The sequence below is a fragment of the Panthera leo genome, chromosome A1, assembly GCF_018350215.1.
Source record: "Panthera leo isolate Ple1 chromosome A1, P.leo_Ple1_pat1.1, whole genome shotgun sequence".
NCBI lineage: Eukaryota > Metazoa > Chordata > Mammalia > Carnivora > Felidae > Panthera > Panthera leo.
The window spans coordinates 170,475,743-170,547,831 of record NC_056679.1 but is presented as its reverse complement, the minus strand read 5'-3'; the positions used below and the strand labels follow the sequence as shown (position 1 = coordinate 170,547,831).

The 72,089-nt window shown below is 36.3% G+C and overlaps 2 protein-coding genes across 4 annotated transcripts in view; both read right to left on the bottom strand.

The window, feature by feature from the left end:
- Nucleotides 1–15,528: 15,528 nt before the first annotated feature.
- Nucleotides 15,529–58,816, bottom strand: WDR36 (WD repeat domain 36). 3 transcript variants are annotated; one of them, XM_042945073.1, is made up of 23 exons: nt 58,548–58,816; nt 56,038–56,065; nt 53,815–53,915; nt 49,209–49,326; nt 48,115–48,247; nt 46,575–46,629; nt 45,058–45,190; nt 44,600–44,775; nt 44,170–44,290; nt 43,627–43,692; nt 42,259–42,345; nt 40,818–40,963; nt 36,450–36,564; nt 35,799–35,964; nt 35,452–35,560; nt 33,114–33,193; nt 27,118–27,225; nt 24,972–25,069; nt 24,429–24,574; nt 22,014–22,133; nt 21,755–21,836; nt 19,908–20,095; nt 15,529–18,760 (listed from the first exon to the last, which is right to left on the bottom strand). In XM_042945073.1, the coding sequence occupies exons 1-23, from the start codon at nt 58,707–58,709 to the stop codon at nt 18,611–18,613; spliced, it is 2,688 nt and encodes an 895-aa protein (XP_042801007.1). In that variant the 5' UTR covers nt 58,710–58,816; the 3' UTR covers nt 15,529–18,610. The 3 variants fall into 3 exon arrangements, with proteins under 3 accessions (XP_042801007.1, XP_042801017.1, XP_042801010.1); XM_042945083.1 differs by lacking the exon at nt 58,548–58,816 and adding an exon at nt 58,102–58,529; XM_042945076.1 differs by lacking the exon at nt 58,548–58,816 and adding an exon at nt 57,465–58,094.
- Nucleotides 58,817–69,484: 10,668 nt separating this feature from the next.
- LOC122201222 (thymic stromal lymphopoietin) overlaps nt 69,485–72,089 on the bottom strand; it is a 5,023-nt gene continuing 2,418 nt past the window's right edge. The window contains exon 5 of the mRNA XM_042907142.1: nt 69,485–70,258. Within this exon, the coding sequence (XP_042763076.1) occupies nt 70,142–70,258 (117 nt within the window). The 3' untranslated portion in view covers nt 69,485–70,141. The remainder of the gene's footprint in view (nt 70,259–72,089) is intronic.

The following is a 72,089-nucleotide window of genomic DNA, read 5'->3' as shown; positions in this document are numbered from 1 at the left end:
AGAGCCCGACGCAGGGCTCGAACTCACAGACTATGAGATCATGACCCAAGCTGAAGTCGGACGCTCAACCAACTGAGCCACCCAGGTGCCCCGCTAACATCTTCTTTCTAATATTAGGGATGCATAGCGGCACTTGTACCCCAATGCTTATAGCAGCACTTTCAACAATAGCCAAATTATGGAAAGAGCCCAAATGTCCATCAACTGATGAATGGATAAAGAAGTTGTGGTTTATATACACAATGTAATACTAGTTGGCAATGAGAAAGGATGACATATGGCCTTTTGTAGCAACGTGGATGGAACTGGAGAGTGTTATGCTAAGTGAAATAAGTCATACAGAGTAAGACAGATACCATATGTTTTCACTCTTATGTGGATTCTGAGAAACTTAACAGAAGACCATGGGGGAGGGGAAAGGAAGAGAAAAAAAACAGAGAGGGAGGGAGCCAACCATAAGAGACTCTTAAAAACTGAGAATAAACTGAGGGTGGATGGGGGGTGGGGGGGTAGGGAAAGTGGGTGATGAGCATTGAGGAGGGCACCTGTTGGGATGAGCACTGGGTGTTGTATGGAAACCACTTTGAAAATAAATTTCATATAAAAAAAGATTAGGTCACTTAACACTTTTAAGTGAGAAAAAGAGACGAAACTAGCTCTTTTTGCCATCACTTGACTGAAATGCCCTTTGGATCCTTAACTTTCACAAGGTGTTGATACTGACCAATGAGGTGCTGAAAAGAGGGACTCCATCAGCATTTTGCCCACACATCCTGTACTAGATCTGAGTGACTTTCCTTCCTTGTGCTGAATGAGCATGGGACTCCAGGAATCAGCAGAGGGCACTGTGACCCAGCCCACTGTGATTGTGGTGATGCTATCATGGGTATCATGGCATATGTCCAAACTCATCTAGATATATATATACTACATGTGTGCAATTATACCTCTATAAAGCTTTTTAAAAACCCCAATTATCCAAGGAGCTACTATGCTCATGTTGACTTAATCAGTTGAGTGAGGACCTGAGGAGAGGTCAGGTGAGAGCAATGAGACCATCTGGCACCATACCTTAAGTTGGAGAAAGCCTGCAATTTTGGAGGCTATTAAAAGCAAATTTGGGGCACCTGGGTGGCTCAGTCAGTTGAGCTTGATTTCAGCTCAGGTCATGATCCCAGGGTAGTGGGGTCATGCCCGGCACTGGGCTCGGCGCTGAGCATGGAGCCTGCTTGGGATTCTTTCTCTCTCCCTCTACCCCTCTCCCCCCTGCGCTCTCTCTTTCTAATATTAACAAAAAAAAATTTTTTTTAAAGCAAATTTATATTGGAGAGCAGGGTTACATTTATACAGGAGCCTTTGTCACAAATATCACCTATGGCTTTAAATCTTACCTTCTAGATTCTTCTCTAAGAGCCATGCTGCTACCAATTCAAGAAGTGTTGTATTCATCACTTATAGCTCCTCAGAGATGGTGAGCCAGGTTCACAAGGCAGGAAAATTTGGACTATTTGGACCATTTTAACTCTTTAACATCCACACACTTTCCTTTCATACTAAAATAGTTGGCCATTGTTAAATTATACACAAAAACAAATTTATTTTGCTTAAAACATGTTTAACCCATAACTCAATAAAAACAATCTCTAGCAAACAATGAATGGTATAAGCGGTTTTTTTGGTATTATGAATCAGAAGACAGTATCCATTGCCAATGTAACACTAATGTCTGCCATTTCTTTCCTTCTAACAGCATTCCAGTTTCATGTTTAGATGGTGACCATTGCTCTTTCCCCAGCCCTAAGTGATAAACCATGTTTGGTCTTAAGTTAATCATTCCTCTTTATCAGTGACTAGCCAAATGATAGCAATGTGAGTCAGGTCTGCCCAGTAATATTTGGCTGGTAGTTGGGGGTCCCCCCCCCCCCGGTTAAAAGAACAAAGCCTCAGATGGAGAAGTAATTTTGTCTGTTTCCATTTTTTTCCTGCTCGGGAAGGGTTGATGAAATCTGATGTCTACAGCTATTGGTAGCCATCTTATGACTTATTTATTTATTTTGAGAGAGGCAGAGTGAGCAGGGGAGGGGCAGAGAGAGAGGGAGAGAAAGAATTCCAAACAAGTTCCTCATTGTTAGCACAGAGCTCAACTTGGGGCTCATACTCACAAGCTGTGAGATCATGACCTGATTCAAAATCAAGAATCAGACATATAACTGACTAAGCCACCCAGGAGCCCCTAAAATCATTTTTAACTGATAATTGTTTCTCTTTTTAGGGGAGAGGGTAAGTGTGCTTTTATTTGTTTGAAGGTTAGTGTTGTATTACTGTTGCTAGGAATTTAAAGTATGGAATAAGTGTATGTGTTGGACAGCCAAGCAGAAGACTATGGGAAGACCTACTTTTTGACACCAAATACCTCGTGCACACTCTGTGTTTGGAGAATTTCACACTTGAAGTCCCTGCATCTCCAAAATAGAGCACAGAATCTCACTCTCTTGGCTTCCTTTGTGACTTGGGTACAGGTGTGACTGGACTGTTCCCAATTGGATGTACTCTTATGACAATATGAATTTTAAGTCATTGCTATGGAGGAGGTGCTATGTGTAATCTGTTCCAGTGAGGGTGATGGCCAACACCCCCCAGCTTTCAGAGGCACCAGGGACACCCAGCATCTAGGGCCAGTACTGGCCATATAAATGTGTTGGGATGATCTGGACACTGTTCGCAGCCATAAAGGCCACAAAAATTTGGAAAGATTCCTAACTCTCTTTAATAAATTCATCTTCTGCTGAAAATAGCTAAAACTGATTCTAAACACTCAGACTGATACATTTCATTAACAATTTCAACGTTCTTGATTTATCCTTTCATTGTTTTAGTCCAAAGCCAATCATCTATCTAGTACTAACTGAACTCAACAGACTACTGATCCCAACTAATCTGCAGCTGAGTATCAGGATCTCACAACCTGAGAGCCATCCTGGCCCTGCTCATCCTCTTAGAGGATCTAAGAGTAATACTGATTCATATTCCAAATCTTGCAACATCAGGTTTTAAAACATTCTCAGAGAGAAGAATTGAGTGTTGCATAATATTTAATATATACTATATATTATATATACTAGCACCTCTTGGTGCTAGTATATATACCAATCAATTAGGGCAGTAATTCTTAATTACTCCAGGACTTAGTGTAATTAGGACCTATTCACTCTTAAAAACCACTAAGAACTTCACCAAGCTTTGATTATATAGATTATATCTGCTGATATTCCCTGTATTTGAAATACTGAGATCAAAAAGAGTTAAAAAAAAAAAAAAAAAGTCAATTAACTTCTTTGTCTTATTATGAAATGGTTTTTCATAATACATTGCTGAACCTCTAAAAGGATTTCAGGAATCCCTAGGGAACACTGATGCACTCAATGAAAACCATGGAATTAGGTATTTATTGAACACTTATTGTTTGCCCAACATTGAAATGGATTCTGTAACAAATCTGGAAGTTCATTCGAGGGCACAAGCAAAGGCAGAACCATGAGAATATGACTGCCATATTGGCAGAAGAGGAGGAAACCAACCAGGGCTGAGCACACTGAAGATGAGGAAAAATAGTGAGAGATACTTCTCTGTATGATCTAAATTTTACCCTAAGTGCCACTAGGTAGTGCTATTTACCCAAGAACTATATATATATATATATATATATAGTTATATATATATAACTACGTAAGAACTATAAGAAAAAAGGACCTTTGTTTAAAAAAAAAAATATATATATACACATATATATATACATATACATGTGTATATACATACATACATATACATACATATGTATGTATGTATGTATACATGTATACATACATGTATATATGTATTTGCTATTTATATCAAATAGCAAATAAATATACATACATATAGACATATATATAATGTATATATATAATGTAAAATATATATATTTAAGGATTAGTATTTGTTTTTAAAGATAAAATTAGATTCAGGGCGCCTGGGTGGCTCAGGCACTTAAGTGTCTAACTCTTGATTTCTCCTCAGGTCATGATCTCTGGGTTGTGAAATGGAGCCCAAATCAAGCTTCCCACTGAGAAGACCCTGCTTAAGATTCTCTTTCTCTCTCTCTCTCTCTCTGCCCCTCCTCTGCTCTCTGTCTTTTTCTCTAAATAAATAAATAAATAAATAAATAAATAAATAAATAAATAAATAAAATTGGTTTCAAGTGATACAAGGTGTGGTATATCTGTTGAGTGATTGTCATTTCCAGGCAGGAAGGGGAATAGTAATTTCCTTCTTTGAGCTCTGGTAAAGGGTAAAGAGATAAGCTAAGTGAGAAAATGTCACCCTTTGACATTTAGTTCATCTGGAATCAAGTGGATTATTTGTTTATTGCTAAAGGAAAGTGAAACTCTCCACCCCGATATTCCTCAGGCTTTCTGGGAAACCCCGTGCCATTCAGGTGAGGATCTCTTCTGCCAACAGCTGCCCTTCCCACCACCTCCTGGAGGAGCTCCAGGCTCAGCCAAGCACTAGGTGAGTCAGTGCCACATCCATGGGTTTCCTAACTCCAGCTCATGTCAGCCAAGTGAGGAGAGAAGAAGACAGAACCTGGAGACCATCTGCCCCCCTCGAAAAGCCAATATCAGAGGCTCACATCCAAGCATCATCAGGTCAAGTGGTACCTGGAGGTTTGTGGGAACGTCAAACCTGTTCAGGCAGCAAACACAGTTGTAGCTTCCAGGGCTCACTTTCCAGAAGGAAATGAAATTCTGGCCAACCACACAGGATATCTGTACATAATAGTGTATATACATGCATGGTATGTACAAGATGTACATGGATGGTAAGATATATGTAAATTTTATTTGAAAAACTAAATGAAGAGTAAAATAAAATGGAGTAAATAAAAAAAAGTATTGAAATGTATATGTAACAAAGCCTAGAATCGACAGTTGTTAATCAACCTGTTTTGTTTAATTTTAAATAAAACATACGACAGAATACAGAAAAGTTAGCTTTCTTTGTACTGAGTTCAAAGGTCACTGGTTTCCATATATCCCAAAGGTAATAACTAGCATGCATTTAGTCACTCCTGATTTTCCACTGCCCTTTTCATTTCCCTTCGGTCTCTGAATTTTGTCTCTACACCACCACCCGCCTGACACTCACCTTTCTTTCAAGATCCGTGGCAGTTGTCCTCTTCTCCACGTAACCTTCCCCGGCTCCAGAGGGGCAGGTGCTGTGCAGCCTCCCCTCCTGCATGGTTTATCTCCTGGAGTTGGGGGTCAGGAACCTTGTCTCATTTGCATTCGTGTCTCCAACATCTTGTTGAATTCCACACAGAATTACTGGATGAACCACTGAGGAAAAGGAATGTGACAGTTTGTGAGAGATAAACACACAATTCCAACATACATCTATTTTCTCACCCCTTACAGGCCCGGCTTGTGCAGTGCCCTTCACCATACCTCACCGTCCCTTGGGCAGTTACCCTGGGATCCATAGTCCGGGTCTAACAAGTAGGGCAAGGCCTGTTCCTCATCTTCGCTTCCCTGAATCTGGCCATCTGATACCAACCAGTTTCCTGCAGACAACGGAGAGGTGATGTCTTCCAAAAGGAGGTAGTGTGGTGTTTTGTTTTGTTTTTTTCTCCCTAATTATTTTATCTCTTCGTATGCACTGCCTTTCAAAGTTACAATCAAATCCTTTCTTAGAACGAGAATGGCAGCAAAAAGCAAGCACGGGTTTTGTCATACTGCACTCCGCCCGCGCCACCACGCAAGTATGCAAGTACGTTCAGAAGCTACGTGAGACCGCCCCTACGCGCCTCACGCACGTGCACACGCGCACACGCGCACCTCCGCTCACGCACGCGTTTTCCTTGCTTTGAAACCAACTCCTGGCAACCCATGTTTTGCAGAGTAACGGCTCAGAAACAATTTGTTTTTAATCTTTGCTGTAAAAGAGAGCAAAGGCAAAAGGGCAAGCAAAATAATATAAACAAATGAGCTAAAATTAAGGACAAGAGTCCTTATATGTTTTGTTTTCTTAAGCATTTCAAGAGCATAAAACAGCATCTGAGACAGAGAAGGTGCTAAGTATGTGATGAGACAGAAGGAATAAATTAAGGAAGGAAGAAGTGCAACACCTTGCTGGATGGGAAGGCTGTCACCTTTGGTATATACTTCTTAGGGTGAATCCAGGCCCGGCAACCCAGTCACCTGCCACTCATTCGCCCACTGGGCTTGCATAATATTTATGCTAAAGAGCAGGGTGTGACTAGGAGTGAGGAAACATGGGCCAGAATTGTAGGACAAGATGCCAGACTTGGAAAGTTCAGATGACGCAAAAGAGCCAAAATAAATAAGTTGTAAAGACTGGAACTGAGTCAGAGATAGTGGAAAATATTTAAATGGTAGCAAAAAAACCCCAACCAACCAACCAAAACTCTGATTGGAAATACTCATTGCTGGACATAACAGCAAATAAATGATATTACTAATAATTATTTGTCTAGTATTTATACCACTTATTTCTTTTCAGTGAACATTAAGTCATTGTATCTACATATTTTGTGGCCCAAATAAATCACTTTTTAAAAATGGAGATGAAAACTGTTGTATATACCTCTTTATAGGTATTTAGTAGAATTCAGCTGGATAACTGGAACTGGGAAATTCAACATATAGAACAGACACTGAAAAAAATCCCCATAAAATTCGTTTTATAACTGATAAAATATCATCCATAAGCCCTCATACAACTGGAGTTGGAGTAGGGGGTGGGGGTACAAAATTACCAAGTAAAAAGTATGCTATCTCTTTCACATTAGCCTAGGCTTTTCTGAATAGTGAAATTTAATGTTCAAAGTTTCTACTAAGTCTGTTTCTTTCTTTTCAGTGCTCTAATCTGTGGAGTTATTTCTAGAAAGTGTATTGTAAGTCCTGAAGGGTGGATGGGGGTAATTGTTGAGTCGTCAGCAATGTTCTGGTCTCAAGGCTGCCATAGGTGATAGCATTAGGAGAACAGAGCCCCATGATCCCCCCAAATGAGGGTTACATACAAAATCCTTTGTAACTTCCTGGCACTCCTTGGAGCTGCATGCACTTTCTGCATGTTTTCACATAACCACCAGAAGAAGATCCTTTGTTTTCTTGTTCTATGCCTTGATATTCTTGAATACTGATAACTGATTTAAAAAAATAAAATAAAAGCTGTGTGCAGTTTGCTGCTGCTGCTGTTTTCGCTGGCCGAAGCAGCCCTGCATGTCAGCTCAATCTAAGTGTCTGAGAACTTTTTCTTCGGTGCGAGGCAACAAGTGGTGCCCAAAAGGGACCAGCAGAATTGACTGCCTCCAGGCTGTAGCTGCGCACCTCATCTCTCAGGCCCAAAAATGGGGAAAGTCCATCCGCCCATCCAGGTAGGAACTAGGGCACTCAATGCTTACAATGAGATGAGAAAAATATCCTTAATCTTTTCTGTTCCAATCAGGCGTGCACAATCCCTTGTCTTCTTGTTTCTTTTGCTCTCACTGTACATCCTTCCTAATAGACTCAGGTTACTCTAATTGTATGTGGGGGCCTCTCCCTCATTCATTACCTGAGTTAATTAGACTATGAGAATTGGAGCCAATTGTCTCTGGTTAGTCTACCTCAGGAAGGAGGTTTTAAGGAATATTCCTAAGCTGCTGAAACTCCTTTTGTTTCGGAAAACTTCCCATTTCCACACAAACAAAAAAAACCCTGCATCTGCTCATCTGTCCTAGCTGACGGGCATTAGGACTGGAAAACCTCTTTCTCTGTCCATTGGACTTTTATCCACCTCCAGCCTTCCTGGAGGCACCTCACCTCTTCTGCCTTCCCTTCACCCTCTTCCGGTTTCTGCACCACCTTGGGTGCAGCCTACATCTTCCATGCCTCTGGAACCATCGACACCTCCTCCCTTTGCTGTAAAGGAGCAAAGAGCATCCCCTTAGACTTACGCTACCCATTTCCAGTCTCCCCACCAATGTCCCAGATAAAACTGACAATGGTAAACAAATTGCTTATTTTCAAATGGACCCAAATTGAACATATTTGGTAGTTAAAGTGATTTAAGTTTATTGTTTCCATTAAAATACACCTGTCTTTAGAATTATCAACATTAAATATATAACTTTTTCTACCTATGTTTACTGAAGGTCAAATAAGCTCATGTTATCTCTGTTGCAATTTGTTAACAAAAAGACGACTTAAAATGATGGCTAATTCTATCTCAAAGATTTTCATGAATAATTGTTAAGATAGCTCTCAGGGTCTTTGATAACCCAAAATTTTAAAGGTTTGCTTGGATAATAAATTAAAATTAAATTCATTGGACATTTAAGCCTTTTCCAAATCAGATGGAATGCTGAAGCATTAATTATTAAATGTAGGTTTACATTTTTGACTTATTACTGGAAAACTAAGGATATTTGGGCCTACTGCCCAAAAGCTTAATGCTTTATGCTTAAATGATTCGTAAATTTGCCATTTAAAGAATTCTAACATTACATTTAAAGAATGTAACAGTTCACAATTGGTTACTACTTCAGTAGTACTACTTCCAGTTTTCACTGGAAACTAAGGTTTCTAAGAGTTAAAATTCTGCTAAATGTAATTAAGGCTGATGAAAATAAAGCAACTCTGTATGTAGAAAAGTAGGAGATATGTCAAAAAAGGTATAAGAAAAAGAAATATATTTTTGATGAAGGTAAAAGAAAATAATTTTGTCCTAAATAAGACTGGTGGCTTGAAGAGAAATGGCTTGGGACAAAATCTAAATGCAAAGGCAAGTTACAGGAGGTTCGTGAAGGGAAGTCTGAAAAGGAATTTTATGTACGGTCAAGACTAAGGTTAAAATGAATGGATTTTTAAAATACACCAATACAAGATTGAAATTCTGCTTTTTTCTGTTCAAAAGAGAAGGTTTTTTTTTTCTAGGTTCTTTTTTTATGAATATAATTTATTGTTAAATTGGCTTACATACAACACCCCAGTGTTCATCCCAACAAGTGCCTTCCTCAATGCCTATCACCTATTTTCCCTCTCCCTTACGCCCCCCCCCCCCATCCACCCTCAGTTTGTTCTCTGTATATTTAAAAGTCTCCTATGGTTTGCCTCCCTCCCTCTCTGTTTGTAACTATTTTTCCCTCTACCCTTCCTCCATGGTCATCTGTTGAGTTTCTCAAGATCCACATATGAGTGAAAACATATGATATCTGTCCTTCTCTGACTAACTTATTTCACCCAGCATAATACCTTCCAGTTCCATCCACATTGCTGCAAATGGAATGATTTCATTCTACCTCATTGCCAAGCAGTATTCCATTGAATATATAAACCACATCTTCTTATCCATTCATCATTTGGTGGACATTCAGGCTCTTTCCATAATTTGGCTATTGTTGAAAGCACTGCTATAAACATTGGGGTACATGTGCCCCTATGCATCAGCACTCCTGTATCTCTTGGGTAAGTTCCTAGTAGTGCTGTTGCTAGGTCATAGGGCAGCTCTATTTTTAATTTTTTGAGGAACATCCACACTGTTTTCCAGAGTGGTTGCACCAGTTTGCATTCCCACCAACAGTGCAACAGGGTTCCTGTTTCTCCACATCCTTGCTAGCATCTGTAGTTTCCCGATTTGTTCATTTTAGCCACTCTGACCAGTGTGACATGGTATCTCAGTGTGGCTTTGATTTGTATTTCCCTGATGATGAGTGACGTTGAACATCTTTTCACGTGTCCGTTGGCCATCTGGATGTCTTCTTTGGAAAAGTGTCTATTCATGTCTTCTTCCCATTTCTTCACTGGATTATTTGTTTTCTGGGTGTGGAGTTTGGTAAATTCTTTATAGATTTTGGATACTAGCCCTTTATCCGATATGTCATTTGCAAATATCTTTTCCCATTCCATTGGTTGCCTTTTAGTTTTGTTGTTTCCTTTGCAGTGCAGAAGGTTTTTATCTTGATGAGGTCACAATAGTTCATTTTTGCTTTTAATTCCCTTGCCTTTGGTGATGTGTCTAGTAAGGTATTGTTGCAGCTGAGGTCAAAGAGGTTGTTGCCTCCTTTCTCCTCTAGGGTTTTGATGGTTTCCTGTCTCACATTTAGGCCTTTAATCTATTTTGAGTTGATTTTTGTGTATGGTATAAGAAAGTGGTCTAGTTTCATTCTTCTGCATTTTGCTGTCCAGTTCTCCAAGCACCATTTGCTGAAGAGACTTTTTTCCATTGGATGCTCTTTCCTGCTTTGTCAAAGATTAGTTGGCCATACATTTGTGGGTCCAATTCTGGGTTCTCTATCCTATTCCATTTGTCTGTGTGAAAAGACAAGGTTTTCTTGGATTGTTGATTTGCTCTTGAGAAAAAAAAAAAAGGTAAAAAAAGGTCTTTTCTCTTTTGTCTGCCAAAAAAACCAAAGCTTTATGTTTTGTCTTCACCGGGTCTTTGATTATTTAGTTAAAACTTCTCAATGTTAATAGAACTAAATTTTGCAAACAACTATATAACCCTACATATTTGTCTTGAAAAAAATCACTTATTGCCACCTTGGTTAAATAAATAATTAAGACTTATAATGATCTATTGTAATCCTATTTAGGATGTGCTTTATAACTTTCTAAGGTTTCAACAAACTTCCCAAGATTTAAATTATAAATGAAATCTTTTGACCAATTGGGCCTTTTTATTTGGAATATTACCTGGAACATACCACTCCACTGGAATTCCTTATAACCCACAAGGTTATAATGATGACAATGACCCCTCCCAGCGGGATGTCAAATCCATAGAAGAAGACTGATCACTTAGCCAATGGAGGCATCTCCTGGAGATGGAGGCTAATGTTAAAAAACTAACCTCACAGGGTGAAGAGTTTCTAATCAACACGGCCATGCCCGTGACCCCTGAAAAGAGATGACCCTATCATCTCTTGCCTTCCTGCCAACTCAGTAAAGGTAATATTCCTGCTAATATGTCTGCATTCTTTACCTGTTGATTTTTCTCACTCACATTCTACTTTTACCTATGGAGCTTATCTTCTTAGACTTCCTGTGTTTGATCTAGTTTCTTGGGAAGATCCCCAAACTCCTTTCTTGTCTAATGACTCCTCTATTACTGGAAGACATTGGATTCCCATTAATGCTGATGATTCATCTAACTATCCATCACACAGACTCTCAATAAATTGGTCTTTTCCTCACTTGGGCATCCCTCTATGTTTCTGTTATAATCCTAACACTAGCAATATTAACAAAAGCCTCTGTATCCCTCTTGACAAGTGGTGGTACATGAATAGCATACTTAAAACACCAAAAGATGAATCTTGGGTAAGTACTATCAAATATCAACATTTTGTTCTCACAATAGTAATAGGAGGAAACATGACTGAGGGAAAATGAATACCAAAACCTCCAGTGCCAATATGCACCAGACCCTGGCTAAAGATGGAGTCCTATGATGGCTTTTCATGGAACCTTTGCCATTCACATAATTTTACCCAAATATCCCTATTTAACAATACAATTCTTACAAATTGGGGACCCTAAGGACTGGCGGTGATAAAAAGTAATAGAACTTGGGAAGGACATACCTGGAATTGGTCACTTCCTTTCCATTATGGTGCTTCTAACCCCAGATGGAATCCCGGATTTGTCGGTCTGATACTTGGATGTAAATATTCCACTAGTGCCTATTCCTCTATTAAAACTTCCTGTTGGAGGATTGGCCTACCATTTGTTCAAAAAAAATTTAGACATGGTCCTGCTACATTTATGTATGCATGGCAAATTTAACTGGTCCTATACCAATGAAATTAACAGCATTATTATATGTACTACAAGATCATATACTTTCTTACATCTGCAACTCCAGATTTTAATAAGATACATACTATTTTCATAGGAAACAAAACATGGGTGACCCCGTTTCTCTACTACAAACATATCACATTTACATGTAACCTTTGTTTACATCGCCAAACAAAAAGCACAACTCTGGTTGCTGGTCCAATTAAATAGACCTTGGCAAAGGGGGTTCCCATTGCAACAGCTTATCTCTGCATTAGAAGAAAGAAAAAGAACCAAGAAGTTTCTCGGCCTATTATTGATGGCTATTATTACTAAAACAAAAAAAGGGGAAAGGTCACCCCTACAGCCAGATTGAGAGCCCTATTTACATTAAATTATTTACAACTAGAAATTTTCCTTATGCTATGCTCAGGTTATTTTCAAATGAAAACAGAACTCCCAAAACCCAAAGTATGGTACAGAATAAAGGACCAATTTAGAAGGGTCCAGTACAATTGTTCTAAACATTGATACAGCACTTGCAGTAACAGCAAATACAGCAGCCACCTCTTTAGCTATCTCCTTAAAAACTGCACACCAAATAAATCAATATATGCATAATACTATATTAGATATGGAAGAACAAATGAGAATTATTCAACAAATCCTTGCCCAACTTCAGCCATCAGAAACTGCTATTGTCTGGCTAGAACATCAACAAGCATTATGGACCTGATCACAACTTGTATGTGGCTCAAGTTTCACGATCTACTGTATCACTCCCATTTAATACAATGAGTCCTGGAATCAGATGCATAGACATCTTAATCAGGCATTTGACTCGCCCCTAAACGTCTCCATTAACAACTTGGAAATCAGGTTGCACAATTACTAGAGCTTCAACAAGAAAGCCAACAGGCCACAATTGACACTCTAATTCATATTTCTAACTGAATCAATCCAAAAAATTGGTTCTCTGGGCTTAATCTATACTCCTGGTTTAACACTATTATAATACTGCTAATGATCTTGTTTTTTGTTGAAGTTATCAAAACGATGAGGTCTCTTTCCTCCCCTAACAAGTCACCCAAGATGTTCTTTAGCAATATCCAGTTGCTCACTTCCATGACAACTCTTGGTCCTGCTAATAAAAAACAAAACAGGGGAGATGTGGAGTTACTTCTAGAAAATGTATTGTTAAGTCCTGAAGGATGAATGGGGTAATTGCTGAATTGTCAGCAATGTTCTGGTCTCACAGCTGCCATACATGATAGCATTATGAGAACAGAGCCCCATGATCTCCCCAGATGACGGTTAGACACAAAATCCTTTGTAACTTTCTGGCACTCCTTGGAGCTGCATGTATTTTCTGCATGTTTTCACATAACCACCAGAAGATCCTTTGTTTTCTCATTCTATACCTTGATATTCTTTAATACTGATATCTGATTAAAAAAATAAAAGCTATGTGCAGTTTGCTGCTGCTGCTGTTTTCGCTGGTCAAAGCAGCCCTGAACATCAGCTCAAAGTGAGAACTTTTTCTTCAGTGCTCACAAACACCAATCCAGTCCCGTCTCCTTTCCAAGGTGGCATGTGGGTAGAGGGAAAGCCATCTGTGTTGCCAGATCCTCCCCGCCCCTTCCCTCCACCCACCATCTTCATCCTACTTAGCCTGTGCCCTGAATCTCAGCCGACCTTCCAACTGGTCCCTGAAGTAGGATGGTATCGCTACACCCTCCTATAGGGTTACAGATCACTCTGCCAATGACTCTAGAGACAGCCTGTTGGCACTATACTCTCAACTCTGTGCCTCATTTCCCTCAAGAAGCAGGTGGAAACTTCCAGAGTTCTCCAAATGTCACCCACATGGAAATGTGTGTGTAAACTTTCACTGGCCTCTCCCTCTGCTTAAGTATGTCATTATACGGCCCACTCCTCAACTACAGGTTCAAAGTTTAAGTAGACTTGTATTTCAGGATTTGTTTAAAGATAATCTCTAATTAGTTCATGGGGAAAACATGCCAATTCAGAGCTGTATTACCTCAAGTTTTGATCATGTATATTTCTAGCACACAAAAAAGTTCTAGTATATAGTAGGTCCTCAATAAGTATCTGATGAGTCAGAGGATGAAGAGATCATGACTATACAATTAGCCAATAACGGCAGCGAAAAGGAGATCTAGAGAACCTGACTGATTCTTGAGAAATCTGTGGATATAGCGGTAGGTAAAGCCAACATTATCCCTGGACTTTGTATTTGACACTCATGTATTTGAGTTGGGTTTCTGTCACTTGGAACCAAGCAATTAATAAAAAAGCATAACCCTAATATAACTTACATTAATAAATTTCAAAATCTAGATTAAAGTCATGATTTGTAAGGAAAATGTAATTTACCAATACTGGTTTGTGAAGAGATAGCAAAACAAATTAGTTCAGTAACCATAGAAAAAATTAAATGGGCAAAAATCTCAACAAAGACTTTGTGCAAGGGGCGCCTGGGTGGCTCAGTTGGTTAAGCATCCCACTTTGGCTCAAGTCATGATCTCACAGTTCCTGAGTTCGAGCCCCGCATCAGGCTCTGTGCTGACAGCTCAGAACCTAGAGCCTGCTTTGGATTCTCCATCTTTCTCTGCCCCTGCCCTGCTCATGCTCTGTCTCTCAAACACAAACATTAAAAAAAAAAAAAAAAAAAAGACTTTGTGCAAGACTTTTCCCCTTTGACTAAGCAAGTTTTAAAAAAATACCAAGGATAGGGGCACCTGGCTGACTCAGTCAGTACAGCATGCAACTCTTGATCTCGAGGTCATGAGTTCTAGTCCCACCATGGGTGTAGAGGTTACTTAAAAAAAAAAAAAAAATCAAGGATAACTCTTTGAAACAGAAAAATACACCAGTTTCATCTTACTTGGAAACAGTTCTATTATCCTAAGAATGAAAAATAACTTAATATTAGAAATCTTTGAATAAAATTCACTAAATGACACTAAAGATACTGATCCTCCAATATATGCAGAATAATCACTTAATAAAATTTTATACATACTAGTTTAAATTTTAAGTAGAAAATCATAAGATAGAACTGAACAAAGGATATCTACTAGAAATTCATAGCATATATTATCCTTAATGGTGACACATTAAAAGTTTTTTCACTGAAGTCAGTAGCAAGACTATTATTTTCTAGACACTTCCAGTATCCAACATTCTGTGCTAGATACTAACTAAAGCAATCTTAAGAACAATTAAATAAAATACCAATATTGTATAGGAAATAATCTCATCAATTGGAAAAGATGGGATTCTTGTGGATTTTTTAAGTAAGAATGTTGACAAACTTTTAAAGGAGTTCTGCAGCATCATAATAAATTAGTATATAAAAACAAAATTGCTTTTGCCATGACAGCAATGAGCAATTATAAAATATATTAGAAAAAAGGTCTATTTCACTATAGCAACAAAAATTAAACACCCAGAAATAAATCTGTCAAAAATGCATGTAAAGAAGTCTTATTAAACCAAGTCCACAAAAGATCTAGTTTAATGAATTCATACTGTTCTTGAAGAGAAATACTATTGTAAATCTCTCCAAATCCTATTAATTTAGCACAAAAGCATAACTTCAAGATATGCTCACAAACAGTCAAGACATTTTTGGGAAAAACATTAGCCAGGTGTAAACCCCAACAAAACTGAAAATACATCAGCAAACTAGAAACAAAGCCATTTATTATTTATTTGGGATATCAAATATCTCAAAGAATTTAGCACATAATAAAACAGCATTTCCAATCAGTGAGAAAAGAGGAATTCATTAATGGTTTTTGAATTTTTGCATAAAAGTAGCTCTATATCTTACTCTTCCAAAAATCAAGTCTCAACGAAGAACTGATGGGATGCACACATGATAAATGTCTTAGAATACAGAATATGTTTTATATTTTGAAATAAGTAATAAAAATTATCAACTTGTATATATAAATATAAAACATCTATTAAAAAAAGACACCATAAGTAAACTTAAATACAAGTGATCAATGAGTAAACATTGGTAACAGACATAAAAGACTAATATCTACACCATATAAAAAAAACAAAACAAAACATGAGATAAAGACAAATCATTCAACAAAAAAATGAGCCATGTTGCCAAAAGGCAAGTCACATAAGAAATATAAAAATAGTCTAAAATAAACATGAAAAGATGCCCATCCTTACTACTGTCAGAGTTTTGAATTAAAACAATAAAAAAACAAGTTTTTACTCATTAAATAAAAAATTTAAAAATCTAATATCAAGTGTCCTAGGAAATGGATACTCCTCCATTGCTGCGAAGAAACTGCAAATTGATAACAGCCATTTTGGAAGCCAACTGAAGTATCTCTTGAAATATCCCTTTAAAACTGCCTGACTTGGGTCCAACAATTCAAAGCCTAAGCATATACTACAGAGAAATCCTTTTATGCACAGTGTAATACAGGATGATGTTCCTTTAGCATTGTTTTGTAATCAGGAAAAAACAAAACAAAACTCCCTGAAGTGTCCATTTTAGACTAAATAATTGTGGAACAATCTTTCTTTTTTTTTAAACAAAAGTAATTAGGTGTGATTATACTGAAATAAGCCAAGTAGAAAAGTTGTAGAATGATATGCATATATTTAGGTAAAAATTGAAACTATACACTTCATCCTGTGCTTATATATAGCATGTATATACATTCATGGAAAAAGGTCTAGGTAGAAAGTTAACAATTGGTGCTTAACAGGGAGGGTATTGGGATTGAAGGTGATTGTCAAAAATAGACTTTTCTCTGATGTATTTTACAAGTAAAATGCAGTCATATGCTACATTTGTAATATGAAATGTAAAGAAAAGCAGTTTGCACAAACCGATACATTTTAAGAAAAAATATACACTCAAAATGATTCTCTGTATTTCTTTCTCCCTCCCTACTTGATGTGAACATACAGGAAAGATTCTGGAAGATTACCTGCCAAAATGATGTTAATACTATCTAAAGATACCTCTGATAGAAATGATACACTCAACTCCTATATTCTCATTTGAAAGAGAGAAAAAAGTTCAGTTCAAGATTTATAAAAGCAATACAGTATCAACTTAAGCTCTTATTATTTTTTTAGTTACTTATAAAATTCACATGGTACATGGCTATATATTGACATTTTGCCATATCTTTAGAATATAGTATTTGGGGCAGAGGGAAATAGTTTTTAGACTTAAGTCATTATTAACATTTCAGTCACTAGTTTTATTAAGCTTATAAACAAAAATGCTTTGATATTTAAAGTTATCACTGATCATCTTGTGAGGACTATTCTTTCTAGAGATTATTCTGTAAAACCTTTTCTAATGAGAATATTGGTATTCAAATACAACCAGCTGCATTTTATGAATACTACTACTTATGAATGTATAGACTAAAAATTGTTTTCAGAGGACTGTGCTTTTAGGAATTGCTTTATCTTTTTTAAGTAGATTAAACTTTACAAATATTACATTATCAATATGGCTTTCAATTCTTAAACAAATTGCCTGTAGTAACATAGTTTTTCACACCTCTACAAGGACAAAAAGAACACCAAAGCAGTCATACCACATTGTATCTCGAAGATCTACCATGTAAGTGGCAACTGTCCTCTGCTTTTTTCTGCTATTTGGGAAAGTATTTGCATTTGTGATAGCATAGTCCCACTATTAAGTCCTCTATCAACTTCTCATACTGATGGGGCTTCAGTTAACGGATACGAAGACTGAAAAGTTCATTCACTCATTTGTGACCTTAGCTCCATCCTAAAAGACTTTTTTTGGTAGTAGGGAAAGCAGACACAAACAGGAGGCAAAGCAGCTTTCATGATGACCTCCAGCACCTTTCAAGGAGAAGGAACTGCTTCTTGCTAATTCATGTTTCGCTCAAGTCTTAAATCATGAAAAGAAAACAATAATGAGAGAAACTTCCAGAGCTATCTGGTTTTGAAATGGTTAGGAGAGAAAAGTACATAGTCAGTAGTTTCTTCCCAAATAAAAAGATCATCTTTAAGGCAAAAACATTTTTGAAGGATATCTTCAATGGAGCCCAGAATTTCCCTCCCCTATCTTAGGTATCTAATTCAACTGTCTCCTATAGCAATTTGCCTTGTGAAAGTGCCTCTCACCTTACTTATAAAAGAACAAGTTGCTTTAGAAAGGCTCTAATGGAGAGGGCACTGGGCAGCATTAGAAAATCTGGATCTGTCACTGAGATCCCAAGATGACCTTAGCAGCTTCTTTTTCTGCATTACAGGTGGACTGCACTAATGTCTGAGTCAATGATCTAACTAAGCTCTAAGAGTCAATGATCCATGTTTTCATCAAAGGCCACCAAGGAAGGAAACATGCCTTTTTCCTTCAAATCATAAAGGCACTTTTATACTGTATTATATATGTTTATTTTCAATTCAGCACTTTTTTACATGAAATACCTAGCATCTCTTACATTATAGATATTTAAAAAATAGGAGCTGATGATGATAATTCAATAAAGTCATATACAAGGTAACTGATGTGAAGAGACTTGGAAAATAAGTCATTGAGTAGATTCTATAAGTCTTTAAAACAAATGACAGGTAAAATTTTATTTCAAGATAATATTTATCATTTAAAGTGAAGAATGACTGACTAGTTAGTAGCACTGGCATTTCTTTTCATATGAAACTTGGAAAATAAGGTATGACTTAAACGGAACCCATTTAATACAAAAGTCTTTGATTTATTTGGTAATTTAAATTTGTTTTTATAACAAAGCACTTTTTATATAATTTAAAATACACATGCTTTGATTGAAGAGTGACTGTAAATGGATCCAGTTTTCTTCCACTTGTGATGACAACTTTGTCAATTCTTCTAGAAGTACTGGTTCTGAAGGAAGCAATTTAAGATGTAACTGAAAGAAAAATATTGTAACATTTAAGAAAATTAAAATTTTGTTTATTCTAGATTTAACCTTCTTACCAAGGAACAGCAGAAGATACTATTGTATTTTTTTCTTAGATGCTGGTTTATTACCAATTTCCATTTCCCTCTCTTCTATCGAACTTTTATTATGAGTTCCTTTATGGTATTGTCTCTCCCTTAGTAGAACTGAAGCTGTCATCACTCTCCTCTACCTAAGGAAAGTCCTAATACAGATGCAGAAACAAGGTCCTAGTTCTAACACTAACTCTGTATTTCTGTGCTTCTTTAAGGTTTCTCTTTTCATTGGAACCTACTGGTAATGAATGATTGAGGGCCCTTTACTTTATCTTCTAAAGATTTATGTACATTTATTTTCAGAAACTATACTTGATAATTTTGGGAAAAGATAGAGAAAAAATTTGTGGCATTCTATTTTTTTCATCCTATATTCTACCATCTAAATGTCTACTTTAAGTTGCACATAATTAGATCAAGTGTAAACTCATTTTAGATACAAATAGGAAAGATGAAGTATCATTATCTGTTAACACAAGTCAGCATCATCTACTTCCTTCAATACAAACATGCTACTGCAATAAACAGGAATTTTCCATTATGTTAGTCATAAAAACAACTGTTCTTGCCAAATTACTTGAAACTCCTTCAACCAGGATAGAAGTATTTTGATTTCAGCAGCAGGAAAAACAAAAGCAAACAAACAAAAAATCAACACAAAACCTAACTTTCTCTTTATGATCATACAAAAACTGCCAAAATGTGATGACTTGAAAAAGTTAACATTTCAATATACTGACTCAAATGGAGGACACAGAAAAGTTAGGTGGATGAGTCAAAATTGTGCTAAGTAAAAGAAAAGACTACAGAGTTGTGCTGTCCAGCTGTCCAACAGTACACACAGCTATTTAAACTTAAATTAATTAAATCTCTATAAAATAAGAAATCTGGTATCTTACTTTCATTAGCCACATTTCAAGTGCTCAATAGCCAAAAGCTCCAAGTGGCTGCCATGTTGGACAATGCAGAATAAAACACTGTCATCCTTGCAGAAAATTCTATCAGACAGTACTACCCTAGAGGAAGGCGAGCTGAGAAGTACTGTCTTACATCAGACTTACCTTTAGAAACAATGCAAGATATGCCTGGGCTAACTCAAAATCACGCTTCCTGTCCAACATCATCCCGATCATTTTTAAGAAGCTCTGCATCACTTCTATAGACCCACCACAGTCAGGAGACAAGCTGCGCAGCTCTGTTTCAATTCCTGATGGGCCTAATTCTTTCAGAAGGTTAAGAGCAGCTTCATCTGCATTAAGTTTTAAAAAGAATCCCATTACTACTTACAATCACCTCACTTAGGAAACTATAGCTTCATTTCATACCCAAGCTACATATATTTAAATTGCACAGGAAATTCTTCCTGTGGCTTTATTTTTTCCTGTTAAATCACAGAATGAACCCCAAATTAAGTAATAATTAGTACAAATGATGAGAGCAATCAGTTTAGTACAATAAAAATACTAAAAACACTAAACTTTTTGCATCTTAGTAAGTTTGTTTTTCCCTGCTGTTTAAGAAAATCTAATCAATACCTAGCAACAGACACTTCAAGATGGTCTTACAACAATCAGATGGTCACATATCAATCAAGACAAATCCAAATATAAAAAGGCTGTAAGGTACATACCAAATTATTAACAGTAGTTGCACTGAGAACAGGATGAGGTGGGGGAATTTATTTTTCTTTCCTTTTATTGTTACAAAAAACTTTAAAGTACCATATGATCATTATGAAACACTAACAATACAGAAATATATAAAAGGGGAAAGACTCTACACCTCATTCTTACCCATCCCAAATTGATAACTTTTCTCTAGATTTAAGGATTCTTGTTTCTTGTTGCTGTTTTCTTAAATGTTTATTTATTTATTTTGATATATAGAGAGAACACGGGCAGGGGAGGGGCAGAGAAAGAGAGAATCTCAAGCAAGCTCTGTGCTGTCAGTGCAGAGCCAGGAATGGGGTTTGAACTCACGTACCGTGAGATCACAACCTGAGCCGAAATCAAGAATTACATGCTTAACTGACTGAGCCACACAGATGCCCAGCACTGATTTTTATATGCATCCTATGAATATATATTCTATATACTTACAACTATTTTTACAACAAGCATTTGATATTACAATGGCAATGATTATGCTTTTAGCTTTTAGAAAGGGAATGACACTAATGACAAAAGTCTAATAAATTTTATTTTCTGTCTTCCAGTAGATACTAAATGATAGTATCTTCTTCCTTGTGCACCCCCATATAACAAGTTACTCCTTTTATGATTCTGCTATTCCTCGGTCATCTGCAATGGCCCATCAGTAGCATTATTTGACTTTTCACCAATGTGGATTCAAGTGATACTGGTATAAAAACAAAGCATTTGGATCCAAAAAACAAGAGGATAAATCAAACAGGAGAGTAACTGTCTGTTTATCACTTATAGATCTTTTTTAAAATTATAGTTCTTACTGTTAGCTACAAACTGTATCTTTCAAAATTTAAGTCTATTAGTACAATAAATAAATTTTAAAATTACTTTTTAATGGGAAAATTTGGGAAGATCTAAAAATCAACTGAGACAAAAGTCTCTGCCATATTACAAACTGTATTTGTAAATAAAAACAAAAGCAAGAGATGGGGGGGAGCCCACTAATTTCCATACAGAAAGTATGAGAGGTTCTCAAAATATTATAATATTGACATTCATCTGAGTTCAGTGTCACTTGTTAAAAATATAACGATACAAAAGCTAACATTATTTCATAATAAAATCAAAATTTTGATCTTTTTTAAGTTTTTACTATGTTATTTCAGCTACTGAAAAATCTGCTAATATTTCATTCAATTTCTCTTCACACAAAGTATAATATGTTGGTGATACTTGGTAAAAGATTTCACAATTTAACTTACATTTATTATTTACCAGTCCTTCTTCAAGTTTCAAGCAGAAATCTGATTTTTGAGCCAAAATTCCAAGATTCACCACTTTAGACTTAAAGAAAAACAAATGCACATTATTCTAAGAATGCAAATGCAACAAAAAAAATTATACCTTATAATTAAAAGCTATCATTAATGTACTTTGTAAAATTAGGTCTTGACAAAGAACTACAAATGCACAACACAAAACACACCCCATATACTTAGAATGTTCCAATTTGGTTTTTACCTGATGGGGATCATTATTTTGTTCAGGTGCAGCATATCTGGGTACAAGGCCAGGAATTGTTGGAATAAAAAATGGTGCTGATTTGGGTACTTTGGGTGGTTCCTTTGGTTTATTCTTTTTCTGATTAAAAGAAAATCAGAAAGGGGAAAAGACTATGAAGTAATTATTGTGACAAAAGTTTCTAATGTTTAATTCCAAACAATTTTAAAACAAAGTGCAAAAAGTAAAATAAAAGAACAAAACATTTTCAAATTTGAATGCCAAAATAAAATCCCAACCGACCAATATTACAGATATCTTTAAACTGGAGTCTCAAGGCAGGCCTCCAATACCTTTGCTGGTAAGGCAGAAGAAAAATGACACGGTTCATGAGAAGCTCTATGAACTCTCTTTTTCCTCCAACATGATTTACATGAATATTTAGGTGAAGAAATAACAATCAAATAATTCTGAACTTCTAAAACCTTTTTCGCAAAATGGGCTAGAAAGCAAAACTTACATAAACGCTCAACAGTTTCTCAAGTTTTTTTTTTTTTCTCCAGAAGAAATGTGGAGCCAAAGGTAGACTTTGCCATTAGAAATAATTTGATAAAATTTTCTTGTGAAGAATATAGCCCTGATTCTTCTAGTTTGTTAAAATTTCTACTGATTTTCCCTTACTTTGAGTCTTTAAGAAGCAAGAGAACAATAGTGCTCATTTACAAATTATTACAAGTGTTAGTAAAATTCTATCAGGAAAACCTCCATTGGAATTCCCACTGACAGAACTTAGTTTTGGTGACCACAGGCTACACATCACTACCTCAGGAGCATCTGATGAAAGGGCCTTTCTGTGGTAAACTGCCCAATAAAAGTCTCACAATTTTACCTTACATCATTCCTCCATTCTCTAGGAGCTCTGTGACCCTAGAGAGATTCGTTTTTTGAAAGAAAACCAAGGATACTTGTGGCCTTGTGGAGGCACAGCAAAAAAGAAAGTTACTACATGAAAGCAGGACAAGGGACTGCCAACTGTAGCATACGCACAGCCCTTCTTAGGGATGGTGGAGACTCTAGTAAGAGTCACAGTTACCCTTGTAACTTGCTGTTCTTGAGTTGGAAGGGAGAGAGTCACTGAGCTGTAAATAAGAACAAAAATCCTTTTGCAAGTGCTCCACAGGGAGCACTGGAAACAGTCTCATAAGGAAAACCAAAAGGAGAAAAGTTACCCATAAGACAAAATTCTAATTTCTTTCATTCAGTAAAAAAATAAAAATATTGGAGATGTTAGCATATTTCTACCATAAAGATTATTCACTTGGTTTCTAAAACAAAACTGTATCTAAGCAAGCAACAGAGTAGTCCAAAATCTTAGTTCAATTAATTGGGCATTATTCTGACTGCACCCTTCACACTAACCTACTTGTCCTTTTTAATGCATTGCTTTTAAAGCTATTCCATAAAGTACTGCCTTTATAGCTGACACACTGGATAACATCATAGAGATTTTTCACAACTATGTTCCTACATAACATAACCTTCTGTGAGGAAAATTAACACATGAAAACTCTTTTCTTACCCAAGATACACATGTCTTTTCTGGTGCTAAGTAATCAGTTACAAAAATACTTACCATACCTTGTCATAGTTATCTACGTAAGTGTTCTTACACTTTCTAATGCTCATAAGACATGTAAGATGTTCATAAACACTTACCTTTATTATCAGATGATAACCTTTGAAGTTTTCTAGTCTATTCCTTTTAATTATCTTTGCTACTCACAAATGGGGGCCAGAAAATATGCTTTGAAAAACACTAATTTATGCCATAATCATCCATTTTTCATATAAAATTATAAATTTCTCAAGGACAAAGGAGCTAGGTTTGTTGGTTTTTTTTTTCACTGCTGTTGTCCTTGGGATATTATCCAGTACTTAGTTCATATTAACTTATGTGCCTGCACTTAACACAGCAAACTGTGAAGGTCTTCTTGGAGCTGACAGAGTAAGGTATAGAATGGCAAAGGGAAGCTGAAGCATAATTAAAAGACCAGAGAAAGTCTTCTAGTACTCAAACGCCTAGCAACAGAAATATCACACATCATGATAGCAATTTTTTTTCTCATTTTAGAAGTTAAAAAAAGTAGTTTATTAGGTTAGATTTAAAACATCCAACTTCTAATGGCTCTGTAGTTGCAGGCTGTACTTCTGCTATATCAAAAGGTCTGCTCAGTGCTCTGAAAGTCAATTTCAATAGAGAAAGAATCTTGTGATAATCACTGGATCCAACAGCATTCAACTAAATGGTATGCTCTACTACCTTAGGCATTAACTGCTCCTCCTGAAACCCTCCAAGTAGAAGAAGCTATCTCTACTAAAGAAAATGCTTCTGGAATGTGTCTTTAGGAACCAGTATTAAGTGTACTACAGCATTACCTTAATAACATCAAGATTAAGAAGGTTTTTCCACCGTGATTCAGGGAGGAGTGACAGAGTCACCAACTGCTCATTCAACTGTTCTGGGGAATCATACTCTATCATTTCATCACTTGGTTCTATGGTTTCTTCTGATAATTCCACATCTTAAAACAAAAAAATTTCAGGTGAAACATATTAATGCAGAATGAGATTTTTATCATATAAAAGCAACTTAATTTATTCCAAATCCATTTGTATTTCATAACATGCTTACTCAATATAGCCTTAAAAACTCTTATTTACTTTTACTTCCTCATCTTGTCATATTATCTACAATTCCCATCACCAGAAACAAAACATTTCTCCACTGGTATTCTATTAATATCTTATCAATACCACAAATTATATTTTTGCATTAATTCATGGCGTCTTTAAAAATATTTCCTATCAGTTGGAAAATACTTTGATTCAATGCATTAAACTTTGCCTTCAGTAGTAATATCCCCCATGTTAGGTTTATGAGATTACATTTCAAAAATTATTTTACTATGTTGTGATTACCTTGGGTTTGACAAGTACCAGGAAGCATCACTACTGAAGGAACATAATCTGTGGGAAGTGGGCGTAGTGAAACAACTGAATACAGTGAAACATTGGACCTGAGAAATAAAAATATAAACAATATTTTAAGACTTTTAAGTTTTTCCAGAAAAACTTCAATTACTGGTCATTAATAATCTCTGCAATCTTGAATTCAGCTTGGTTCCAATCACTTATAAGTAGAAAAAAAATTTCAGATAGTATTAATTTGAAAATGCCTTGATTCAGGTCATAAATGTCATCGCTAGAGAGCTGTGCATAAACTTTATTTATTAATGGAATCTTTATTTTTTTACAGTTTTTATTTATTTGAGAGAGACAGAGAGAGCGAGAGAGAGAGCAAATGTGGGGATGGGGTGGAGAGAGAGGGAGAGAAAGAGAATCCCAAACAGGCTCTGTGCTGATAGCACAGAGTGGTGCAGGGCTTGATCCCATAAACCATGAGATCACGATCTGAGCTGAAATCAAGAGTCACTCAACTGACTGAGCCACCCCATGGAGTCTTTATTTTAATATAGTACAAAAAGTATTTGAGAGATCAGTAATGAATACTTGCATAAGATAACATAACCTCCAAACATTTAAATTGTTTTGACAAATGGCAACCTTCATTTAGGGAAATCATTTTTTTTTTTAAGAAAGTCTTTTTTTTTTTAATTTGTTAACATTTATTTCTTTTGAGAGACAGAGCATGAGTGGGAGAGGGGCAGAGAGAGAGAAAGGGAGACACAGAATCCAAAGCAGGCTCCAGGCTCCTAGCTGTCAGCACAGAGCCCAACATAGGGCTTGAACTCACGGACTGTGAGATCACGACCTGAGCCGAAGCCAGACACTCAACCCATTGAGCCACCCAGGTACCTCCATTTCGGGAAATCATAACTAAAGGAAAGATGGACTCAGTTAAGTCAGACAGCAAATATGCTGTAACAGTCATGGTCTTTCCCTTCTGTAGAACGGTCCTCTAAAGTGATCATGGTTCTGCTACTTGACCCTGCACCATAGCCTTGGATGACTAATCCAAGATACCTTCCCCAAAGGGCTAATCAGATTCTCTTCCCCATACATTATAAATCTGGAATGTAATATAATAATTGGGACTATCAGGGGCACCTGGGTAGCTCAGTTGGTTAAGTGTCTGACTTCAGCTCACAGTCCGTGGGTTCAGGCCTCGCATAGGGCTCTGTGCTGACAGCTTGGACCCTGAAGCCTGCTTTGGATTCTGTGTCTCCTTCTCTCTCTGCCCCTCTGTCTCTCTCTCAAAAATAAATAATAAAAAATAATAATAATAATTGAGAGTATCAGATTCTGAGTTATATTAAGCGTGACACTATATACTCCTGCTGAGGTCCAATAGGTATTCTACTATTTTCTTGTCTTGATTATTCAAGCTTCTTAGATTCCAGGAGATATTCCAATCTGCATGTTAAGGTGGCCAGAGTCTATTTCTATTATATATTGAATTTATTTTCATATCCTAAAAATCCAGTTATAAAATTTTATAATTAGAAAAGGGATCAATTTTTTTCTCTTCCTTAATAGTAAGAGTTAAAGGAATTATACAACTAAATTCAGGAGCAGATAAAACTTTTCTAGACTCAGATGATGGACCTTTATTTTGAACTCTTACATGTTCATCATAATGGAGTTGGAAGATCATCATAAATACCATTTCATGGTTATGAAGAGTTATGTAACTAGAATGAATCTTAGAAAGCATTCTGCCCATACTTATGCCTTATTTTGCAGACAAAGTAGGCTGAGTTGAGAAGTTGGCTAAAGTCATAAAGTGGTAGTAGGGCTGTGGCAGGAAGGCCAGACCAGGCCTTTTAAATTTTAAAATTCACTTATCCTTTCTGCAAATAAAAACCAAATATAACTAAAAATCAGTCCTGTGGTTTAGAATACACACTGAAGCAAAGCTATCTAAATTATCAAGTAGATGTTAAATATACTCATGGTGAATTAACTGTTTATGTGAAATTTCCATTTTATAAATTAAAACAAAAACAAAAACAAAAACCTAAATGGCAATGTTAGCAACTATGATTTTCTGACCGTATCATCATCCTCTTCCCTACCCAGAACAGAAATGTATATAAGAACTTACCAAAGATAAATTCCAAGGTGGTCTACGTGGGAAGTAGCCAGAAAGTCTCCAGTAGGGGACATAGTAACATTGAGAGGAGCAGAGTCCAACAAAAAGCTGTCTATAAGGCTATAAAATGAATTATAATGTTAAAGTATTTTAAAAAATACCAAAAAATGACATAACTCGCAAAATATATTTTTGCTAAAAGAACAAGGTATGAAAGATGAAGAAAATATTCATGTTTTATTTCTACAAATCAACACAAGAAAGCCATCACTAACAAAGAGCTTTGTCAAATACGTTAATATGTGAAAATAATCTCTCTTAATGAGAAAGACCTAGAACCCTAAATAGACCAATTAACTAGAGAAAGAGCTTCAACAACAGGGAAAATACTAGAGGAAATGCTCTCTTTTTCTGGAAAGCCACTTTGGTAGACTGACTTGGGGACAAATTCTGAAGACGTAACACATTTAAAGTAAGTCTTATTACCAGTACTCTCCTGTATTTTTGTTATTTCAGTGAAATTTTAAAAAGGCTTAAGCAACCAAAGGAAATAATGAAATGGCTGTGAATAAGATTAAGAAACAGTAACGGAATAACTTTTGTGCAAGTCTACCTATTTTTCTAATAGGTAACTATGCTATACATGAAACATGAAAATTCAGTCTACAGAGCATAACCACAAAGCCTTACAGAGCTTATGGAACCCAGTCTCACAACTTTAAAATGCTGGAGGAGTTGAAAAGTTGGGGAGGGAGAGGAAGCAATTACACACAGGCAGGAGACACAGAACAGGATCCTCAGAGAACAAAGTGACTGAGATGAGCCTTACAAATGAACAGGATTTCAATGGATGCCGTTGATAAAGTATTTCCTGGCTGAGGGAAATGGGGAGGTCAAAGTGAGGTCAAAATACAATTGGGTGTAAGTGAGAAGTAGTTTGATAAATTAGCAAGTGCATAAGCATAAGGCTGCATACAGCACCTTGAATACCATACATCTGGGTTTGCTTTTTATCTTTTAATCAAAGGAAAAATCACTAAAGGCTTTTGAGCAGATATTGGTGTGATCTTCACTTTCATAACAAAATGTGCCATCAGAATGTACAAGATATGTGAACAGGAAGTATATAGTGAGATTATGGTCGCAGTCACCTAACCAAGCAATAAAGAGCTGAACTAGAATGATGGTGGCAGGAAGTGACACAAGGGGATCTAGGGAGCAGAAAGGTCTAACCCATTGGCATCTTGCAGTAGAGGCTTCTTACACTGGCTGAGTGTGAACACTTTTTATACTTTAAGAGAAGCATACTGGTTTTATTCATGGCTGTTTTAAATACTACTTTATTCACTAAAGCCAATACATTATCCATGAGAAGGGACAGCAAAATAACTGAAGTTTCAAATCCACATTAAATAAAACAAATTAAAAAATAATAGCAATTAACACTTTTTTAGCGCTCCATGTTAGAAAGTACTCTGAGCACTTAAGTCTACTCAATTTAATCCTCACAACCCTCTAAGGCAGATCTGTCCTTACTATACAGATCAGAAAAATAAAGCCCAGTAAGATTTAAAAATGTGCTCAAGATAGAAAGCAACTGAGCCAAAGATTGTCACCCAAGGAGTCTGAACACTTAATCACTATCAACTCAGTAAAACCACTACTGAAACTAAAGATACAATAAACAGCTAGATAGCAATATACAGACCCAGAGGATGCCTACACTGGTGATGCATGGAACATACTCTAAGCAGCTCAAATGTAAATGAAGACTCTCCAGTGGCGACATTAAGTGACTTTTTCATGATAAAATCTCTTTCTTAATTTGCTCAGAGTGATTGAAAATATAAAGTTTAAATAATGAATGCAAAATAGGAAAACAAAACTAAAATTAGGAGCAATGAAGACAAACACACAACAAAGTGTGCTCAGGACAATGACTGCTGTTTAATTCTCAGTTACAGGGGACAAGGATGAGTAATAACCTGTCTGATTTCTGTTTAAACCTACTTTGGAAGCTTACAAAAATGGCTGTTCTTCGATCAAGGGGACGTGGGAGAAAGGAAACATTTGCTAAACACTTATTATATACCAGAGACAAATTATTTATGGTAATTCACTTAATGCCAACAACCCAGACGGAAACATTATCTCAGCACATACAGATGAAGATTAAACCTAAACACAACAATTTCAGATCTTACTATTTCTTCTTTCTTGATCAATACTTGCTCTTTAAAAGTTATATGAGGAGTGAAACTTCCTAACACATTTAGAATCTGTTAAAAAGAGAATCTAATGCTTGAGCAAATTTATGTTACTTGATACTATATTTTGTCGAATTCACTGTACAACTTGACTTCCACAGCTGTTATGTGTGGGTGGAATGGCTCTCCATTATGTAAAAGCATCAAATTAAAGAAAGGTGGTTTCCACATACACAGTGTATTTTACACTGCCACCTTAGCTCATAAAGCATAAGTGTACAGGCTTAATCTCAGACCTAACTATCACCACACTGTCTTCTGCTAATCCCACAAAATGAAAAGCCCCAGGTAAATTATAATTTTTTTTGAGCAAACATTAATAAAACTTTAAGGGATCAGATTTTCAAGCACAGAGACTTGCATATACAGGTTAAGTATATGTAAGTATACTTAAGTTATATTATAAGTAAGTAATTTCCGATTATATTCTGAGCAAATGCAGACAGCATCTAACTGTTCAATCTCCAAAGGGACAGAATTACCTTACAAAAGGACCTTAAAGAATAGAAACAAAAGGGATGGTTTTTGCCTCAGTGAGAAATGCAAAACAATGTTGTATTCCAACTATTTTCGTGTAATGCTCCACAGAGAGCAGGGGTCAGAGGGTGAGAAAGAACAAAATGTAAAATTCTATTAACTATTTACTTTTATATTTTCCTCACCCCAAAGGGGTTCAATCTGAATTTCTAATAGATGAAAAACAACCAGAAATAAGTAGTGGATGCCAGATAATTTCAGAGAAAAAAATTTCAACTCTACTTCTCTGAGAATCCTATAAACACAAGGAAATTTTCAGCACTTTAAAAACATTTTACAGAAAACAGTTCAGAACGTATGCAATTTACTTTAGATAGGTACTGCAGATGGATACACATGTATGTTACCACGCCCAAAGGTTTGTCCATACTTTCACTCTTCAGACCGTAAATCAATTCATTGTTTAAATATTTAACATGTTGTGGGGCGCCTGGGTGGCTCAGTCGGTTAAGCGGCCGACTTCGGCTCAGGTCACGATCTCGCGGTCCGTGAGTTCGAGCCCTGCGTCGGGCTCTGTGCTCACAGCTCAGAGCCTGGAGCCCGTTTCAGATTCTGTGTCTCCCTCTCTCTGACCCTCTCCTGTTCATGCTCTGTCTCTCTCTGTCTCAAAAATAAATAAACGTTAAAAAAAAAAAAAATTTAAAAAAAAATTTAACATGTTGTGTAAATGATGAAACTGCTTATTGAGCAAAGAACTAGGAATATCCAAAAGTTACCTAGGGTTGTAAAATGAAATACTGATCCTCACTTCCTTATTATCTCTACAAAATCAATTCATCCCCAGAGCATGACACATCTAGGCAAAGTTGATATCACAATTATTGGGAAATCTGTTTCTTTCTTCTGTGTTTATTACAGCAAAATGTCACTTACAAACTATGCAACCTTGGGTAAATGACTTCTCTCTGAGCCTCCATTTCCTCATTTGTAAAATGGGACTAATAACAGTAGCAGTACCTACAGCTATTAGGATATGAAGGAAGATGGAAATACAAGCACATATGAAAGTCAGCTTAGCTGCAATCAGGCAGCAGCAGCTGTTTGACATTGCTTTTCAAGCTTTCTCATTCACTGTGCCTCATAGCTGAACCAAGTAAGTATTTATGGTTTTCTTTATTAAAATATACTTTGGTCCAATCAGGGTAGAAATTATTAGATTTTCTTTTAACAATCCTTACATGACTGACTCATTTCTTGCCCATTTGTTTCTCCCAGCTTCCCTCTGTATTCACTTAATATGTCTCACGGTTCATCTAAAAATAAGGTATCAGAGTTGAAAACCGGTCAGATTTAAATCCATTCAACTTTTTACTGAAATAAGAAATTTAGCAAAAAGGGTAAACGTTGAGTCAAAGACTGGTAGCTTTGAATGCTGGTTTAAGAACCTAATTCTTACATTCCAAACATAAGTTTATCACTATTTATTGTTTGTTTGTTTATTTTTGAGAGAGAGAGAGAGAGAAAGAGACAGAGCGTCAGTGAGGGAGGGGCAGGTCAAGAAGAAGACAGAATGCGATGCAGTCTCCAGGCTCTGAACCGTGAGCACAGAGCCCAAAGCGGGGCTCGAACTCACAAGCTCCGAGATCATGACCTGAGCCAAAGTCAGAAGCTTAACCAACTCAGCTGCCCAGGCACCCCGTGTTTACCACTTTTATTTTTTTTTAATTTATTTATTCTGAAAGTGAGAGAGAGAGAGTGGGGGAGGGGCAGAGAGAAAGGGAAAGAGAGGATCAAGAAGATCAAGAGGACAAGCAGGATTTGCATTGTCAGCGTGGAGCCTGATGTGGGGCTCGAACCCACAAACCGTGAGACCATGACCTGAGCTGAAATCAAGAGCCAATTGCTTAACCAACTGAGCCACCCAGGTGCCCCTTACCACTTTTAAAAAATATTTTGCCTGTTTAGTACTATTCAACATTAACCCATCTCTCCCATCTAATATGAACTGAAACTAAAAAGGTGTATACTTTGTACAACTTTCCTACTGTAAGGCAATTTAATTATATTGTTAATTTTTAGAAGATTGTGAAAGTCTGAAGAGCACCACCAATATTTCTAATGTAGCCTTCAAAAAAGGAGTTTTTAAAAATTAAGGAAGTACAAACTTTAAGTGAACTTTTAAAAGCTACAAGACACAGCCAACTAATTAGATTTTGTTTCACTATATTTTGAGTGAAAGAGAGACACACCTATAGAGAAGGTTCCTAGTTATTAGAGCTGGACCCCTTAGACACTCTTGCTGTGCATGTTCCAAATCTAGTGCGTATGCTGGATGGACAGCTGTGCCTCATTCCTATACCAACCTTAAAGGGAAATGAGTCTATCAGGGTTTTTCCTTTCTAAAGGTCAAACTGCTTTCAGGTATAAACTTATCAATTCCTGAGAAAAGAGGAAGTACAATTGGACAGAGCTTAATTTAGGAATTTTTCAGAGGTTTAAAAAGTGCCAGCTTCCTTCCCATTTTTCCCCACCTTATAGTATGTTCCTGTTAAAATAGATACTTCATTGTTTCCATCACTACTTTCATACTCTAAGCAATTCTGTTAAGTGATATGATTTTAAATTGTATCTATTCCTACATAATTTTTAACAACAAAGCTAGCTCCCTTGCTCTCACTCTGTAGGTCTCCAATGTTCAAATTATTTAACAGAAGTAGGTAAATTTTCAATTTAAATGCTGTTTTTGTAACAAGTTTCTATCTACGAAACGGATTTCTGCATCTGCATGCTGCTGGGTTTTACCCAAATTCTAAGAAACACATTATCCAAAACAAGAATTATGTCAGAGACAGAAAATACATAGTATATAAAAGTGAAGTTGAGTTTTCGACCTTTTAACTAAATACAATATCAACAACAACAAGACACTAAATAAGAATTTCCAGTCCTAAAGTCTGAACTCTATTTTCGAGTATCAAAAAGGTCAAATGAGCTTTCTTAAAGTTTATTCAACTCACTTTCTATGTCTCAATTTTGCAAGTACAGAAAACCTAAGAGAGATTGCATTTTCCTCACTATTATCTTTTATGGCACTACTCCCTCCCAAAAAACAGGTTTTTGATCTAACAGTAAGGCTAGAAAAATCCCCAAAATATATTCACATTCAAAAGGCACACAAACCATTAACTATAGGTAAAAGTTACATGTAAAGACGATGACTGAGAAATCTTCTGACAGAGGTTAGGGGTTTAAAAATAAACTCACCACCCAGATGGAAGGTCCCAAGTTCTAACAGTGCAATCCATTGAAGCACTTATTAACCAACGACCATCAGGACTGAAAGCCTTCAAATTAAAAGAAAAACAAGAATACACATTTAATGCATGTGTGCATTTATGTATGTATATTTGTGCCTGTATATTTAACAGCTTAAAGAATGCAAGGAATGAAAACAAGATGCAGGCTTCATAAAAAAATAAGTCTGAGTAAAATTTAAACTGCTGCATTTTATAGAAAAAAAAATTCATTTCTTATATGCCACTGTTTGGATATAAATAAAAATTAGGTTTTTACATGTATCATAAAAAGTTTTAAAAATTAACAGTATCATCCAATTTTCAATTTTTACTACATAACCACCTACATTTATAGACAGTTAACAAATGACTACAATCATTTTCAGGATAAAACTGCTATTCTGAGAACATTCAATGAAATATTTTGTTAGCCTAATTTCAGTTATAAAGTTCTGTGAAAGAAACAAAACCTGTATTTCACTAAAGAATCTATATATTAGACTGGCTTTCTTAGAGTCCAAAATGATTTTGAAAACAAGAATGCAAATGCCCTGGGGCGCCTGGGTGGCTCAGTTGGTTGGGCATCGGTTGGGCGTCTGACTTCGGCTCAGGTCATGATCGCACAGATTATGTGTTTGAGCCCTGCATCAGACTCTGTGCTGAAAGCTCAGAACCTACAGCCTGCTTCAGATTCTGTGTCTCTGTCTCTCTCTGCTCCTCCCCTGCTCACACTGTGTCTCTCTCACAAATAAACAAACATTAAAAAAAAAAGAATGCAAACTCCCTTAAAATATTAAAGTTACTACACAAGAACTTCTATTTACTTGTCGCTTCAGTTAAAGATCCTTTTATAATGATGTTTTAATTCCAAAATGTAATTTAAGACCACGGTAATTAGAATTGCAAAATAAAAGTAAATAATAAACTACTTATGCCACCTTAAAGAAGCTATATCTTTTCTGTTGATATAAATGGATAAATAGCTCTCATTTTCCTGTAGCACATAAGTGTTGTGAGGCTTAGATCAGGCCATATGTGAAAGAAGACCCCCCCCTCCAAAAAAAAACTTTAATGTTTATAATGGTAGATTATTCATCCAGGAGTTTAAACACACCACAGGGATTATCACCATCCATATTAACAGATGATACTGGGATAAGTGGACTCCAATCTGTTCACTGGGTTGTAGTGATACAGCAAAAACTCAAACCTTAAGGTACAGTGAGTTCAATTTACAGAATCATGTACATTAAGGACAAGGAAAATGACTCTGATAGGTAATCTGTGTTATATGCTCACAGATTTAACTGAACAGGAATAATTTATTGCTGAGTAGGAGAAATTCTAGACATACAAGTTCAAAATAAGGCTTGAAAAGGAAAGAAAGAAAGAAAGGGCAAGCTGGCACCGACTGGTTTTAAAAATGCATCAAAAAATTTCATCAAAATCACTCCACTCCTGCCCTCATTTCTACAGATGATAACACAACAAATTATGTTGCCAATTTTCTATCTGCAGAACAACACAATTTCCTGGCTTTTTCCCCTATATTTTTAAGGGAATGGATAAACTGGTGATTTTTGGTACAAGAATGGATAAATAAATATAGATGTTGGAATTGCCACTCAATAGCCCAGATTTTAATTTTTTCCTGTTTTCAAGTGAATCAAGATGTCTATGAGTGATGAAAAATAATATATAAACTTAATATAGTCTCAATATATATTTTTCAAACTAGAGTACTTTTTGTATCTTATATCCCACTATAAAAACGTAATAGTAAGCCAAAACACATTTTTACTGATTAAACTCTTTTAGAGTTAAGAAATCTAAACTCTAGAAATAACACTAAACTAGAATAAACCAGATACCAGATATTCAAGGTCCCCTACTATTCATTTGTTATGCATGCAGAAAATAAGAAATGAATTCTCTCAACCTAGTTTAATACTAAATGCTTATGTTTTTTTTTTCCAATATATGAAATTTATTGTCAAATTGGTTTCCATACATAAATGCTTATGTTTCAATAGATCATTTATTCTCCAAAGGATATTTTAGCCTTGTTTAGAGTTTAAGAGAAAAAGATGAACTCTGAGATTTATACTTCAATCTGACGGCATTAACTTCTTTATATTCTAAATTTTCTTTAAAACTGTATTCTTTGAAAATTAATTTCCAAATTATTTTGAATATCTCATATGAAAACTTTAATTCTATTAAAGGGCAATAGTTTTAATATATTTTAACCTAAACAGAAACAGAAATTAGTCAAGTTTTATTTAAACATCAAAAGTTCGTTTTACCAGGTCATTTATTTGGCCGTGGTGTCCAGAAAACTCTCTGACAATCTTCCTAGTTTCAATATCCAGAACACTAATGGAGAAGTCATCCAAGGCAAGTCCCAGAATGCCACTAGTAAGATAAACACACCAGTTTTAATAAACAAACCAACAAACCTTTCACATTAAAATCTCACAGTCATTTTAATTTTTTTTTTAATAATCAAGCATACCTGTGGGGAAATTAAACAAAATTCTGTTCCTTTACATTAAATGTATAATTTTCCCACCTGATAAATTATGTACTTACATTATGACTTTTACCAAAACATCAAAAATAAAATCCATAATCATTAAAGGAAAAACTTTACCTGTCTCTATGTAGCAGCATCGTATTTGGAGACGAATCAAGGCTCATAGAGTGTATTAAAATTTTGTTTTTAAAGTTCCAGAACTTGAGTAATCCTTCACTACCGGTTGTAATTGTCAACTGGTTTAAGCCATCCACTGCAACACCTCTAACAGATCCTTTATGAGCTTTAAAACATATGTTAAAAGGAAAAAGACATTAAGAAAATGTCACTGCCTCTCTAAACACTACACAAAGAGTGATTCCTTCATTTAAATATCTAAGTTCCCTCTATTTAGCTCTCTTAAAATCTTAAAATTAATCTGGATTTCAGAAGATTATTATATTGCTGTAATTAAAACAATATCAATCCGGCTGATGCCAGAAAGCTTAAGATTTTCTGCTTAATGAAAGGGGAAGAAAACGCAAATTTTAATTTGTATAATATCTACTTTCATCTAATCTATCAATAACTTCATTCTATTTAAGTATTTCAACATGGTGTTTATAGTAGGTGTAATGGCAGTAACTGCTAGATAGGGTTGACGATAACCCATCTACAACCTTACCAAAATGCCTGGCACTCAAGAATTTTATAAATGCCAGAGACAGTTAGTTATTAGCCTTGTATATTATTATTTTTTTTAATAAAAAAAGGGAGAAAATTCATTACCTTGATCCTCGCCAAAACTTCCTCGATGTATACCAGATTGCATATTATATACATCTACAGTTCCTGATGACAGACCAATTATGGCAAAGTTTCCACAAGAAGTTATATCTACTGCCTTTGGAAAAAAAATTTTAACACAAATTATACAAAAAATAACTAATATTTTTACTGTACTTTATGGTTTCCAAATGTCTTTTCACCTACTAATTACCTCATTAAAAAAAAAAAGAAGCATTCTAAATGAATTGCCTCATTAATTTTCGTAAACATAATGTCATTGTACTTGGGTGTATAAGAAATAACTGCTTGATTCTATGTCCATTCTCTAAGAAGTATACAGAAATTATTATCCAAGAAAATAAAACATAACCAAAGTTAACTCAATTGAAATTTACAAAGTCAGAAGAATTGTATTTCAGCTGGCTTTCAATTTTAATTTATTCACAATACTGCTAAAGTCAAAGTATTCCACCACCTAATTTCTTTACCTTACCTTATGTAATTGCCTCTACAGCAGATATAAAACTGAAAACATATCATTAGGATGGTCATCATTATTATATTAAGCTTCAACTTTATTGTCTATAAAAAGAGGCTAACAACAGACAACATCATAGGATTGTTGCAAGGATAATATAAAATAATGCCTGTTAGGGGCACCTGAGTGGCTCAGTTAAGCATCTGACTCTTGATTTTGGCTCAGGTCATGATCTCATTATCGTGAGACTAAGCCCCATGTCAGGCTCCACACTGTGCATAGAGTCTGCTTAAGATTCTCCCTCTCTCCCCCACCCCCATTCTGCCCCTCCTCCCCTCACGTGCGTGCATATGCACACATGCTTTCTCTCTCTCAAAAAAAAATAATGCATGTTAGGCACAGAGCCTAGAAGAAAGTAAGCACACAAAAAATGTTAGCTGTAATTATCGTTACCACTACTAGTACAACAGCTACTCAAAACTGTGCAGGTAAACTTAAGAAGCTTAAGATAAAATCTCTATGGTTTACAAAACAGTATAAAAGCTTAAAACTGGATTTTTGTACTATGGAGAATAGAGCATACATACTTTCAAAATGCCTTGTACAAAAGAGAATCAACTATGTAATTATACTTTCAATAAGTTAAAAACAGGTATTCACTAAAAAACAGAATAGATAAGTTCAGCAAGGTTACATGATAGATCAGTACACAAAAATTAATTATATTTCAACACACTAGCAATAAACAATCCAAAACAAATTTAAGAAAGAACTCCATTTATAATAGCATTAAAAACAATAAGATACCAGAAAACCAAAGAAGTATGAGACTTGTACACAGACAACCACAAAATACTGCTGACAGAAATTAAGGATCTAAATAAATGGAAAGACATCCCATGTTCATGGATCAGAAGTAATATTAATATGGTAACACTCCTCAAACTGATTTACGGTATCAACAAAACCCCTACCAAAATCCTAGCTGCTTTCTTTGCAGAAATTGACAAGCAGATCCTAAAATTCACATGGAAATGCAAGAGATTAGAACAGCCAAAACAATCTTGAAAAAAGAACTTGGAGGATTAAATTTTTCTGATTTTAAAACTTAACACAAAGGTACCATAGTCAAGACAGTGTGGTTCTGGCATAAAGACAGACATATAAAACAATGGAATAGAACTGAGAATCTGGAAATAATGCCTCATATTCATGTCAAATTTATTTTTGGCAAGCACGCCAAGACTATTCAATGGGGGAAAGAACAGTCTTCTGAATAATGATGCTGAGACAACTAGATATTCATATGTAACAGAATGAACTTGGACCCCCACATACATCATACACATAAATTAACTCCGAAAGGATTATAGGCTTAAATGTAATAGCTAAAACTATTAAACTCCTTAGCACAAATCACAGGAGTAAATCTTCATGGCCCTGGGTTAGGCAACAATTTTCCAAAAACCATCAGCAAAAAAAAAAAAAAAGATAGGTTGGACTTAATCAAAATAAAAACTCTTACACTGAAAATGATTATCAACAAGAAAATGAAATGACAGCCCACAGAAAGGGGAAAAAACACTGCATATCTGATAAGGGATTTAGATCCAGAATACACAAACAGCTAATACAACTCAATATAAAAAGACAACCCCTTTAATGGGCACAGAATTGAAAAGACATTTCTCCAAAGAAGACATACAATCAGTAAACACATGAAAAGAGGCTTGACACTGAGTCCGAAACACAAATCACAATGAGATACTACTATATACCAACCAGGATGGCAATAATCAAAAGAGCAATCACAAGTGTTCATTAAAATGTATAGACATCGAAACACTTACACATTGCTAGTGAGAGTATAAAAAGGGGCAGCCACTTTGGAAAACAGGTTGGCAGTTCCCCACAAATGTTAAACAGAGCTGCATTATGACCTAATGATTCCAGTCCTAGGTATAAACGCAGAGAAACAAAAACGTATGTTCACATAAAAACTTATGTGTGGTAGGGTCCCCTCCCTAAGAATGTGAAAACAAAACAAAACAAAAAAACAAAAAACCTCAAGGCAACCTGGCTCTACCCGTACATGATAACAACATCCCTCATGACCTTGTAACATGAGACCACTTAATCAGACTGCATGTTTCTGTGTTACCATATATGGTAGGCAAAGAAACAGAAAATGTACAAAACTATGCCACGTGAAGTTTGGGGCTCAGTTCTTTGGGTACAAACCCAACTGAGCCGTGCTGGCACAAATAAAGTTACTTCCTGGAAAGAAAAGCCTGGGAGTCACGACTCCTTTTGTGAAAATCCTGCTACAATGCGCTAATGTTAGCATTATTTATGAGAGTCAAGAAGTAGAAACAACATAAATAGCATCAACTAATCAATGGCTAAATAAAATGTGGTTTCTACATAAATGTAGTAGTGTCCACAATAAAACAAGTACGTTATAAATGCTATAACATGAATAAACTTTGAAAACATTATGCTAAGTGATGGAAAAGTCAATCAGAAAGACTATATCTTGTATGATTCCATTTACATTAAATGCCCAGAATAGGAAAATCTATAGAAATAAAAAGCAGATTGTGGTTAGCTAGGTTAGGGAGAAGGGAGAGGGAAAGTGAGAGAATGGGGTTTCTTTTTGAGTTGATAAGAATATTCTAAAATTAGACTGATTAGATTTTAGTGCTAATTTCCCAATCCTATGAATATACTAAAAACCACTGGACTGTACACTTTAAAAGAGAATTTTATGGTTTATAAATTATATTAATAAAACTGTTTCTTACAAAGTAGAAGGACGGCACCTGGGTGACTCAGTCGATTAAATGCCCAACTTTTGATTTTGGCTCAGGTCATGATTTCACGGTCCTAAGATTGAGCCCTGCGTCAGGCCCTGTACTGGCCACAGAGCCCGCGTAAGATTCTCTGTCTCTTTCTCCTTTGCCCTTCCCCGCACAGATGTGTGCTTTCTCTCTCTCTCACTAAAACAACAACAAAATCCAAAAAAGAAGAACAACTCTGCAAACCAGAATATAACATTGCTTCTTTATATCTGAAAATCTGAATGCAACAGAAGTGGATTAACATATTAACAAAAGCAAACAGAAACACAATTTCTAAAGAGGAGTAAACTCTTAAGTAAACACTGGAATTTAAAAGCTGTATTTAAGGGGCACCGGGGTGGCTCAGTTGGTTAAGCGTCCAACTCTTGGTTTCGGCTCAGGTCATGATCTCACAGTTTGTGAGTTTGAGCCTGGCATTGGTCTCTGTGCCAAGAGTGTGGAGCCTGCTTAGGATTCTCTCTCCTTCTCTCTCTTTGCCTCTCTCTCAAAAATAAAGTAAAAAATATATACATAAAAAATGAAAGGTGTATTTAAGAAAGGCTTAGAACTCAATTAGAATTTCTCTATAAGGCACTTCTCAAGAGACAAATATAAGAAAATAAAGGCTTTAAGTAACTTCTGTACCTATAAGTCATTAAAGAGTTAGCTAAATCTTACTCCTATATCAGAAGAAATCAAGAAAGAAAAAAAACCCTTAAGATTCACATTCATTAAATATAGTTCTGTATACTCAGCATAATTAAGGTAAGAAAGTTCATTGATAAATGCTGAATTCATCTTCAGAGGGTATTCTGAGTAATCCTACTTAATTAGAAAACTAAAGCAACTAATATACATCTAATTAAGCAAAACTTAAACCTAAAATAATTCTCTACAGTTGGAAAACCTAACACTATTAGAAAATAATTTAAAAATGTTAAACTGTTGTTTCAACCCACATGATCATTAATAAACTTGAGTATAACAAGATTGCTGCAGGACAATTTTACAGGAGAAAATGCTCTTATCAACAAGCTCAAGCTCACTTACTGTTGCGGTTATGTCATCTGTCTTCAGCTCTTTTGGCTTGAGAAAGTAAGCGCCTATGGTAGATCTCTGATAGTTCCAAGTTGAACAAGACAGTTTACCTTGATGGCAAGCAATGATACTATCCCAGTCACTTTCACGAGCCTCCTCTAAAATATAATGAAAATCATAAATCAAATTATTTTTCATTCCCTCACTCATTCATTTACCTATTACTTATTAAGAATATAATATTCTATGTTATCATTAGGCACTAGGGACTGATGGTGTACAGGTAATTTCGGATAGCAATGAGCTTCTAATCTAACAAGAAATTCTGGGGGCACCTGGGTGGCTCACTGGTTGAGCTTCATTTCGGCTCAGGTCACGATCTCACGGTTCATGAGTTCAAGCCCTGTGTGGGGCTCTGCACTGACAGTGAGAAGTCTGCTTGGGATTCTCTCTCCCTCTCTCCATCTCTGTTCCTCCCCTGCTCACACACTCTTTATCTCTCAAAAATAAATAATAAACTTAAAAAAAAATTTTAAAAAAAGCAATTCTGATTAGAAGAAATTATAATAAATAATGATAGTGTCTTATAAAAGCACTCAGCAAGAGTTTACAAAGAGACTTGAGGACAGTAATAAATGGCTCCCTGAAAGAAGCAATAAAACAAACATCAATTAATTGGGGGCGGGGACACAAATAGGTTCAAGAGTAACTTGAACAAAAAGAAGTAAGTGATGCATTTCCTGAGAAGGATGGGAAGCAGACAAGGCAACTGGGGCCATATCACAAAGTTGTGAAAGCTGTGTTCATAAGAGGAGATTACATCCTACTGGCAGTAAGGGGCCTCTGAAAGATTTTTAAGCAGGTGAGTAACATGATTCAGATGTCTGAGATCACTCAGGTTCTAAGATAAAAAATGGAAAGCAGGGTGGTCAAAATAAAAGTTTAAAAAAAAAAGAAAAAGGAAAGAAACCATCATCAGGTTGATATAAGAACCTCGAAATGGAAATGGTGCCTTATTTCTATGGTAGTTTAAACTCAACAATCAACAATTCAATTCTTTGAATGAAACACCACTCTAATAATGTAGCATATAAGGACCTCAGTGTATTCTGATTTTGATTACAATAGAACTTTATGTTCTCTGTTCTTACCTTTTTATATTAGTGACTTTCATTACACCAGACACATAATAGAATAAAAAGGGCTACAAAATGAGATACCAAGTACTGTTTATTAATAGGTCTTACAGAGAAGACCAAAACCTGAAATTAAAAGATAACTGCAAATTATAAATAATTCTTTTTCAGTCTTCACATTAGATTAGTAGGCACTTGGGGTACTTCCAAATGCTTATTAATGCCTACAAAAACATTGTTTAAAATGAAGAAAACTTAAAAATAGTAGGAAAAATAGAAAAACAGAACTTCTTGGAATACAGTGTTAAGTTACCTACCAGCTGCAAATTTTGTGATGGGTGGAAGCCTTACTGACAAGGCATTCTGAAGACCTTTACGTTTGACTCTCTTCTTATTTATTAATCCTGGAGTTGAGGGAGAGAACATAGCTATGGATCCTTCTTAATGAAAAATGAACATAAAAGAGAAACAATTCTTTGTCATATAACTACACAGCTCAAGATACTCTTATTTAAGTTAGGAACCAAATAAAGATGATGTTATAACCACTATTACTTAAATCATTTTTGAAATTTAGTCTATATAATTAGACAAGAAAATAAACTATGAGATATAAATAATTGAAAAAAAGGTTAAAAAATCATTTTTTACAGATGATACGATGGTAATATAGTCATGTCAATCAAGAGAAACAACCAAATAATAATTAGAATAATCATTTTATTGGACAAAATACAGAACCAATAAAAAAAAGTGAGTTCTACAATGCAGTAATATTTAAGATCACTAAAATTATTAGTTGGTAATTATAACATATTACATATTCTTACATATTAATTACTAAATACTAAATATTGCAGATAGAAATATGATGAACAAAGATTACATCTATAACACTAGCAAAATAAAATATTAGCATATTATAAAAAAATAACTAAGATACCACTGAATAATCTCAAATATGGAAGACCAACAGGAGGAAAACTAAAAAACAAACAAACAAACAAACAAAAACTTCATTAAAGCACTAAGGAAAATAAAAAGTAACCTGAATGAGGATATATCATATCCCTAGATGTGAAGGTTCTTAAAGATATCAAATCTCTCCAATTTAATTTCTAGAAGTATTACTTTGAATGCTGATTAAAGAATGATCCTTAAAAAAGATCTTGTAACTCATCTGGAAGTATATACAAACATGAATAGCCAGGACAGTAGCTAAAAAGAGGAGTAATTATGAATAAAACTGAAAAAACATTTTTTTTCTTTATAAAATCTTTCAAATGCTGGAAACTATGGGAAAAGATACAGAATAAAGTAACTTCTTTCTGTAAAAAGATGGGACACTGCTTACTTTGATGCCTTCTCTAATGTCCCTTCCATGTTTAAAATCCTGCACTCTACACATGGCTCAAGATAAGTCACTGATGTCTTTTGGGTGGCAGCAGTATGTTTTTACCACCCAAGCTGTCTAATTCTTTTCAATAACCTTATAGCAGCACCTCAACCACTTCTACAGCAACACTGATGTTAAAAATCTATTACTCTTCCATACAGGGGTTTTTTAATTTTATCCAAGAAAAAAGGAAATTTATCAATGAAACCTCATCTGGTTGTCTCACAGTATCTTGAAACGTTTCTTTTGTGACCAGTAGCTTTTTTTTTCCGTCTTGTAAATGACCTACCATGTCCCAAACTCTTGTTAAATTTTTCATGTATTGTGGAAAATGATTGCAGAGTTCCATCTTGACCTGTTGATATACATAGAAAATACCTATCAAACTTCATCAAAACAATGGATCATTTGAATGACAGACCTTAATGATTCTTAAAACTTGAAGTTACAGTTTGGGATACTTTAAAAGGAGAGCTAAATTGCAACTACTTCATTATAATATTCACCTGTACAAAGAATGCCATTTAGTAAGAAGCAAGGATAATATGAGTTACTAATAATTTTCAGCAGATTATGAGACTTGGCAAGGGCCACAGTTTCAGAATCCAGCCACCTGTCTGTGAAGATCAGTAAATAAAATAACGTTCTAAATGAAGACAGTATCTACAGTGCTTCCTGAAGCTTTCAAAAAGAATCTCCTCATTTACTCAGATTTCCAAATCACTCAAATTCAAATCTGAATCTGAAAATTCAATACCAAACCTAATAATTATTAAATACCCTGCTCTCAATGCCTTATGGAATAAACTAATAGGATGAAGCAGAAACTCACTTGCACTAAGAATTTGCTGTCCGTTTTGTCCATAATATCTGATTTTGGTAAGAGGAGCACTATGTCCCATTCTGAATCTCAAAAGCCGGCCTTCACCTGTAGGACCATCAAATATCCATATCTGCCAAGAAGTAAAAAGGTAAGGTTCTTTCACAATGTGTTAAATGATTTGTAAGCAGTCAGGTCATCTTCTACACCTATCAACTGGCACTGGGTAGTGCTGACTCTGGAGAAGGGGCTGGGGAGAGAAAAACTGTAACTCTTTTTCACTTCACTGCAATCATGTAACCTGCTGTACTTTTGTTTCATCTATACCATTACCGTATCCCATTTTCCTTTCATCTTCTAGGTTTTAGGCTGATACACTAAAACAGGCTTGCAATAACCCCAAGGGTAGAAGCCAGGAAAATGATAACAATAATAATAATACCCTCAGAGCATTGTCGGCACCATTTGTGACAAGAAGGGGCTCTCTATGGAGAAATGTCAGTCCAGCAATCGCTGTAGAATGTGCATTTCTCATCTGATTGATTAACTTTTTGTCTTCTAGATCCCAGAGTCCAATATGGCCACATGGGCTTCCAGCTGCCATTATTGGATGACCATCTGTTATTAAAAATAAAATACATTAAGAAAAACATGCGCCATAAAACAACCAAACGTAACAATTCTTCTCTCCATCCCTTTAATCCATAAACATAAGGTTAGAAAAAACTATGCACCAATAATCTATCCATATTCCTATGGCTGTTTGTAATGCAGTATTTCACTTATTTCTATTAAATACATTAACTTGCAAGAAAACATCCACTTGGAAAATTTCTATAAGCTTCGAAGTATACATTTTAAACATTCTTAACTCTTACTAATAATTAAGTTAAAAGTTACCTGTACGAAATGAAATCGAAGTAATAGGTCCCCAGTCTTGACGAAACTTCATTAATGTTTCATCGAATTTAATGTTGTGAATGATAACCTGACCTGACATAAGACCAACAGCAACAACATCCACAGCTGGTGCCTGAAATTTAAATTACTCACTTTTTATTCTTAATCAAAATAGCTTCAATAATCCTGATGTTATGCATCATTAATTATGTAAAAGAAATAATAGAATATCTTCTTGAGGATGACAAAAAAAAAAAAAAAAAAACAACCTAGTAAGTATTACCATTCTAGCATACTTTGATTGCTATTTCACATGGAAATATTTAGGAATGATTTCTTCAAGTTACTTCCCAGCTTCAAATCTGGTAGTCACCATCAATCCCCTCATTCCTAAAACACAGCTGACTCAGTAAGAAAACAACCATAAAAGAAAAGGAATCTGATATATGAAATCACTACAGATCAGTGACTGGAAAGAAACAAAAGAGATACAGCTCTTAGAAAACATAAAAAGGCTTGCCATATGCCTGGCAACATAAAAGGCCAACTACACAGGAAGTGAACAGTTTTTTATCCAAGGAAACAAAAACATATAAAACATGTTAAAAGGCAAAAAAGTCTTAGGATTAGTCTGTCCCAGCTCTAATATTTTATGAATAGAATCTTCATTTTATAAATGGTATTACATACAGGCTCTATAATAAGTTTCTCTATTTTAGCACAGAAGATCAATGTTCAATACCATTACAGAATAGAATCACGTTAACCATTTTATTAATCTACCATCATGTGACCATGATGCATGAGACCCTGGGGATATTAAAACAAGTATGATTCCTTGCCCTCAAGGGACCTAATCATCTGATACCTCTGGGGTCTTATGGGTAGGCAAAAGCACAGCAAGGTTGATGGTACTGAGAGAGAATGAAAGAATGAATATAAGTTGGGCAGGTATAAGCAAGAGCTATTCAGAAGGACAAGGATATACTGGCAGTATACGTGTCCAATGTAAGATTCTCTGCAGACCTACATCATTCATACATGTTCTGCAGTCTCATGAAAACAAAAGCAGTTATTTAAGGAAAAGTGCAATTAAAAATGTTAGGATTCGGGTCCCAATTACTCCAAGCTACAACCTTCAAAATTAGAACAAATTTCTCTGCATGACCTACAATCTCCCTTGCTTTACTGAACAACTAACTCATCTCCATCATCTCCACTCTGCACAAGGCACTGGACTACATGTTTACAAAACGATTGGTAAACATTGTTCCATAGCAACTATAGGTTTAGAGCCTAATTCCAGGTAAAAAGATTTCCATAAACGTTTATAGGCAAAGGCATTATTGTTTTCAATGACATTTCCAAAACACTACCTTTTAGGGCAATATTTATAAAAATAAACTACTTTATATATTATTTTTGTCTTTAGGTCTAAAAAATATGGTTGACCCCTGAAACTGAAAGATCACACTACTAACTTCATTTCTTCTTTGACTTAACAAAAAAATACTAACCTGCTGAAGAGCTGTGACTCCAACTTTCCATCCCAGAAACGTATACAGAAGCTTACTACAGGAAGAAAAGTAGTTGAAAGTTTTTATTTTTTAGGGAAACAAAATCGACTATATATTAAAAAGCAAAATAATAATGGGTGATATTTAAGTTGTTTCTCTGACCCACAGTATTCTAAGTATATATATATTAACTTATTTAATACTCAAAATGATTCCATGAGGTAGATATTATCACCATTATCCAGATAAGAAAATAAGAAACTTAATTATGTGAAACAATTAAGCTAAGGTTCTATGGCTAATAATTCATAGAGCCCAGACAGACCAACTCCAGATCCTATGCCCCATGCTGCTAGTAACTACTATACTATGCGAACTCTTTAAGAAATAGAAAAAAAATACAAGCTAAAAATCATTTTATATTACAGACTATAACAAAAAACCATCTTAGAATGTAGGTGGATCTTGTTTTTTCACTGCAATGTGTTTCTAGAAAAATATTACCAATGGGAATATAACTATGATACTTATGTTATATAACTGTCACATGACAATAGTGATGCTGCTCTAAATTACAGAATCAAGCCACAAACGATAAAGAAGTCCATGAAGAAACAGAGATTCTGAAATTGTTATAATGATACTCAATAAAGTATTAAATCATATAGTAAATTTAGTAAGTGGGCACAGATTACTCAATGATTATCCAAGGAATATTTAATGTAAAATAGTGTGTAAACATCACATAAAGAGCCTCAATATATAATGCAGGAGCAGAGACAATACTTCTGTCATTATCCCTAAACCTACAAGGGTAGGTAGTCAATATTTGCTAAATTGAATGAAAACACTGATTTAAAACTACGAACTAGGATAAATGTTAAACCTTTGATAATCTTATTTTCCCTTTCAAATTTATGAGGGATTCAGAAAGTACAATTTGGATGGTCAAATATTTTTGTCTTTTTAATGCTATACAAAGATTGAACTATCACTTTTTTCTCCGGATAAATGTTCAAGTAACAGGTGGAGGTATTCAAAACCATTTATCTAGCCCTCCAGCTATACCAATAATATTACAGTAAATGTCCATCAAGTTTGTGGTTGATAATAAAAGGACTTTCACCCTAAAAATGATTCCTAAATGCTAGCACTAAGTTAATACTGATTGACTTTGCCTTCTCCTACTTCTTCAGTTTATTGAAAACTAGATGCTGTCCAGTGACCAGCGCATAATTATTTTCTTATGTTACTTTACTAGAGTCTTCTCTATAGCTATATGGATTCTTTACAGATTAGGGCCATTAGTATATACTTTTAAATGGGTACTTATGAAGCTGCCTACCATGTGTCAGGACCACATGCCACCTTTTGCCTATGTGATACCGTGATACAACACCAAAAGTAGGTATACTTATAGAAGGCCCTCAGGTAAACATATAAAGGCAGGGAGAATTGAGAGACTTAAGTATGCGTTAGGGAGTAGTAGGTAAGGATAAGATGGGAACCACCTACATTATATTCTAAATAAAGTGCTTACTTGGATTTTACATTCCACAACTGTAGGCTTCCTTGTTCACTGCCAAGAAGTATTTTATTCAAGTAGGTACTTGGATGCAAAATTGCAGAAATTTTAAATACTGATTTATCAAAAGTCAATTGCAGATATTCCTCTACAAAAGTAAAAGTTATAAACAACATGTAATTATTTTTCATATATCCAGCCCTTAAAGTAAGCCTACCATATCAGAGATTTATGTCTTAATATAAACCAAAGACTTACATTCGAACCTTTACACATTCCTTGAGAAATTAAATGTGATGAGGGGCAACTTGTAAATAATTTAGACTGTCAAAAGTTTTCTAAAATTCTAATATCAGTGCTATTAAAAATTCCACTCATTGCTGAACTTGTTTATAGGAATAAAAAATAAGGTTTAAAAAAAAGGATTCAGTCTTACTATTTTTATAATTTGATCAAGAGGCAGAGTGAATATTCCAAAGTGAAGTACTTATACTGAACTCTTCCATGGAGTGAAAGTCCAAATATCTAGGGAGATTGATGGGTCTCTCAAAGATGTAAAAAGTAAGAGGCAAATCTTGGTGAAAGTAAAAACAGTGATTCTCATACATTTCCACCAAACATAGCTTGCTACCACTGTATAAGACTATCACACTTAAAGAACACTGACTCATATTCTTAGAGAAAGGATGTATACTTTCCTTTAGGTTATAGGATCTTTACAGGATCTTTAGTTTACTACCACAATCTCCTTTGCAGAAAGTTGAAAATACAAACCAAGAGTTATTCGGGTGTAATCATATATCAAAATGCACTCTACAGAGAAAATAATTAACGCATCACTGAACTTGGAGAACTGCAATGGAAGATGTATTAGCTGAAATTAATACATTAAACATGTTATAAATACTATAGTTAGCTCCTAGCTGACTAAAATTATCTATCCATTTTTTACTTACAACCTTTTTCTTCATATATATTAAAGAGTCTAAATTTTTTTCTGATTACATGTGAAACCTCTGACATGGAAGTTGTGTTTACATAGGTTTTTAATTTTAGTTGCACACATACTATCCGCCCCATGATAATGTAATAAATTGGCTCATTCTTACCTTCTGAATATATGTGCCAAATAATAAGAATGCTGTCAGTATCAACAGAGATAATGTGATCCCCAAAGGGTTGCAACAGATGGATTTCTGCTTTATGACCCTTAAAGGTGTGTACTACCTACAATGTTAAAGTTCAAAAGAATTTAATATGATTACTCATTCAACATTTAACATTATTCATATTAACCAAAAACATGCTAATCCTAAAGATGCTCTCATTAAGAAACGTAATCCAACTTTTGATTATCCAAGGTTAGATTAACAAATGGCAAGGAACCAGGCATTTTCACCTGCTCCCTCAGCCAGTCCAATAATAAGGAAGGCTAAACTAGAAACATAGAAATGAGACCTCTGAAGTTCAACCTCACAACTGAGCTTAGGGAGGACACATACAGCCGGGTTGTTCACCCAATCTAACCAGCACTACTCCATGCATCCTAAAAAAATGGTTATGTTTTAGAAGGCTAACTCTATAAGCTCCATCACCAGCTGGCTTCCAGATGAGATAGGGAGGATAGAGTACTTCTGTTTTGACACACAGAGACCCTTATCCTTACAGTAGCTGCATTCCTTAAGAACTACAGCCCCTTCTCCGTGATTTCAGTTCTCACCAAATTCCAGAAATGTTATTTCTTCTCCTTGTCCTTTAGACCTAGAAGTAGTAGCAGCTTCCTACAATTCCTGCAATTAGTCTCCCATGCCTTGCCACCCTTACTTTCTCTCTATTTGTATCTTCCAGGGAAAACTACAAACTGCAGTATTTTGTATTAAAAAAAAAAAAAAAAAAGGACATTTTTCCTGACTCTAAAAATTCAAACAAGTCCCATTAAAGACCTCCACAGGTAAACTGCCCTCCTCTGCCACAGGCAGTGATGATGGAGGACCCTGGGAACAAATGTCAGTCCAAGTTAGACCTTGACAAGTACACTGATCCGAATCCTTGGCTATCTAGGCAGCCATACTGCCACTTCCCTTTTCATTCTGGACGTCCTGAGCCAGGTCATCTCTCAAGGCTGTTTTTCCAGAACAAACTTAGAAACCAAATGAGAGATTAAGAAAAGACCCTTCCTTACCAGTGTAGAAAACAGAGAATCTAGTTTTCTCTATACAGAGAACCACTTGGTTCTTAGAAAAGAAAGGAGTCATGGGCTGAGTTGTTCATAATGAAAAAGTCAATCCACATAAAGTAGTGGCATAAATAAAATGAAAACATGACAGTCCAAAACCTCAGGAATACAGCAAAGGCAATATAAGAGCGAAGTATATATCAATTCAGGCCTTCCTAGAGAAGGAAGAAAGGTCTCAAATACATAACCTAAACTTTCACCTAAAAGAGCTGAAAAAAGAACAGCAAATGAAGCCCAAAACAGCAGAAGAAGGGAAATGATTTTAGAGCAGAAATCAATGACAGCGAAATTAAAAAAAAAAAAAGTAGAAAAAAAATCAACGAAACCAGAAGCTGGTTCTTTAAAAGAATTAACAAAATTGATAAACCACTAGCAGGACTGATCAAAAAGAAAAAAGAAAGGACCCAAATAAATAAAATCACAAATGAAAGAGGAGAGATCACAACCAACACCACAGAAATAAAAACAATAATAAGAGAATATTATGAAAAATTATATGCCAACAAATTGGGCTATCTGGAAGAGATGGACAAATTCCAAAACATGTAAACTACCAAAACTGAAACAGGAAGAAACAGAAAATTTGAACAGACCCATAACAAGTAAAGAAATTAAATCAGTAATAAAAAATCTCTCATAAAACAAAAGTTCAGAGCCAGATGGCTTTCCAGGGGAATTCTACCAAACATTTTAAGAAGAGTTAACATCTATTCTTTTTAAGCTGTTCCAAAATAATAAAAATGGAAGGAAAACTTCCAAACTCATTCTATGAGGACAGTATTACCTTGATTCCAAAACCAGACAAAGACCCCACTAAAACGGAGAACTATAGACCAATTTCCCTGATGAACATGGATGTAAAAATTCTCAAGATAATAGCAAACTGGATCCAACAATACATTAAAAGAATTATTCACCATGATCAAGTGGGATTTATTCCTGGAATGCAGGGTTGGTTCAATATCTGCAAATCAATCAATGTGATACATCACATTAATAAAAGGATAAGAACCACGTGATCCTCAACAGATGCAGAAAAAGCATTTGACAAAAAACAGCATCCTTTCTTGATAAAAACCCTCAAGAGGTATGGATAGAAGGAACACACCTCAAGATCATAAGGACATATATGAAAGACCCACAGCTAATATCATCCTCAATGGGGGAAGACTAAGAGCTTTTCCCCTACAGGCAGAAACACGACAAGGATGTCCACTCTCACCATTGTTATTCAACATAGTGTTGGAAGTCCTAGCCTCAGCAATCAGGCAGCAAAAAAGAAATAAAAGGCATCCAAATCAGCAGGAAGGAAGTCAAACTTTCACTATTTGCAGACGACATGATACTCTATGTGGAAAACCCAAAAGACTCAACCAAAAAACTGCTACAACTGATACATGAATTCAGCAAAGTCAAAGGATATAAAAACCAATGTACAGAAATTGGTTTCATTTCTATACACCAATAATGAAGCAGCAGAAAACAAAATCAAGGAATCAATCCTATTTACAATTGCACCAAAAACATAAGATACCTAAGAATAAATCTAACCAAAGAGGTAAAGATCTATACTCTGAAAACTACAAAACAGTAAGAAACAGAAAAATATTCCGTGCTTGTGGATTGGAAGAACAAATAGTGTTAAAATGTTGATACTGCCCAAAATATCTACATATTCAATGCACCCCTATCAAAATAACACCAGCATTCTTCACAGAGCTAGAACAAACAATTCTAAAATTTGCATGGAACCAGAAAAAAATCCCAAATAACCAAAGTACTGTTGGAAAAGAAAACCAAAGCAGGAGGCATCACAATTCTGGACTTCAAGCTGTATCAGAAAGCTGTAATCAAGAGAGTATGGTACTGTCACAAAAACAGACACTCAGATCAGTGGAACAGAATAGAGAACCCAGAAATGGACCCACAAACGTATGGCCAACTAACCTTTGGCAAAGCAGGAAAGAATATCTAATGGAAAAAAGAGTCTCTTCAGTAAATGGTGTTGGGAAAACTAGACAGAGACACGCAGAAGAATGAACCTGGACCACTTTCTTATACCACAGACAAAATAAACTCAAAATGGGTGAAAGACCTAAACGTAAGACAGGAAGCCATCAAAATCCTAGAGAAGAAAATAGACAACAACATCTTTGACCTCAGCTGTAACAACTTCTTACTTGACGTGTCTCTGGAGGCAAAGGAAACAAAAGCAAAGATGCTACTGGGACCTCATCAAGATAAAATGCTTCTGCAAAACGAAGGAAACAATCAGCAAAACTAAAAGTCAACCAATGGAACAGAAGATATTTGCAAGTGACATATCAAATAAAGAGTATCTGAACTCTATAAACAACTTATCAACCTCAACACCCAAAAAACCAATAATCCAGTGAAGAAATGGGAAAAAAAACCATGAATAGACACTTTTCCAATGAAAACATGGCTAACAGACACATGAGAAGATGCTCAACATCACTCATCACCAGAGAAATACAAATCAAAACCACAATGAGATACCACCTCACACCTGTCAGGATGGCTAACATTAACAACATAGGCAACAACAGATGTTAGCAAGGATGCAGAGAAAGAGGAACCCTTTTGTGCTGCTGGTGGGAATGCAAACTGGTGCAGCCACTCTGTAAGCCACTCAAAGACTCTTAAATACAGAGAGGAAACTGAGAGTTGCTGGCAGGGTGGTGGGTGGGGGGATGGGCTAAAAGGTAAATGGGTGATGGACATTAAGAAGGGCACTTGTTGGGATGAGCACTGGGTATTTTATGTTAGTATGAATCACTAAATTCTATTCCTGAAATCATTATTAGACTATACACTCACTAGCTTGGATTTAAAAAAAATTTTTAACGTTTTATTTTATTGTTTTAAGTGAGAGAGGAACAGAGCATGAGCTGGGGAGGGGCAGGGAGAGAGGGAGACAGAATCCAAAGCAGGCTCCAGACTCTGAGCTGTCAGCAAAGAGCCTGACATGGGGCTCAAACCCACAAACTGTGAGAGCATGACCTCAGCAGAAGTCAGACGCTCAACTGACTGAGCCACCCAGGCGCCTCGCACTAACTTGGATTAAAAAAAAAAAAAAAAAAGAAAAGGAAAAAAACCCAATCTCCTGGGAAAGCATTTTCAAAAGTATTTTCTAAATCCTACCCCACCCAAAAATACAAAGTAGAAAGCTCAGGATATGAGACCCAACTGGGCAGGAAAATTTTGAAGAAGCTGCCCAAATAATTCTGATGTTCAACCCTGATGAAGAAAACTGAAGTGCCAGTTTTAACTAATTCTGAAAATTTGATGAAATCAACTTTCTCTTCCTCCAGAAAACAAGATAAATGTTTAAAATAAAACAAGTACATGTCCAGAGCATTCTAGTAGAAGAACAGCAACATTAAAGTTCCCTCCACTTTCACTACAATTAACTATTAACTGCAAAAAACACATTAAAATAGTTCAGTGATACAAACCTCTTTATTACGGGCAAATGCAGAGAAAACATTCCCATAAGCAGCAAAGACTAGCCTCCCATCAGCTGCCATACAGCAGATATCCTGTGGGACAGAGTTACCTAGGTAAAAGACAATATAAAAGAAATAAGAAATTGTAAGATCTTGGCACAGATAGAAATCTCAATTATACATATACCATTTTTCATGGCTATAATTAAAAAATATGTATCTATGTGTAGATATATGAATAAAAACTAATAATCGGTATAAACTTGACTTCAATGTTACTTTATACTTTTAATAATAACTACCAGACTGAGAATATTAAATCACTTGATCTTCCCTAAGAGAATTAAAATCTAATATTTACAGACATTAAAATGTAATCCTAAAGAAATGAAAAGCTTTTTGAGGTTATTTGGAAAAAAATCACACTTCACATAAAAAACTGGCAGATAGTTATCAACCCTTCATGTAAATGCCTTCAGGAATGTCACATTTACTTATAACTCTAGGAAAATTTTTAAAGTAAATCAAGACCTAACCCCTATTTAAGTCTATGCTTTGGGAAAACCTCAGAAAAATTCCCTATGATACTCTAAATCCTGACCCTTTAAATGAACAATACAGTTATCTACTCAGTCTTCTCCAAGGCAAATATGCCTATCACCTCTAGCCATTTCTCACACGATATGATTTCTTTATTCCTCTCTATCATGGTCACATTGGCCTTTTCTTCTTATTCCTTGTTTTAGGGGCAGGAGAGTTAGAAGATAGATGATTGTTTTAAGTATTTTTCATGCTGCATATTCTACTTTAAGATTTCATTCCCAGGACATCTGGGTGGCCCAGTCTGTTAAGCGTCTGACTCTCGATCTTAGCCCAGATCATGATCTCACGGTTCGTGAGCTCAAGCCCCACACTGGGCTCTGTACTGACAGTGCAGAGCCTGCTTGGGGTTCTCTCTCTCCCTCTCTCTGCCCCTCCCCCACACACGTGCTTGCTTGCTCTCTTTCAAAATAAACAAAATAAAACTTAAAAAAAAATTTCATTCCCCAAATACTATTTTTATAGGTTTATTAATCACTTTGTATTCAACTTAGGTTATAGTGCCCTTCTATAATCGTTTTAAAATTTTAAGTTAATCAGACACATACACTAGGTTCCTTATAGCTCTCCTCTGTTTCTGTTACAAAGATCACATTTCATGGTTATACTACAATCTCTCAGCCCTGGCAGGCCCTTTATTCTGTAAAACGGTTTCCAAAAAAAAATAAATTTTCCTTCTATTGGAAAAGTATCAAAACGTAGGAAAAGGGAAAACCCTTACTGACAGTAGAAGGAATGATGGAACCCGAAAATCACTATTTGGTAATCATTCTAATAACTGGTTCAGGCAAGTACCATCACTAAGTGACAAAACGGTGGGTAAAACTCTCAAAAGTAACAGGATATTTACACTGTCTCACTGTATCTAACCACAAGATACTTATTAATTACAAAGAGTAAAACTTTAAAATTAATTACAAAGAGTAAAACTTTAAAATGGAGCCTCCTGACAAATGTTACCTTAATAAAATGATCAAAGTTACCACTGCCAGGAATAGAACCAATCAACAGCATGTGCCTGCTAATAAAATTCACTGAGAATTCTGAATTATTTCTTTGTTATTCTTGCCATCGTGCATAACCTGAATCTAATCATGAGAAAACAGCAGAAAAGGTCAAATTGAAGGACATTCTATAAAAGAACTGGCCTATACTCTTCAAAAATATCAATGCTGTGAAACACAAAGTCTAATGAACTATTCTAAATTTAAAAAGACTAAAGAGATGACAACTAAATGCAACATCTGATCCTATCCTGAACTTATTTTTTAACTATGTAAGTTTATCAGAAATACACAATGAATTTCTTATATATTTTTTAAGTCTTAAAATTAATGTCAAAAACTTAATATACTTAAAATTTTTTTTAACATTTATTTTTGAGCGACAGAGTGATACTGAACATGAGTGAGGGAGGGGCAGACAGAGAGGGAGACACAGAATCCAAAGCAGGCTCCAAGCCTCGAGCTGTCAGCACAGAGCCCAACACGGGGCTCGAACTCACGAAACACGAGATCATGACCTGAGCCAAAGTCAGACGCTTAATGGACTGAGCCACCCAGGTGCCCCCCAAATTTAATATTTTTAAAAGACACTAAACATGAATAAATTCAGGATGAAGTTTATACTTACTTACTGCCACCAGACTAAGTTTCTGAACCTGTTTTTAAAAAGAAAAAAAAATATATTAGATTATAATTGCTTTTGTTAATGAAAATTTAACACTTGAAAACTAAGATAATCTCATACATAAATCTGCTATGCTCTCTTTCCTAAAAAATATACTGACCCTAATTTTTCATTATTAGGAAAACTTATATTTTCAACTATTTCATCAAGAGTGGTGATGGAAGGGGGACATAAACGTTTTCTACAAAGGGTCATATAGTAAATACTTCAGGGCTTGGCAGGCTATGTGGTCTTTGCTGAAATTATGCAACTGCTAACAAAACTTGAAAGCAACCACATATAATATATAAACAAATGTGTACAGCTCTATTCCAATAAATTTGACTTATGTATACAGAAATTTGATTTTCATGTAATTTTAATATGTCATGACATATTATTAGTTTTTATTTTTTCTCCAACCAGTTAAAAATGTCAAAACTGGGGCACGTGGGTGGCTCAGTCGGTTAACCGTCCGGGTTTGGCTCAGGTCATGATCTCGAGGTCCGTGAGTTCGAGCCCCGCGTCGGGCTCTGTGCTGACAGCTCAGAGCCTGGAGCCTGTTTCAGATTCTGTGTCTCCCTCTCTCTCTGACCCTCCCCCATTCATGCTCTGTCTCTCTCTGTCTCAAAAATAAATAAACGTTAAAAAAAAATTTTTTTTTAAATGTCAAAACCACCCATCTCTGAAGCACAGAGTTCAGTGAGGTATAAGTGTAAATTCAAATCCCAGAGATGCTAGAATATTAAGACTGAAAGGGCCCTTGGAGATCAAATTACATATCCCATATTTCTTTTTTCTTTCTTTTTTTTTTTTTTTTACATATCCTATATTTCTTAAATGTAAACACACACAGGTCTCCATACCATGCAAAATTTAATTATATTGTATTCTACTACTGTGGAAAATTTTACTTAGAGATCATTATATTAGAATAAACTCAAACAAATAAACTCAAAACACTTAAACTCAAAAAGATAAACAAAAATGTCACATATATACAAAAACAAATGCAGGATAGGACTGGCTTGCAGGCTGTAATTAGCTGATCCCAATCTATGGTTACTGATCCAGCAACATGACCTTGACAAAATTAATCAGTCTCCCTGTGTCTCAAATTCCTCCTCATCTGTAAAATAAGAATTAAAATTAAGTACCAGGCACCTGAGTGGCTCAGATGGTTAAGAATCCGACTCTTGATTTTAGCACAGGTCATGATTTCATTGTTCATTGGATGGAGCCCCTCTTCCTCACGGTCAGTGCAAAGCCCGATTGGGATTCTCTCTCTCCCTCTCTCCACCCCTTCACCACTAGCACGCCCGTGCGTGCGTGCTTTCTCTCTCTCTCTCTCAAAATAAATAAACTTAAAAAAAATTAAATAAAATAGGTACCTGCTTTATGGAGTTGTTATGAGTATTCAATGTATAAAATGTGTTAACAGAGCCAGGCATAATTAACGTTTAATAAACGTTAGCTGCCATCACCAGCACCATCTCCACTTTGGGCATGTCCCTCACTTTCCTCTTCCACTAACTCAACCAGCTACCAACAACCAACTCTTCTTGCTACTAACACATTTGCTTCCCACAATCCTTGAAAGAATGCAACTTCACAGCTCAGCTTCCACAAAAAGTGCTTAATCAACACTGGCTATTATCATCTTTATCATAAAGAAAAGCTCCCTGATTTCACAGAGCATGCATTCCTTCGGAGAAGATGAAGGGGAAAAAGTAAACAGCAACAAAAGACTATGATTCATAAGAAATTAAAGGAGAAAAACCATCACTAACAAGCAGGAAGCCCTGGGACAAATAACTTAATTTCTGAGATTGTTTCCTAGTTTATACAAGGGTGCTACGGAAAACGGTAAACGATACATATCTCACAAAGAAGTTGCTGCCAGGCTTAGGCTAAGAAGCACCGTACGAGACCCTCAAATGTTAGTAGAAAATAGATGCTCAGGGGAAGTTTAAGGAAACTAGTTTGCTACCAAATGTGAACAGTCCCCGAAATCATAATTAATCTCACCCCCTCCAAGATCTTCCAATGTAGTTTAGTCTGAATTTCTAATCCAGCGTGTCAGAAATTGCACAATAAAATGTCTTACAAGTCCTTCTGGTTAAGAGGGGGCAGAAACTGGTCTTAATCACGTTTACATCTTCAAGGGAACCTGAACAGACATTTACTGAACAAATACATTGCTAGAGAACTGAAATGTTCTCTGGTACTTTTCCCTAGCAGGACAGCCTCCGAAACTCGTCCCAAGCGGATTGCAAGGGCTACAACAACAGCACGTGGATGTGAACTCGTGATGAAACTGGACAGGTAGGAGTTAGGGAAGAGACGGCAGAAATGCAAGCCCTTGATCAGTGGGGGAGCAGAGCAGGACTGCCCCTGGAGAGAGCTGAGGCAGCTCTCAGCTGGGGGCTAAGGGGGTGGTTCCCGGGAGGCTGGCGAAGGAAGAAGTCACTCACGTCATAGGTGTGGAAGCTCTTGCCCACGCAGGTCGTCACATAGAATCGGCGCTTCAGAGCACTGAACCGCACCACGTGTGGAATGTCGTTGCTAAAAAGCCCCAAAGCCCGGAAACCCGCGAACAGCGCGCTGCTGGTTCGACCTCCCGTCCCACCCTCCATCGATACTGCGGTCCAGGCTCCTCTGAGCTCCAGCCCCGATGAAAACCAGCGGACCAGGTCCTTCACTTCTCGTGGCAGTTCTTTAGCCGCTCTACAAACTCACAAGACCTTCCGGTTTCCCCTGCCAATCGGTTAGCAGACACGGCTCTTAGTGCAATTGAAAAAGAACTCCCACCGGAGCTCGCAGAGGAGGCGCGACTTCGGTTCCGCTGGCGGTCGTCTCCAGGGTTCCAGAGGTGTTCCCCACGTCTGGTGGGGTTGAAAGAAAACTGCAACAGGGAACCTTGGAGGAGGGCGAGCGGCAGGGGAAGCGGAAAGACCCGGACGGTGAAGGGAGACCAGGTGTAGCGTTGACAGAGTCAAGTTAAACGTGCAGTTATAAAATTGCATAAAACCATGAGACTCTCGAGAAAATCTGAACACTGGATATTTGATGATATTAAGAAATTATTGTTGGGGCGCGTGGGTGGCTCAGTCGGTTGAACTTCCGACTTGGGCTGAGGTCATGATCTCGGGGTTGGTGAGTTCGAGCCCCGCGTCAGGCTCTGTGCTAACAGCTCAGAGCCTGGAGCCTGCCTCAGATTCTGTCTCTCTCTGCCCCTCCCCCACTCATATTCTCTCTCTAACTCTCTCTCTCTATCTCTCTCTCTCTGTCTGTCAAAAGTAAACATAAAAAATTTTTAATAATACAAAAGAAATAATTGTTAATTTTTATATGTGATATTAGCATTGTGATTATGCTTTTAAAGATTCTTACCTTTTGTAGATAGATACCGACATATTTACGGATGAAGTGATATATCTGGGGTTTGCTTTCAAAATAACGGGGGATGAGGTGAAGCATTTAGATGAAATAGAGCTGGTAATTGTTTAATCTGGGGATTGGGTATTTGAGAGTTCACAATACTATCCCTATGCTTGAGTATAAAATTGAAATTTTCCATAATACAAAGATTTTTTTGTTTGTTTTTTACTGAGTTTGTTTACAGTAAAAAAATTGTAATATTGATGTGTTACTTTAAATCTGACTGATGGAAATGTGTACAAATGATTTTAACTACTAGATACGCATTTTTAAGAGTTTTGTAAATTGTGTGCAATGCAGATGTTGCTTTTATAATAAAGTTAAGATGTCTGCATGTATTGACAGTTTGAGAAGAAAATTGAAAAACGTCTTCAGGCTTTACAGTTCACAAGCCCTTGGCACCCATTATTTAATATAATCTTCAAATTAAAGCTGTGAATTTAGGACAAATATTGTATTACTGTTTTCTAAATGAGTAAACGGGTTCATTGGGGTTAAGTGATTTGTACAAAGTTCTGAGATTTTTTAGCATCCAAATCCAGACTAGCGCTAGGTTTAGAAAAGGAGAAGAAGCTGGGGGGGGGGTGTCACTGAAGGGCAGCTGGATGATAGGAAAATATGCATCCAGCAGTCACACTTTCAAGACCAAACTTTCAGTCACAGAATGGGTGTGGATTCACATTAGATAAGGAACCTGAAATTCCCAGAGATTACCTAATTTACCAAGGGTCACTTAATTAATAGTAGTCAGCAATTTGAATTTAGCTCTGACAATCAGATTTATGTTCTTTAACCTCCATCTGGACAGTAAGGCAAAAGTTTAAAATATTAGAGCCATCATTGAAGATTTAGTAGTATAGTAGCAGTAGATACACATGCCAGCTGTTGTGCTGTGGTTTTTTAAGGGGGATGTTAGTGGCTGATTGTGAGTTTTCCAGTTTAACCGTTGGCCAAAGTTTATTTCTCCCCACAAGTTGCCTCCCTGAGTTGCTTCCTATTCAGCTGCCAGCAAAGTGTGTGAATGTGTGGTGGGAGAAAAGGAACTAGCTATTACTCTTTTTGCTTAGAGATGCCCATAAGGATACTAGTCACAAAGAATAAAAGAAAATGGAAATGTAGTAGAGCATTGACAAATGATGGTTTTCAATTTGATTCAACACACTGGGGCTTCACAAGATTCAGGTAAATTAAACATACAGCTGTGTCATGTTGTCATTTCTAACTTTTTAAAAAAGTTTAAATATGGCTGTTTCTGTGTAGTTTTTGTAATAAAAAGGCCATGAAGTCAGTGACTTCATGTGATGTGATCACCAACCTCCAAGATGGCCCTCAATGATTTTTACCTCCTGGTATTCATGCCCTTGTAAAGTTCCCTCTCGCGCTAAATAGTGTTGACTTGAGTAGCCAGGCAAGGTCATAAAAGATGTTGAAGATTTTGACTTGCTCCTTTTTGGGTCACTTGCTCTGTAGGAAGTCAACTGCCATGTTGGGAGGATACTCAAGCAGTCCCATAGAGCATTTCACATGGCAAGGAATTGAGAGCCTCTTGCTAACCACCAAAACTACTTCACGTATGTGAGAGTAGAAGCACCTTGAAACCAGATTCTTCAGTCCCAGCCAAGCCTGCAGCCTTCAGATGACAGCAGCTGTGCTGATACCTTGACTGAAATGTCATGATATAGGAGAGGTATATCCAAATATTTCAAAAATAAGAAACTGATTTTCCTAAGAAAACTCTCTTGTTTTGCCCTTGTATATCCTCCTCAATCTCTTAATACTCTTTGTATCTGTATTAGTTAGAAATATTTGGGTCAGAGGGGCCTGGGTGGCTTTGTTGGTTAAGCATCCAACCTCAGCTCAGGTCATGATCTCACAGTTCATGAGCTCGAGCCCCGCATCAGGCTCTGTGTTGACAGCTTAGAGCCTGGAGCCTGCTTCAGATTCTGTGTCTCCCTCTCTCTCTGCCCCTCCCCTGCTCTCTCACTCTGTCTGTTTCTCTCTCTCTCTCAAAAAAATATTTGGGTCAGAAGCACAGAGAAAGCAGCAAACTTTAAAACAAAATGATTCTGCCTAGTCAATGGGGTGGGGATAGGAGCTGAGAATGCATATAGAACTAAAGGAAAAACTAGAGAACCATGCTTTAGAAAAGACAGGCACCGGACCTGCTCCTACTAACCTCTTCTTTTACTCTTCTTGCCCCTGCCACCTTGACTCTGCTCCTTTTGGGTCAGGAAGAGGAAAATGTAAGAAAACATTGTATTTCAAAGGTACGCTTTGTACTAGTCTCTTGACTGTCAAATGCCCTCTCTGTCATACATCTTGACCAACTCTTGATCTCTCTCAAGATCCTAGTCATTGCAGAGTCTATTCTGACCAGTCTCCTCCCCTTAAGAGTTCTCCCAGTGAGAGGTAAACCTTGTTTTTAGGCACTCTCATAAAAATGACTATGACTCATCTTCAAAGACACATTTGAGGATCTTCCAAGTACCATCTTGCATTTCATTTAGGTGGACTTGGTTTGAGCCTACAAAATTCTGCCACTCAGTAGGCTGGGAGTAAATCATCCATCTGACTTGCTTGTACATACTCCTAATCTCTGTAAGGGGGGGGGGGGGCTCATCATTTAGCTTTAGAATTGCAGGTGTTGGACAACTCAGTTCCCCTCTTCTTGGTGAGGACTGGTGGAAAAACAACAACTCTCTCTACATCTACAAATTCTCTTCAATGAATCCTCTAATTACTATCTGGCATTCTCTTACTTTGTTTGTGATCTGGTTACAGTCACCAGATCAGTTTGGCCCCCTCTTAAGCAAGTCCTAAATGAATGACTTGCAAGGTTTCCTTAGACACAGGAAGACAAAGAACCTCCTGTTCTCAGCTTTGAGACTTTAGAAGAAGTTTCATTCTGTAGCAGATTGAGTTTCCAAAAATGATCACAACAATATTGCCTATTCCTTATGCTCTTTTTTTAAAAAGTTTATTTATTTTGAGAGAGAGATCACAAGTGGGGAGGGGCAGAGAGAGGGAGGGAGAGAGAGAGAGAGAGAGAGAGAGAGAGAGAGAATCCCAAGCAGACTCTGCAGTGCAGAGCCTGATGCAAGGCCCAAACCCACAAACCACAAGATCATGGCCTGAGCCAAAGCCGGCTGCTTAACTGACTGAGCCACCCATGCACCCCTTCCTCATGCTCTTAATACAATGTGATCTTGACATTATTACTATCCAGTCTTGGGATTTTTTTCTTCCCCTTGAGCCTGGGTGGGTCTTTTTGACTTCTTCAAATAATAAAGTATGGTGAGCATGTGACTTTCAAGACAAAATCCTGTGCATTCCCACCTGTCTTGCAATACCCACTTTTGCAGTTAGCCTCCATGCAGAGAAAGCCCAAACTAGTTCATATGGAGAGACAGCCATGTGGAGAGGCCGTGTATAAGTATTACAACCCATAACCCATCTGTAGTCTAAGCTCACAGCCAGCATTAACCACCAGGCATGAGACTACAGATACCTCTAGAATATTTCAGCCCATAGGTGTTGAGTCACTCCCAGATTTCAGTTCTCTCAACTGACATTCCATCTCTGCTGTACTCTTTCCAAATTTCTGAACCACAGAATCAATAACATAATACAGTATTTGTTTTGGAGTGGCTTATAACACAGCAACAGTAACTTGAACACATTAAATGTCTTGTAACAACAGTTATTCCATTGCTTAAGCTCTTTTCTCTGCACAGCATCCCCATACCTTCCTTCTGGATAACAGTTCCCTTTTATTCCAAACCCAGTTCAAGTTCTACTGCCTCTGCAAAAGTCTTTTCTGAGTTTTTTACCCCACAAGTTCTCCTTTCTCTGAACTCTTCAGTGTCACTTCACTTAGTGCTTGTTTTCTGTGACAGATAAATACTTTCTTTTCATTCTCAATTAACAGAATGTCCATTATGTTCCCATAGCAGGTGGTGTAATGGTTCAATAGAGGCTAACCCCCTCCCCAGCTCCAGTGAGTGAACATTAACTAATCTAAGCTAATTGTGGAAATTAATATTTTTATTGCCAGAAATTGGCTTAGGGAAAGACTTGAGACCTAATTCTGGCCAATGAGATTTTAGAGAGAGGCTTCTGGGAAAAGTCTGTCTAGGTTTTTGTTTTGTTTTAACAGTTGAATGCAGCTATTCTAAAAATAATATGTAGAAACAAAATGTCAAGTTATGAAGAGTAAGAAAAGAAAATCTTTTCCAGAATTCCTGCAGCAGACTTACCTCAGGTCCTGTTGACCAAGGCTGCATTGTATGTTCATGTTTTAGTGGTGACAGAGAGTGGGAAAACAACTTTTCAGTGTTTTCAACATCTTTAGAGGGAGGTGGTCTCCACCACCAGCCACAGCAACAGCCTTCAAGCATAAATAAGAATTTTTCCTTTTGTGTTATGTGATATCACCAACTGGAGAGCCTAAAAAATATCCGACTTAGAGATGCCATTCATAATAGGTAAAAATGGAAGTAGGACTCTTTTTTTTATGGAATGAGATCTTAGGAGAGTTTTTTGTTCTATCTTTTCATATTATCTCTCTCAGGAAATTAAAACTCTTATAGTTTTGAACTAAAATGACAAACTATAATACTTTCATAGCAATATTAATTAAAAATATCACTAAACTGTCAATATCTTGTTCTAAGGAAAACTGTAATGCACATTTTTAAATTTTCCTTCCTTGTATCTACCCTCTCTGTATCCCCTCCCTGACTTTTTTGAAAATGGCACCAATCAGAATTATAGGTTATAGAATTGACAATAATTTCTAAAATTTTCAGTCTTACAAGAGCTTTCCAACCCAAAACCACTTCCCAAACCAGATTTTTAGTAACAGAGGAAAAAAGAATTGATAAAATTTGTGATTATTTACATAAGCCCATATATTTCACAGGAAAACCAGATTATTCTTGTGAAAATTTATGATATGATGTTTAATCAAATCAGATTCTTTGAAATAGTAAATGACAAAGAATGATCTCTCCTCTTCTGTGGGTGTAGGGGTGAGAACGCTTCTTTATCTTCATCTAAGCTTCCTTTTGATAATATAAAAAGCATTCTGTATTATTGCATTTTAAGGCTAGACTCTGATGTTACATAAGTTAGCATTAACAGAACAGAGATGATCTATAGAGCTCAGTTTAACTTGCTGAAACAGAGAAAAAGTTGAATATGATTTCTCTTTTCTCTTTCTAATAAAAAATGTTATATTAAACTACTTATGGAAAACTGAAAAATGCTTTTGCAATAGACATTCTTTTTCATACCAACCAGTTGGGAACAGTATACTATTTTATTTTGCCAAGGTGGTGTTGAATTCTGACTCACAGTACCAACAAACATCATTACCTACAAAGCAAAATTATTCATAACCCCAAATTTCACTTGCAATGTTAGGTTTCACTCGCTGGCACTAATAATCAGTTGAAGTAGACGTGCTTAACGGAGATATATGTTATACTAGCATAGCATTGTGGCCCAAGTGTGTGCCAGTGGTGTTGATATGATAGTGATTCTTTACAAGGGAAGCCAGGGATAACTCTACAGACTGACTTTGCCTTGTCCCGAGCTATACAGATCTTCAGAAACACAGATGTGGCTATAAGAAGATGGACATCTGAATCAAAGGAGAAAGGCAGTGTAGTGTAACAGAGTACTGAACTAGGTGTTGCCTTTTTCTACCATTTGACCCACATCACTTAACTTCTCTAGTCCAGGGTTTCCTCTTTAATTAGTGCTCCTGGTTTGAATTGTTGAGAATAACTGGCCCGCTAACTTAGAACATCTGACTTGTACATTCCTGAACAAGGAAATCTTGATTTATAGTACTTGGCACAAATAGTCTTGAACACTTGGGATAATTAAAGAGCAGATGCTAGCAGAATGGTAGTTTGTTACCAGTTCTTGACATGTTGTACTTACTTGAACTTTCATTTTTACTCTGGATATCACAATAGCAGTGCACATTTCTAGCCATGTTTGAGATGTGCTTTGACAGTGATCAAGATGCTAACTATCTGTAAATATTTATTCAAATTCAAAAAGAGAGAAGAGCTGCTTACTATACTATGAACTTATCTAATAGATTTATTTTATTTTAATAATGGATAAGTTCAATGAAAGTAGAGGTTAGTTTTTTTCTTTGTGTTATTCATTGATACACAACGAGCACCCAGAACAGTGCCTAGAACATAAGAGTTACTCAATAAACATTTGCTTCATGAAAAAAATCTACATATAAAATGCTAAAAATATGAAATGTTTTTTCTTTCCTAAATCAGTCATATCCCCTCCCAGAGTATGAGTAGTATATATTATTTGAGGATTCCCTATATTTTGCACCCTCCCTATAAGATTTATCCCTGCCCTTTGCCTGGGCCTTATAGCAAATCCTTTGTAGCAGGATAGGGAGCATTTGACTTGTTTTGTTCATTGCACATAAGCATATGTGATGTACACCATGTCCCAGAAGAAGTGTGAAGAGTGATTGCATGTTTCTGCTCTTTTCCTCTGTCACAAGAAGAAAGCATGTCCCACATGGGGGTTGCTTTTTCAGCCTAAATCCTAGAATGAGAAGATGTGTGGGTAAAACCTGGAGCTTATCTGCAACATGAGTGAGAACTGAAGACATTTCTGAAGAAGTGTGTGAAAGGTAGCATATAAAACTGGTGTTTTTTTTTTTTTAAATGTAGTATGTTTTTCTTTATAGAAGTATTAAAGCTGTTCTTGAGAAGGTGAGGGACACAAGGTTCACAAATGATAAATATCCTTTGGTATGATTTTAAGATTTTCATATTATCTATGTTCTCAGCCATGTGCCCAGAGATGACACAATATAGAGGCTTAGTGAATATTTGATGCTTGAATGCTTTATTTTGCATTTGGGGGGAGGGAAGGAATAGGCAGAGGAGAGTTGTTAAGAAAGAAGCCTGTGGAGATTAGTGGCAGACTGTAACAACATTGATTAATTTTGGAATATGATAATATTTTTGCCTTTTAGATACCTACAGAAGTAATGGGGTGGGGGGGGGGGCAGAAAGCAGGTGGTAGACACCAGAAGATAGTTGCTGCTGACATTTCCATTTCTGACTCATGCTGGCCTTTAAGGAACAGTTTATTCTTGGGAAACAGGTATTTAACTTTTGATTTCAGTTTAATTCATTTAATTTACTCAGTATTTTACTGAGAATCCACCAAGTGTTAGTTATTATACCAGGATAAAGCATGAGCAATACTCATAAGATTTCACTAGGTCTTCCTCAGCTTCCACATCCATGTGATCTATTTACCCTAAATGATTCCACAAATTTTCATATCCAAGATATCTCCTCCAAACACAGTCTAAATTCATCCTCAACACAATTTGAAATCTCTTACCATCTCCCTCCCCATAAGAAGCATAAATAGTGCAAGGGAGAGTAGAAAGGGAGGGAACAGGGTCATAAAAGCACATTCTAGAAAAGTAGCATCTTAGCTATAATCTTTAAGGCAAGAAGAGACTTGGTTAGAGGAAGGAATATGAAATATGTTAAAGAGTGGCACTCTTGTACACGGGACCTGGTTCCCGCCCCCAACTAAGGTCACAACTTAGGCTTTGTTCCCCATGTTATTAAGGCCTGACTTCATCTTGCTCAACACCCCCTACCCCCTGCCCCACTTCAAATTACTCCTTAAATCAAATCTTATCTCTTTTTGGCCCTCAGAAAAATTGCTGCTTTCAGCAATAAGTAACAACCATGAAGACTCAAAACCAAAACCAAAATCAAAGCCAAAACAAAACCTTTACTCAAGTAGCTCACACAAAGAAAAATAAAGAAGTGGGGCCGACTTCGCTTTTGGTTGATCCATCCATTCGGTTGTGCACTTAAAACCTCAGGCCATTTCCATCTTATTTGCCATTCACAGCTTCAGCTCAGAGACGATCGTACGATAACTGCCAATTACAATTGTTGCTGCATGCTTTTGTCTACATGTCACAAGATGAGGTTATAGATGATGTAAATAGCATAATTAACACAGGAGCCCTAGTTGATATATGCTTAAACCAGAATTTGCAGCTTTCCTTCCACTGACCATGGAACATTTATAAAACTAACTACATACGAGGGTCGCCTGGGCAGCTCAGTCAGTTGAGCATCTTAGACTCAAGTTATGATCACAATAAGTCTGGTTAGTATGTGTCGACATACATAGTTACAGATTTTTTTTCTTGTGATGAAAACTTCAAAGATCTTCATCTCTTCAGTTCATTATGTCCCCTCATCCTTGGAGCCCCACATCTGGCATACTGCTGTCAGCTCAGAGCCCACTTCAGATCTTCTGTCCCCCCCCCATCCCTCCTCCACTAGCACCCTCTCTCTCTCTCTCAAAAATAAACATTGAAAAAAATGACAACATATGAGTCCACCAGAAAACCTCAGTTCATCTCAAAAAGTAGAAATATATAATCCACATTTCCTTTACAACATTTGGAAAAGTTCTTACTACATTAATATGGTGCATCTACTTGTACTTTTAGTGGATAGTTAGTAATTAAAATGATTATTTTTATATTAAAACACCCTTGGGGTGCATAGAAAAATGAAATATATAAATTACACACATTTTTAAAGATAAAGCAGAAAACTCAAAGAAACTGCATTCGATCAACACGTTGAGCTGCCTCTTCTATCTTCAATTCTTCATTCCTCCCTGCTTATAGGGAAATTGGCAATAACCTTGAGAAAATTTGTAAGCATATTTCTTTTCACAGTGGGGTGAAATCTCGCCAGTTAATCCCTAGATCCCTAGAAAAATGGAGTTAATAGGTTTAAATGGTCATTTCTTTCCCCACCTTTTGCATAGAAAATTTGAGTACTAGCCCAGGCTATACCCACAGAAATTTGTCTTATGATGGCATTTAGGTCCCTGGGCTGGGTCTCTTTCTTTAGAGGGCTTTATTTTAGAAAGACAGCAAAGGAAACTCCCTCAGGGCAAAGGAAATTGCGTATTCAGCGACACTCTGAGTTTCTTTGGGTAAAAGCTGTGTTTCATTTACTTTTCTATCCCTAGTACTTAGCTGAAGGGATGGCATACAGTAGGTGCTCCATAAATGTTTTTGGGGTACATAATGTAAACTTCCTCTTACCTGTTGGCAGCTAAGTTGGATTTAGGGACCTTGAGCTTCTCCTGTGAGCACCAGTCCTCAGAGCAGTGGTCAGGGGAAAGTTTCTACTCAAGGAAACATCCATGTGTTTCTATCTGCCCTATTTTGGCCTGGACTCTATGGCTAGGGTCGCCCCTCCCACTGGTGTTCAGAACAATCTAACTGGGAGGTGAGTGACAGAGTGCCTGTGGCTTTACCTGTCAGCAGGCATTCAAGAATAGGAAAATGGATGATTTGACATTGTTTACCTTTTTCTCCACTGTCTTCCAGGTGTGGGGGAAATTCAACAGGGGAAAGAAGGACTAGAGACATAGCTTGAGAAAAAGATAATCGGAATGCATCCTGAAGCCACCTATCCCCAAATATTCTCTCCATAGGTAGGGCCAAGCTACAAAGCAAGAGGGGGCATAGCCAGTGGGCTCCAAGAATGAGGGGACATAATGAACTAAAGAAATGAAGATCTTTGAAGTTTTCATCACACACACAAAAAATCTATAACTATGTATGTTGATAGATACTGACCAGACTTATTGTGATGATCATTTTGCAATATATACAAATACCAAAGCATTATGTTGTACATCTGAAATGAATATGTCAGTTATACTGATAAAAAAACAAATTTTTAATTAATTAAAAAATTAAGGCTAGAGTTAAAAAAAAAAACTGAAGAAAAGTGATGCACCTCAGTCTACTAACCACATTAAAAAGACCATTCATAAGCTAATTTGAGAATTGTTTTATTAAGAAATATATTGTGTCAATTACAAAGCAATATGTACATTTTAAAAAGTGCTTACAAATAAATAAAAAATATATTCCATAAATTTAAAAAAATATATATTTTAGCTTTAATAAAGGCAATTCAGGACCTGGTTGCATATACGTCACTCTTGTCAGATAATTTTTAAAACTTGATGTATAATACTTGCACAATATTTTACTTGGACATTCTTTCAGATTGCTTCATTATGTGTACAACTTTTTGTGCACACGTTTTGCTTTTATTTTCTTTTGTACATTTTTAGCATGAGAACACAGTAAGTATCAGTATACATAGACGAAACATCTGCCTTTTAAACAGAGGTTTACATGCTCTTGAGTTCAACCTTTTCCTTTCTCAGCCTTCTCTTTTTCCTTCTGCTACATGTTTAGATTCTCCCCTTGAAGTAAGGCTTATGTAGTTCCAGCAGAGAATTACCGCACAGGGCCAGTGGCCCAGGCATCACTGCTACGGCAGTTTCCCCCTACATTTGAGGGGTAGTGTTTCCCCTGCATTATAAAACCACATCACACAATAAAAGCTTACAAAAACAAGAAACCCTTCTGTAATTAAAAAAATAACTACTGGTGATCTTTTAAGTGTCACAGTTAGAGTTAACATTACATCTACTTAATAAAGATGATTTATTTTGTTGGGGTGAAATACAGCCTGAAGGAAGGTGTATTTTGTTTCTATGAAATGCGACTGAATCGACGCCACAATTCCATTAAGTGTGAGACTTGTTTCCGGCATTTATTTGTTGTAACTTGTCTTTTCTTTCTTTTCTTCTTTGCCTGGGTATTATTTATCTGTGGAATACGAGAATCAATCGTCAAGACTGTCACAATCTTTAACAACCACTGAGTGGCAGGGTCTTCTTTATGCAAATCCATCTCTCAGTGTGTCCCCCAAACACCTGCTTACATGTGCTCCTATGTGTTTTCTCCTAGAGGAATGCCCTCCCTCCTCTCCACCCACCTACTCTTGCTTCAACGCCAAGCACCACCTCCTTTACAAGCTCTCTGCTCATTGCTCAAACTTTTCTTTTGGAAACTCTTCTAGTGCTTCAGAGTGTATTTCATTTAACTTGTCTCTCACATGCCAGTTTTATTATTGCATCATGGGTATTCCCCGTGGTGCTGACAACAATGTCTTTTACGTAGGAAACGCTGAATATTTATTGCATGACTAAATAAATGATTAAGTTGGTGGTTTCATGATGTCCCTGACAAGACCATACATTCTTCAAGAACAGAGCTTATGCCTCTTTATAGATGTAATTCAGTAAACCTCTTATTTGGACCCAAAGTGCTGCTGCTTTCTGTCCCTCCTGCCACCGAAGTGTGCCACAGACTAAAAAGGAATCTAAACTTAAAAAAAAAAAAAAGATTGTGATAATCTTTCTGTGTATTCTTTCACCTGAATTACTCTTGAATAGTGACAGACTAGGCCTTCTAGACATGCAATATTCAGATAAATAAAATTCATCAGGTTACTAAGCAAAAATCTTACTCTAAAATCTACTGAATCTAAAATATTGGTCTTAGCCTCTCCCTTTGGGCTTGGGAGGGGGCTGAAATAAATTACTCAGACTTTCTCTTTCTTGCATGCTGTCTAGAACTTGATCTAGACTGTCTTCTATGCTCTTCTTATATGGATGAATGTCACTGTGGCTATCTGTAGATTTGCCAGCGTCTCCTTGTCGGAAGGCATAGAGCCAAACAGGTTTTTCACATGGCTGTGTGGTGTTGAGCATTCAACTCTATGGATGTCCATATGGATGGACCATATGGCTCAATCTTTAATCCCTAAAAATGTGACGGCCTTGGCCACACAGTGTGCAGACTGAGAAAGTTCACAGCAATCATACATATCTGTACTTGTCTCTCTTTTGTCTTTTTTAAATTTGTCATCAGGAAGATAAATGCCCTGCTTTACTTGCATTATTTATTGAATACTCTATAAATACTTCATAAAAACGTCAATATTTATTGAATACTTGTCATTTGCCAGGCACTCCTAAGTACTTTCACATCTATTGACTCATTTAATCCTCATAAACACTCTATATGGGACTCGCTAATGTGACTCTCATTTTGCACATGAAACTGACCACAGAGAGGCTAGAAGTTATGTCAAAATAGAAGTTTTGGGGCTAGGATCCAAAGTCAGGAAAGGTTGTCTTCCAGACTTCCTGCTCCTAACTCTGCACTACTGTTTCTATTTAAAGTTACACATCCATTCAAATGCACGTAACTGCATATGCAAAAATCCACTATGTAAAGAGAGCTATATAAGCAATTAAGCAAATGTGGGGTAGAGATTTAATGTATAATTTAAAATTTTATGAAAGAAACACACATTATTTAGTGCGAAGCCCAAACAATGCTGCTCCAATTTAGGATAAGAATCTCATAAGGAGTCAATGCACAGGGATTGTGATTTTTAAGGTCTAGGTTGGGTCCCTGGGAATTGGCATTTTGGATAATTACTCTCCCATGTTCGGGCAACCAGGATACAGGCTCACTGATCATATCCTGAAACACTGCCTAAGGTTTAGAACTATAATTGGGCCAAAAGAATCAGAACCCTAGAAATAGATGGGTTTGGGGACCCTGTGTGTACTGAGTCCACAGCTGT

What these genes read in the sequence shown, in the direction of transcription:
- WDR36 (XM_042945073.1), bottom strand. Translation starts at nt 58,709, where the DNA reads ATGGAGGGTGGGACGGGAGGTCGAACCAGCAGCGCGCTGTTCGCGGGT. An exon ending in CAGATGACATAACCGCAACA is followed by an intron (nt 36,565 to 40,817) that starts GTAAGTGAGCTT and finishes TTTTTTCCAAAG; the next exon opens with GCAGTAGATATAACTTCTTG. An exon ending in TTAATCTTGATGTTATTAAG is followed by an intron (nt 22,134 to 24,428) that starts GTAATGCTGTAG and finishes TCTTTTAATCAG; the next exon opens with AAAAAGAATAAACCAAAGGA.